The 72,089-nt window shown below is 35.3% G+C and overlaps 1 long non-coding RNA gene across 1 annotated transcript; it reads left to right on the top strand.

Annotated features, from left to right (window-relative positions):
- The first annotated feature begins 1,098 nt into the window (after positions 1-1,098).
- Positions 1,099-30,153, top strand: LOC126821220 (uncharacterized). Its single transcript, XR_007680361.2, has 4 exons — positions 1,099-1,160; positions 1,664-1,755; positions 3,005-3,066; positions 29,949-30,153. It is a non-coding gene; the product is annotated as an uncharacterized LOC126821220 (long non-coding RNA).
- The last annotated feature ends 41,936 nt before the right edge of the window (positions 30,154-72,089 follow it).

Here is a 72,089-nt window from a genome sequence, read left to right on the forward strand (position 1 = left end):
ACGACGTTTATCTCCCAGTCTCTCAACAATGTCTAAAGAAACTTAAATCCCGCACGTTCTTTATAAAGAGGTTACGTGCATGACTCATGTATTGAGCCCCGGGAAATTGACCAGGTACCTCCTTTCTGTTTTCCCCAAATTTGCGTTGAAGTTTGGACAGTTGTTCATGGCGTTAAAAGCTGTTCTTGGTCTTCTCATTCTTCCGAATATCTTAAATTTGTTCTGGATCCTGGAAAATAAAATATTGTGTAGGCCTACTTATTTTAAATTGCTAAATGTTGATGTTCAGTAGGCGTATATATCCACTTCTGTATGTTAATGTGTAATTATAGCCCAAGTCGCTCCAAATAAGGACTGAACTCAGAATTTACCAAGCGGGGGAGTCAAGGTTGGTAACGATCAGCTGGATCCCTAACGTGCAGGCCTTCATGTTCGGAGCCCGGTATTGATTGGACGAAAAAACCCTAGGCCCTGTGTACATGTTGGCGTGCACGTAAAAGAGCGCTTGACATTTGGAATTCAATTGCTGTCCGGGCAAAATTTCCCACAAAGCACATTCTACACAATATAATAATTGAAAACCCCGCTTTTAACAATCTCATATCATGCCGACACGTACACCCCATTACATTGTTCATATAATGTTTTATGCCATTTTTAGCAAAACTATATATCCTGTTTTGAGACGAGAAAAATGGCCAGAACTAGTCGTTCCTCAGTGGAAAATATTACCTTTCAATCGAAAAGTTTATTTATGGTTTATATTCCCTGTATTGTAAGTTGTGTATACGCTAGAGATGATATTGGCTATGCCTGTAATTCCCCAATCCATTTTCATCCATTTGAAATAAAATATTGTTTACAAAAAAAAGTGTTTAGTGTTAATTGATATAAAGTGAGGACACAAACCCCAAACTATCATCGACAGTATTCATTGTTTTATAGCCAACCACAGATTACAGATCACAGATCACTTTTTGTGAAGTAATTAGTATTATCATGATTCTTTTATCCAGACGCACTGTGAAAGAGATATGTAGCGTCTGGGTAACCGAGAGGCCAAATCACGTGAAAAACACATTTATTGTGTTGTGTCATGGGCAACTCACAAATTCAATTTCAAATTAGCTGACGAAGAGAAGGGAGCTTGTTCTCTTGAGGTAAGTAGGAATAGATTTTTGATTAATCATGTATTGTTGTGGCCAACTATGTGATTTTTCTAAATTTTTAATTTTCTATTTTGTTGTACTATTTTCAAAGTTGTGTTCGTATTTAAAAAAAAAACTCTGTATAATAATGGACTTTGAAGTAAAACCACCAGCACAACATAAATATAGTGTCGGCGGTAGCTCACAGAGGAAAAAATCAACAATGTTTGATAGTAAACATTACCTTATTTAGCACCAAATAAGCGGATGAACAAGAAAATCACAAATTGTGAAAACCCGGATAACAGACAGAAAATATGTTTTTGAAAAATCAAACACCCGCGTTCTTGTCCCCATGCACCAATGGGAAAGAAGAGTAAAAGACTCTGTTTCATGGCTTGAAACAAAATGTGCCCCATTAAATTCTTATAGTAAACAGACAGTATAATAAGTGACTGGTTGGGTTTGATCTTTTTGTTTTAAACATGTAAAACTCAACCAATTTTTCATTCTAGTCTCGAGAATAATTTCATGCAACAAAAAAGGTGGTAATTAAGGACCATGGTAATGGAGATTGGAAGTAAGCAAAATCTAGTATATGTTACAGGTGAGCTTTTCTAGTGTTTGAGTATATATTTAAAGTCCTTTTCTAATATACGCCCACATAAATATCATGTGGACGTTTTAGGCCTTTGCCCCCGAAAAAATTGAAATGAACTGCCCGACAAAATGGCCCCTCTTTGTACACAAATTGTGTTAAAGTATGCAATACGAAGGTTGTGGTAGAGGTCACAATTTTTATTCGATTCTGATGAAACTTAAAATATATATATCTTTATATCCAAAAGATCTCCGCCCCTTTTGATATTTGGCGCATTTCAGACATAAATTTCTGGATTATTACCCCTGATTGTACAAAAAATCCTGTTTCTTTTTAGCTTGTTCTCTATCCATCTCTTGCAAAATGTGGGTGTATCCTGTCTGGCAGCCGCTGGTTTTCCAATTTTGATGCAACCTTAAATTTATGCTTATATCACAAAGATCTTGGTTCCTTTCGATATTCGCGCATATTGGAGCGTAACTTCCTGAATTATGGCCCTTGATCGTATGAAAAATCGCGTTTTAAGCTTGTGATCCCTCTATAGAGGTAAATTTTTATATGCCCACATTTTCATATGGACGTATATTGTTGTCGCCCCTGTCCGTCCGTCCATAATTGTTTTATAGGTCACAATTCTCACCCGATTTTTACGCTCTACACCTTGATTGTTTTAAAATTGATATATGTTGTTTATATTAGTGAGATGAAGAAGCCTATTTAATTTCAATAATTTTCATTTTTAACTTCTAGAGTCATAGCCCTTGTTTCACTTTGTTGAACTGTGTGAACGCTCTAATGCCAAAAGTTATCATCCGATCTGTAAGGAATTGATATGCATCGTTTGAATTAGTGAAATGAAGAAGCCTATTGAATTTCAGCAATATCCGTTTATTAAGTCTAGAGTTATGGCCCTTGTTTCACTTTGTTATGGCCCTTGTTTCACTTTGTTATGGCCCTTATTGTTTCACTTTGTTATGGCAAAAGTTATCATCCGATCTGTATGGAATTGATATGCATCATTTGAATTACTGAGCAAAATGGCCATTCACTGTGTATGTGCGAAAAAAAAGCCAGCTACCATTTAATTTTCGTACGTTAGTTACGCACGCTACCCCCACTGTTTGCTTTTAATCCTCTAATAAATACTAACATTTCCAAATGTAAATTTCAGTATTCTGGTCAAGTACATGTAAGTGGGAATAATAAGATGTTGTAGATAGAACATCATAATTTTAATATTTTTGTGTCTCTTCAGGAGTATGATGGCTCAACGTATTTGCAACCTGGGTTGGAAAATGATAGATTGGCAATAACAAGGTTAGTTTTTAAATCAATAACTAACCCACTCCACTTTTTATTGCAGCAATGTGTTAATTGCGAAATTCTATATAAATTGTCCTAATTTGTAAATGTACAGCGAGACCCTGACAGGGACCAGGTGTGTTGTCTTAATCAGTATTTTTGACTATATGAAAAACTTAACTTCACGCATAACTTATGGAATGCCCACGATTGCCAAAAACCATTAATTTCTAACTTACGAAATACCCAATACTACCAAATATAAATTTCTAATTTCGAAGGCAAGTTCTGTCCCCTCAATGGCGCTTGCATTGTTTACATAAGATGTTATTGGTTCTGGCAGAATGGTCCTTTTTTTCATTTTAATACCTATCGACACTAAATAGGAAATAATTTTTACCTACAAATACTTCAAAAGTATTTATTTTTCTAATATATAAAAAAAAATGTTTGAGAATTTAATTTGTCGGTGGAAAAATGTTAATACTTTGGGCTCATTAAGTTGCATTGATGTCATCCTTATCAATGAGGACTAAAACGTGATAGTACACACCCTATGCATTTCATGAACAGTTTTCTTTTTCAATTTTAATATTTTAATAGATTTCAATTGCAGTTATTGAATCATGGTAGTATAATGTCAGATATTGTAAACTTTATTATTTTAACAATGTATTACAAATAGATGGCCAAATTTTCTTGCCAATACACAAGGCCTTTTGGCTTTAATAGTAATAGCAGGAGGACCGTACTACACGTCAATCAAAAATCCACAAGATAAACCTGTGGACAAGACAGAAAATAGGTATTGCACAAATCAAGTGAATAGATCCAGGGGCCAGTCGTAAGTGTCCACTGTGCTGTACAGTCCCGGGCCTGTTATGTTACAGGCTTCACTAAAAATGGAAAAAAAAAAGATTTACAAAAAGACGTAATTCAGTATTATCAATCTAATATTTGGGAAATTCATAAAATTCTTTCAGCGCCTACACTTCAAAAACCCAAAAGGCCCTTTGTTGACTACATTACATGTACTAAATAAGGACGAAAGATGCATGTGTAATCGTTTTTTACCTAAATAAATAATTCTGATTAAAACGCAATAATTAATAAGGGTAATTCAATGTAAAACATTAGTGTCGTGCATCGGTCAGCAGTCCTCATATGTTGTCTTCATTTGTATATAAATTTACAAATATGTTGCAAACAACTACTACTGCCAATCTGCAGCTAAATACTGTAAGTATATAAGGGAATGAGTTGTAAAAAAACAAATCTTGTAGTATAAATTTCTGCTGATTTCTACAATGAAATGCCATCACATTGTCATTTTTTAACAATAATTTAAACATACATTATGCAAGAGCTAAATTTAGGCTTCAGATGTTATAGAATTATTAATTAAACTTTTATTTACATAAGCCCAAAATCTACTCTGTTGACCCTCGGATGACTTGGTCGATACAGCTTGGATTTAAACAGTCGTCCATTTAAAATTAAATCAATAAATGGCTGACCAAGCTAACGTTTACCGTTAGTTGGTGACCTTAGTTCCGGAAACTGGTGATGAAAGACCTCCCAAGAGAGGGTATCATTGCCATTGAGAATGTTACTTGATAATCGAGAATATGTGGATGGAGTTATCGTCAATCAAACGATCGGCAATTCTCATAGACAGTGCAGACACAGTTAATGCCTTTTTCTAGCCCAAACTTCCAACAGTGACAACTACGTTCAGAAAAAAGTAATTTCCAAGAAATTTTCAATATTTTCTTTTTTTATCGTCTATTTTTGAATTATTATAGCAAGAATTGCAAACTCTTTATTACTTTCTTAACTAATGTATTTTTAACTTTAAGATACCTGCCATAGGTCACATTGCTTTTGATTACCACTTACTCTCAACTTACAGGAAGTTACATATATTTTTAAAGATGCACTATTCAAGAGCTAAATCTGCCCATTGCAGATTTTTATTTTGGCTTCAAATGTTATATAAATTATTATTTAGAAATTTATTCACATGACAAGCCTATAATCAACTCTCTAGACCATTGGATAGCAGAGATTTAAACCGACTGAAATGTGATCGCCATTTAATGATTTAATTTAAAAATTTAGAAGTGAGACTTAGTCTCAAGTAACATTCCTACGGTAATAAACAATATTTGCCAAATCTTGTCAAATCAAACAGTGATAAAGTAATTTGAATGAAATTTTCAATATATAAATTTTGAATTATCTTTTTTGAATCTTATAGCAATAATTGTCAGCTCTTTACCTAAATCTTACATAATGCATCTTTAAGTCAAATCTAATAGTTAAATGACTAACTTAGGCTTAATATTTCCTTTGTGGACCATCTTGACAGTTGGAAAGGTCACCACTTGGCTGTTCGAGTAATTGGAAATGTCACTACTTGGCTAAATTCTCCTCCCTCAAATTTCATGCGAAATCCTAGTGAACAAAATATAACCATGTGTTATTCTCAAAGTGACTAAGTAAATATCTCTAAGACATTAAACCCCATTCCACTTAAAAGAATAGGTTTGATTTGATTCTGATATACATTGACTTTTAGTGTAGATTTCTATTCCCGTGACAAGACGAAACAGGTGTAAATGTTTTTGTATTTTGTATGCAGGTTACTATTGGTAACCTACTAATTTACTAACTATACTACCATACAACATGTTACATACCAGATAAGTTTATTGATGTTATAAAACGTCATTTTTACAGCCCAGATTGCATTATAGAGACCATCCACTTTGTCTGATTTGTATATAATTGACAGACTACAAGAGGTGATCAAACAGAAGAAGTGTTGTGACAATGTTGATCTGTTTAGATTGTTTGGTCTTATTCCGGAGAGAAATTCTAGAGACAAGTTTAGCTTTTTTCAATGCAGCCGTTTGTCTACACTTAGTTGTTTCCGATACTCAAAAACTGTTCAAAGAGTTCATCTGAAAGAAGAGTATTTGTAGTTTCTGAAGATAACATTATGAATTATCATTTGGATAATTAAGATGTCACAATTCTATATATAAAGTTCATCAGTTTAAAGAATGTGTGATATTGTTGATCTGTTTGTGTTGTTGACTTTTATTCTAGGAGATTTTCTGAAGACTTTTGGTCATTCCCCACGCAACAGTTTTAGCGACCCCTGGTGTGAGCTTTCTCATGTTTTTTCTGATATTCTCACAATCTGTGTCTCTAGTTTATCTTAAAGGGTAGTTGTAGGGTGTGAAGGTCAACATTTGTCAGTTACAGTTTACAGCCAGATAGACAATATAACAGAGGATGAGGTTTATGGCAATGTTGTTTGTAGTCTTGTTGTTTGATTTACTTCTTAGAGATTTACTAGTGATTCACACTATGGTACAGACCTTTCTTATTTTGGTTTAGTTTGTTTCTAATGTGTGCACATCGTTTCTGATTGCTTTCTTCTGATTCCTGGTGAGATATATCTTAATCTCTGGATCCAGTTATTTCTTATGACTGGTAGTTGGCAGTCCATGACTAATCTATTTTCTTGATCACTAGTTATCTTAAAGAAGGGGAGTTTTAGAATTCAAGGTATATTGTGTTCCTGTAAGGTGTAACATTTGTCATAACCTCATATCCTAGCTATATATGATAAAGACAAGATAACACAAGATGGAGACCACTCAAGATGGCTGACTTCTGATTTACAGCCTTGATGGTTTTTATCAGTTGTTATAAATGGCCTATTAGAAGCCTGGTGGATTCAAACGGTGTAAAGTATGGAAAGACAGACAATGTGTTCTGTTTAACAAAATAGAAAATATTTAGGCCTGTAGAGTCCTGTAATCTGATTAGAAATCTTTACTAAAAGTCAATGAATATCTCAATCAAATCACATCTGTTATATTAAATGGAATGATGTTTAACATCTTCATGATACTTATCTTATGTTAGGTTGTTTTTATTTACTATAGCTACGTGGACAATACAGCAGAGAACTGTGGGATTTCAGCTTACCCATATTTACTTTCTACTGCCAATTTAATTGTTGTTTTACGTACACTCAGTGAGCATGGGAGGATATCAGTTTTTCGGATGATTTGAACAACTAGGTACACTTTCCTCGTCAGTTCACCACAGACTTTACCACAGTCAATGGGGACTCGTGCCAGCAGAATCCATTATGTTCTTTTCAGCCCATGTCGAGATTCAAACCCTTACGCGTAACCAAATTATTAAAATACAGTAAACTTTACACGAAGATCCAAGTTAGCCGAAGACCTGGTTCAGCTCTGAACGTATGTATCATTATGTCCCTGTATGTTCACGAACCGTCCTATTGAATCCTTGTCAAAATAAAATCGATTCCCAGTCAATTTTACTGCTAAATGGGCTTGTGTCAGTCACTGAACGCATGAACACTGTAAAGGAATATTTTAGTGAGAAAATAAGACCTTGCTTGACTTGCTAGAGTTGGTATGTGCAACACAACATGCTGTTAAAAATGTCTCCCCTTCTACTAAACGGCTTTGGTGGACGCCATTGAGGTCTATATGTGGGGTGGCGTACGGATTTACGTGGCTCATCCATATAAGATGAAACGAATTTTAGGTAAGCTGGGGTGGGGAAAAATTATAATTGTCTAAAAGCTGAGAAATTTAGTAAATTATTGCTTTGCCTCGCCCAATTACAATCTATTTTTTTTTCAAAAATGTCAATTTCGTTTTGTCTTATATGGCTGAGTTGCACAAATTTGTTGTTGCTCTGTATTTGGATTTCAATGGTGTCAGTCAGGCTGTTTTGCCGAGGGGAATGTATTTTTAACAGCATGTTGTGAATATACTGCCGATTCGACTTAGATCAAATGGACCGAACATTTTGATCCGAGTTGAGCAAAGATCCGACTTAGGAAATCTGACTTATCCGCAGAAATTTAATAAGAAAAACGTACAGGATCAAAGAGTCCAAACGATTTGATCTGAGTTGAGCAAATCGGACTTATGTGAGGTTTACTGTAAAATTGAACAATATGTTAGTCCTGAAATGACCTTGTTTGTGTTGAGTGGACATTAACCCCCCCCCCCTCTCTCTCTCTCTCTCTTTCTCATGTCTCCTTACTGTATATATTTGTAAATATATAAGCTTACACTTGCTGTACATTATTACAAATACATAATATCCCTGTGTCACCTTACCATTACTGTATATAAATAAGATAATATCCCTTGTATTGTCTCCTTAAAAATAAATTAGTTAATAGTTTAATAAAAGAGTTGGCCTTTCTTGCTATAGTAATTCAAAAATAGATGATAAAAAAAGAAAATATTGAAAATTTCAGTCCAATTACTATATTCTGAAGGGAGTTGTCATTGTTGGGAGTTTGGACTAGAAATAGGCATCAACTGTGTCCACACTGTCTACGAGGATTGACGATCGTTTCACGGGCATACAACTCCACCCACATATTCTCGATTATCAAGTAACATTCTCATTGGCTATGGTACCCTTGCTAGTAGGTCTTTCAAAACCAGTTTCTGGTGGTGACGTCAGTGACTAACGGTAAACGTTAACTTGGCCAGCCATTTCTTGATTTAATTTTAAATGGACGACTGTTTAAATTGAATCTGTATCCAAGTCATCCAAGGATCTACAGAGCTGATTTTTAGCTTGTCATGTAAATAAAGTTATAATTAATAATTTACATACTCAGCCAAATTAAAAACTTGACACTCGGGATTTTTGTGACTAGATTTTTAATATTTGGTTTAAGGCAACTTATTTAGTGTTATGTTGTGCACAGACGACCTTGACATCAACAGAAAGCAAGAATACGTCTCGCCGAAAGTCCTTGACATTGATAACGTTCGTGATGTCACAGTACCCCCCAAAATGAAATTCACATACTTGGAGAACAATCGGAATAAAGTGTTTAGTAACGGTTGTGGCCTCCTCTAGCGTCACAACGTCTTCTCATGGATCTCAGAACATTAGTAAACACTACTCGAGGAAGACGTCGCCACTGCTCAGCAAGAGCATGTTGAAGGTCCTGCGATGTCACGTAACGTTCACCTTGTCTGCGGTACACTCGGACCCTGCCATCGGCAAATCTCAAAGTGAATCGAGATTTGTCACTAAAGACAACCGAATTCCACTGTCTTTGAGTAAATCTTATGTGTCTTGTGGCCCACACAAGTCGGTTATGGCGATGAAGAGGTGTCAATATTGGTCCATTATAGGGCCTCCGAGCTCGAAGACCAGCAGCCTTCAACTGATTTCGAACAGTTTGTGCAGTTACCCTTCCACCAAACATCTCTCTACTTGTGGAGGTTGCAGTGACAAATCTGTTTCTAAGATGACGTAATCGTATTGCTTGATCTTCCTGGAGTGACGTCACACGTGGCGCTCCCGCCCTTGGGCGGTCGGCAATAGTTCCAGTTTGAAGCACTCTCATTCTAAGATTAATTATTGTCTGGCGTGAACAATTAAAGGCTCTTGCAACAGTGATCACAGACTGACCAGCATAGAGCCTACCTATAGCACGTAGACGTTCTACATTTGAAAGGCGCGGCATTTTCTAACAAAGATGAAAATAACAATTTTAATTTGTTTTTCCAGTTCAAGTTACGTGTTCAGTTTAAGCAAACTTGCATCGATTGACCTCACGAGTTTGTGTTTGCACGTGTTTTTCAGGTTTTTCATCTTTATAGGCTCAAAAGTCACGTGATCCACATGACTTTACAATTTTATGAAATTAAAGGCTTCTTACTACTTACTATCATTAGAAACACTTTAAAATTTATTTGACTTACCAGAAAAAAAAATTTGTTGAAATTCATCAGTGTCAAGTTCTTACTACTTACTATCGTTAGAAACACTTTAGAATTTATTTGACTTACCAGAAAAAAAAATTTGTTGAAATTCATCAGTGTCAAGTTTTTAATTTGGCTGAGTATATAACATCTGAAGCCTAAAGAAAGTCTTGCAATAGGCAGATTTAGCTCTTGCATAATGTATGTTTAATGGACATATTTATAAGTATACAATGCTCCTTGGCTCTGGTCGCTTCACAGTATTTATTTATAAGTATATAATATCCCTTGTCTCATACTGTATATATTTATAATTTATGTTACCTATGTTTAAAATTTCAGTATAAAGCTTTCTAGTTTTGTTTCTCATTATCAAATAGTTTCTGCCAATTATAAGCCTTTCGTTACCGAAATATCGTTAGGCAGTTTTCTACAAGTCATTTTGGAGGTTTTTGACTGTAAAAGTGCCAATTATTATTTGACTTTCATAAATGTTTTACCATGTGATGCCCAATGCCATTTATGATTTCATAAAACTAATTTAACATTTTTATTATCACTGAAGTAATGTCAGTTTGTGAAAAATATTGTAAAATTTTAGCTATTTACAATCTACTCGGCATATTCATATTTTTATACGCCCACATTGAAATGTTGTTGTCACGTCTACAATTGCTTTCAATTTATACAATGTTTTAGGTCATAGTCGATTGAGTCGACTGGCGTGGTTTCGAATCCCTGGTTGTACGTGACAAGGAGTAGGGTCGCCTGTCCAACCTCATGGGTTTTCTCCGGTTCCACCGGTTTCCTCCCATTGCTAAAGACCCCTACGCGCAAGCGAATTATTGAAATAAAATTAAATCATGTTAGTCCCGAAATTACCTAGTTTGTGTCGAGTGGATGTTAAACCCCATTTCTCTCTCTCTAGGTCATAGTCGAAGAATCCTATTGATTTTCAACAATTTCCGATAATTACTACCAGAGTTATAGCCCTTGATCACTTTGAAAAATCTTGTGAATGCTTTAGAGATCATAGTTATCATCTGATTTATTTTATATTTATACAACTTGTTGATGGTCATGAGACAAGACTCCTATATATAATCGTTTTTAATGACTTCAGAGTGAAACACATGGTTTAAGGTCTTTTAAACGAACATGTACATGTATATAAACATGTAATAAACCTGTAGAACTAATGCATACGATCTAAATAAGGATGTATTAATCGTTTTTAAATTTCTTTTGATTTCATATAATCTAGTTTTGTCAATGGTTATTTATTGTCCCTGTGTGTCATGCTCATGTGGAAATCTGTATAATGGTTTCGTTGGTATAGGAAGGGATATCAGTTTAAGGTTAAACTGGCACCGATGAAGACTGTCATCACTGCATTGTAGTTCTAGTTCTAATTGTAATTTATATTTTAAAGCATACCACGGAACTGTCTATTGTACTAGTTGATTAATTATAGAGTATTACACGACCGTTGCCAATTCCAGCACCCCGAGTTGTGTGATAGCGAGAGGTGGTGAATATTCATTACAATAGCTATGTCCGTCTTCATTAGCCCAGTTTAGGAGCAGAACAGTAGGACGTTAAACCCCATTTCATTTCATTTTTAATATATATAGCTTGTGATTAAGACATAACACATTTTCCAAGCCTCTGTCCGCCCATTTATCCATAGTTTCTTGTGAGCACTCGACAGACTACATTTATCACCCAATCTTTTTTATATGCCCACATTTTCATGTGGACGTATATTGTCATCACCCCTGTCTGTCCGTCCGTCCACAATTGTTTCTGAACACTCTACAGGTCACAATTTTTATCCGATTTCAATGAAATTTGAGATGTAGGTTTATCACCCTAAGATCGTGGTTCCTTTTGATATTGGCATGTATCGGACGGTAACTTCATGGATTATGGCCCCCGATTGTACGAAAAATCACATTTTTAGCTTGTGAACACTGTAGTTATCACAATTTATATCCGATACGGTTTAAACTTGAAATGTATGTTTATAACCCACAGATCTCGGTTCCTTTCGATATTCGCGCATATCGGCCCCTGGTTGTACGGAAAATTGCGTTTTTAGCTTGTAGACCCTATGGAGTTCACAATTTTTATCCGATTTAAAAAAAACACCTGAACATATCACCGTTACACTCTAAGGATGCCTGAGTTTGAATTTCGTAAAAATTGTACGGAAATTGACGGACACAATAGTGTCAAAATATTGTGTATCAGGGTTGTGGACCCTCTGGAGGTCACAATTTTCATCTGATTTTGATGCAACTTGAAATGCATGTTTATAACCCAAATATTTTGGTTCCTGTTGATTTTCGTACATAACAAATCGTAACTTCCTGAATATGGCTTCTGATTGTACGAAATATCACGTTTTAGCTTGTCCCTCTAGAGGTCACAATTATTATCCGATTTGAAAAAAAAAAGTTCAAATATATCACCGTTTACACCGTAATGTTGTCCCGAGTTTGAATTTCATGAAAATTGGACCATTACTGCCAAACAAAATGGCCGCCCCTCTACGAAAATAGTGTAATCATCTGGTATATCAAGGTTGTGGACGCCCTAGAGCTCACAATTTTGATCCGATTTTGAAGAAACTTGAAATGCATGTTTATAACCATGGAAAGATCTTGGTTGCTTTCGATATTTGTGCATATCGGATTGTAACTTCCTGAATTATGGCCCCTGATTGTACGAAAAATGGCATTTTTAGCTTGTGGACCCTCTACAGGTCACTATCTGATTTACAGAAACGTTCAAATATATCACCATTACACCGTAATGTAGCTCGAGGTCGAATTTCAAGTAAATCGGACAAAATAGCCTCCCATTGTACGCAAATAGTGTAAACATCTGGTATATCAAGGTTGTGGACGCTCTAGATTTCACAATTTTGATCCAATTTTGAAGAAACTTGAAATACATGTTTATAACTCACAGATCTTGGTTCCTTTTGATATTTGAGCATATCGGAGAGTAACTTCCTAAATTATGGCCCTTGATTGTACAAAATTTAGAGGTCACAATTTTTATCCGATTTAAAAAAAATGTGTCAATATATCACCGTTATACACTAAGATCTTGGTTCCTTTTGATAATCGGGCATATCCGAACGTAACTTCCTGGATTATGGCCCCTGATTGATCGAAAAATCGCATTTTCAAATTTTGTGTGAAGGGTTTGGGTTATTGACAAGATGAACTCTTATCAATACATGTACTCTATCTTCATTAAAAGTTGATCTGCAAAACGAGACTTCGTTTATTATTGTAGAAATGGTACTTAGAAATTGAGAGTATTTAGCACTTTTTCTTGTCAAAACTTCAAACATTGATTACTTCGCTCAAAATAAAGTAATTTGAATAAAATATTCATTTTTCATGATCTATTTTTAAGTTATTAAAGCAAGAAAGGTGAACTCTAAGATTTGCGTAATAATCTTTAAAATGTATTTATCTATTTTGTCTGAGAGAAGAACCTCCCCTATATCTGTTATAAATAGTTCAAATAACATACCCACTCTCCATCACACTACAGTAAGAGATTAATTGTAAAGCATATTCATTTTGGGGACCAAGAAAATCGAATAGTTTGGCTTCCAATACTGACTTAGTTCAAGGAGAACTTTTGGGACTTTTAACGTCTGATACCCACTTGTCATAGGTAACACCTGTGTAGCTGACGAGGGAAGTGTGTATTTTGGTTCTTTGGATGTACAAAGAACCAGGGTCCATCCATGTCACATTGACGAGTACGTAAGTGAACTCTCGACAGTCAGAATTAGAGTAAAGTCTCCTCCCTCAAATTTCATGCAGAATTATAATGAATAAAATATAACCATGTGTTAGTCTCAATGACTTGAGTAAATATCTACAAGACATTAAACCCCATTCCACTTAAAAGAATAGGTTTGATTTGATTTGGATATACATTGACTTTTAGTGTAGATTTCTATTCCTGTGACAAGACGACACAGGTGTAAATGTTTTTGTATTTTGTATGCAGGTTACTATTGGTAACATACTAATTTACTAACTATACTACCATACAACATGTTACATACCAGATGAGTTTATTGATGTTATAAAACGTCATTTTTACAGCCCAGATTGCATTATAGAGACCATCCACTTTGTCTGATTTGTATACAATTGACAGACTACAAGAGGTGATCAAACAGAAGAAGTGTTGTGACAATGTTGATCTGTTGAGGTTGTTGGTTTTACTGGAGAGATTTTCTAGAGACATGTTTAGCTTTTTTCAATGCAGCCGTTTGTCCACACTTAGTTGTTTCTGATACTCAAAAACTGCTCCTGTAGTTTATTTGTAGTGTCTGAAGATCGACATTATGAATTATCGTTTGGATAAATAAGATGTCGTCATTCTATATATAAAGTTCATCAGTTTAAAGAAACCGATTCTCCATATCTAAATATGTGTGATATTGTTGATCTGTTTGTGTTGTGACTTTTTATTCTAGGAGATTTTCTAAAGAGTTTGGTCATTCCCCACGCAACAGTTTTAGCGACCCCTGGTGTGAGCTTTCTCGCTTTTTTATCTGATTCTCACAATCTGTGTCTCTAGTTTATCTTAAAGGGTAGTTGTAGGGTGTTAAGGTCAACATTTGTCAGTTACATCTTACAGCCAGATAGACAATGTAACAGAAGATGAGGTTTATGGCAATGTTGTTTGTAGTCTTGTTGTTTGATTTACTTCTTAGAGATTTACTAGTGATTCACACCATGGTACAGACCTTTCTTATTTTGGTTTAAACTGCGTCTGATGTGCACACTTTGTTTCTGATTGCTTTCTCCTGTGGTGATTCCTGGTATCGTGCATATCTTAATATTCTCATCCAGTTAATTATTATTACTGGTAGTTGGCAGTCCATGACTAATCTATGGTTGTGGACTTGGATATCTTTCTGGTCCCTAGTTATTTCAAAGAAGGAGTTTTAGAATTTGTGATATATTGTGGTCTTGTAAGGTGTAAATAGAAACGTGTCATAACCTCATCACAGCTATACAAGATGGAGACCACTCAAGATGGCCGACTTCTGATTTACAGCCTTGATGGTTTTTATCAGTTGTTATAAATGGCCTGTTAGAAGCCTGGTGGATTAAAGTATGGAAAGACGACAATGTGTTCTGTTTAACAAAATAGAAAATATTTAGGCCTGTAGAGTCCTGTAATCTTTACTAAAAGTCAATGAATATCTCAATCAAATCACATCTGTTATATTAAATGGAATGATGTTTAACATCTTCATGATACTTATCTTATGTTATTTTGAAACTAACACTAGGTTGTTTTTATTTACTATAGCTACATGGACAATATGGCGTAGACTGTTGGATTTCAGCTTACCTGTTTTCAGTTTCTACTGCCAATTGCTCTTTTACATGCATGACAGTGAGCATGGGATGATGGATTTTTCCGTCTGATGCGAAAAACTAGGTACACTTTACTCGTCAGTTTACCGCAGGCTTTACCTCTGCCAATCGGGACTCGCGCTAGCAGAATCAGTTAGGTTCTTTTCGGCCCACGTCGAGATTCAAACCTGGGTCATTCTAATCAGGAATAAAGTTCACTAACATGATGCGCGTGAAACAATAAGGTCTGTCATTGAGTCAAGTGGCTAAGTTTCGATAACCCGCTTGTAATTGACAAGGAGTATGGCCATTGGTCCAAACTCATGTTTTTTCTCCTGGTCCTCTTGTTTCATCCCACTGCTAAAGACTCCTACGTGCAACCAAATTACTAAAATAATATTGAACCATAAGTTAGTCCTGAAATGACCTCGTTTGTATCGAGTGAACCCCTCCCTCTCTCAAGTCTTCTTACTGTATATAAATAAGATATAATATCCCTTGGGTCTTGTCTCCTTAATGTAGTTACTGTTTCATTACTGTATATATTTATAAATTATGTTACCTATGTTTAAAATTTCAGTATAAAGCCTTCTAGTTTTGTTTCTCATTATCAAATAGTTTCTGCCAATTAATAAGCCTTTCAATACTGAAATATCGTTTATCTTAAGTAGTTATTTTTAATAAGGGTTTCATACTGCGTTTAAATCAATATATAAATAACAAGAATACTTGTTCAGTTGCGGAGAAATAGGCGGTTTTCCACAAGTGATTATGGAGGTTTTTGACTGTAAAAATGACAATTATTATTTGATTTTCATCAGTGTTTTACCATGTGATGCCCAATGCCATTTATGATTTCGTAAAACTAATTTATCACCGGAAGTAATGTCATTTTGTCCAAAATTGTATTTTTAGCCTCGAAAACATTTTATTATAATCGTTTAAAATTATGATTTATTGGCTATGTAGTTTTTGGGTCCTAGATTAATTTTTTATTGTCAGATTTGTATAAAACAAAGTGTATATGCTCTGCTGTGCAAAGTCTTAACTTATTTGTTACCGAAAATGTTTTTCTTTCGGTACAGCACATGACGTAATTTTGACAAAAACTGCCTTTTTGACAGACAGGAACGTCTTTTCAGAAGCAAATATTAATTTTTACAAACTTGATATATCAAGATGGATGACCCTACTTCAAGTGGATAAAACGTTGAACTCAGTTCTTTTAATTTCAATTTTGTATTTCTGCCATTTAGATTTAATGGTGAAAAAAGTTGTAAAATTTAGCTATTTACAATCTACTCAGCGTAGTGTATTCATGTTTTTATATGCCCACATTGAAATGTTGTTGTATAAGGTCATGAGACAAAGAATCCTTGATTTTCAACGATTTCCGATAATTACTGCCAGAGTTGTGGCCCTTGATCACTTTGAAAAATCTTGTGGATGCTTTAGAGACCATAGTTATCTGATTTTATATTAGTATGCACCATGTTTATGGTCATGAGACCGAAGACACCTATATTGATATTTATTTTCAATGACTTTTGATACCATAACTAGAACAGCTAAATCCATGTTATTAAATGTTTTGTATGCTAAACATTAGCATAGGGCAGAACTAGAAGCCTGGATGATTTAGCTGCTGTGGGCGTATGTTTCTGTGCCTGGCAACCTATCTTTGAAAATTTTCTCGTAACTTTCATAAACCTGTAGAACTAATGCATACAATCTAAATAAGAATGTATTAAACGTTTTTATACGCCCACATTTTCATGTGTACATATATTGTCGTCGCCCCTGTCCGTCCGTCCGTCCACAATTTGTTTGTGGACACTCTACAGGTCACAATTCTTATCCGATTTTGACGAAACTTGAAATATAGGTTTATCTCCATAAGATCTCGGTTGCTTTCGATATTGGCATGTATTGGATCAAAACATCATGGATTAAGGCCCCTTTTTGTCCGAAAAATCACGTTTTTAGCTTGTGGACCCTATAGAGGTCACAATTTTTATCCGATTTTGTTGCAACTTGAAATGTAAGTTTAAAACCCAAAGATCTCGGTTCCTTTCGATATTCGCGCATATCGGACCATAACTTCCTGAATTATGGCCCCAGATTGTATGAAAAATCACGTTTTTAGCTTGTGGACCCTATAGAGGTCATAATTTTTATCTGATTTAAAAAACCGTATTATTATATCACCGTTATACCCTAAGGATGAATGAGTCAGAATTTCGTGAAAATCGGCCCGAAATTGACAAACAAAATGGCCACCGTTATTTCTCAAATAGCGTAAAAATATGGTATATCAAGGTTGTGGACCCTATAGAGGTCACAATTTTTATCCGATTTTGTTGAAGCTTGAAATGTAAGTTTATAACCCAAAGATCTCGGTTCCTTTCGATATTCGCGCATATCAGACCGTAACTTCCTGAATTATGGCCCCTGATTGTACGAAAAATTGCGTTTTTAGCTAGTGGACCCTATAGAGGTCATAATTTTTATCCGATTTAAAAAAACGTATTATGTCACCGTTACAACCTAAAGACAGCAGAGTTCGAATTTCGTGAAAATCAGCCCAAAACTGACAGACAAATTGTAATTTCCTGAATTATGGCCCTTGATTGTATGAAAAATCACTTTCTTTTTAGCTTGTTCTCTATCCGTTTCTCGAAAACGTGGGCGTATCCTGCCTGGCAGCCGCTGGTTAAATTTCTTTTCATTTCATATCATCTAGTTGTTTTATCAATGGTTATTTACCGTCCATGTGTGCCATACTCATGTGGAAATCTGTATAATGGTTTCATTGGTACAGGAAGGGATATCAGTTTAAGGTTAACATGGCACCGATGAAGCCTGTCATCACTGCATTGCAGTTCTAGTTCTAATTACAATTTATATTTTAAAGCATACCACGAAACTGTCTATTGTACTAGTTTATTAATTATAGAGTATTACACGACCGTTGCCAATTCCAGCACCCCGAGTTGGTGTGATAGCGAGAGGTGGTGAATATTCATTACAATAGCTATGTCCGTCTTCATTAGCCAAGTTTAGGAGCAGAACAGTAGGACTTTCCAATTCCAGCACTAACTACAAACTATATCATCAGATCTGTATTAAATTTATATTCATAATTTGAAGTGGTAAAGCAAAGAAGCCTATTGATTTCCAGTAATTTCCGTAAATTCTAGAGTAATGACCCTTGTTTCTCAGTGGAATTTAGATGGATTATTCAAATTAGAGAAACAAGAAACCTAAGCTTATAGATATGATCAGATCTGTATTTCATTTATATGCCTTACATAAATTCGTAAAACATAGAATTCTGTTGATTTTCAGCATCACTAATGTACCAACTAAAGATTTTGCCTTGTGACCATATGCTTCGTTGCATGGCAATATACCTTTATATAGGCCAACCATTCATATGTAAGAGTTTATACATGTATATAGTTTGGGCGAATATAGTTTTCACCCTGACCGACCACCGTAATGTCAGTCAACAATAGCAATGTAGGCCACAGCTTTCTACAGGTATTTGTCATGAGGACAAATCCTATCGATATTCAGCTTTCTTTGATTTTTTGGTGGGGAGTTACCCTCACCCCTTCCAATATATAAAGTAGTTCTTAACATAATTTTTATACGCCCACATATTGATAAGGACGTATATTGTTGTCGCCCCTGTCCGTCCGTCCACCATTGTTTGTGGACACTCTACAAGTCGCAATTCTTATCCGATTTTGACGAAACTTGAAATATAGGTTTATCTCAAAAAGATCTGTTGCTTTCGATAATGGCATGTTGCTTTCGATAATAGCATGTATCGGACCTTAACTTCCTTAATTATGGCCCCTGATAGTACTATTTTAAAAACTGTTTGAATATATCACCGTTTCACCCTAAGGATGGTTGAGTTCGAATTTCGTAAAATGTTAGTTTAAAACCCAAAGATATTGGTTCCTTTCGATATTCGCGCGTATCGGATCATAACTTTCTTAATTTTGGCCCCTGATTGTACGAAAAATCAGGTCTTTAGTTTGTGATCCCTCTAGGTCACAATTATTAGACGATTTTAAAAATATCACCGTTACACCGTAATTTTGATTTGAGTTTGGATTTTAAAACCATTCCACCATAATGAATGTTGAATTTGAATTTCAGGAAAATTGAAATGGAACTGCCCGAAAAATGTCCACTCTTTGTACGCAAATTGTGTAAAAATATGCAATATGAAGGTTGTGGACCCTCTAGAGGTCACAATTTTTATCTGATTTTGATGAAACTTAAAACATATCTTTATATCCCAAAGATCTGTCCCTTTTGATATTTGTGCATTCAGACCATAACTTTCTGGATTAATGCCCCTGATTGTACAAAAAATCCTGTTTGTTATTAGCTTGTTCTCTGTCCATCTCTTGCAAAATGTGGGCGTATCCTGCCTTGAAGCTGCTGGTTCAAGCTTGTGAACACGATAGTTCCCACTTCTGGAAGGCATAAATCAACCTTACCAAGTTTTCCATCCAGATAAGCTGCTGTCGAGACTGCTACTTTTTTGGCGTTTATCCGTTTGTAACAGATCTGCTCAAATTTGATCTGAGCCATTGTGGTCAAGAGTGTACGAATAATTTTATATCTTTGATATACAGCTGTCTGTGTCTTTCCATTCCCTATTAACAGGCCCTCCTGTATACTATAAAAACCTTGTGGACATGGTTGTGGCAGAAATCTTTAATGTATTTGTTTCGACTCTGGTATGAATCCTGTCAATATTAAGCCTTCCGCAACTTTCTGTTCTGTATTCCCCCCCCCCTCAACGTTTTGCAAAAAACACATGAATGTGGTAGAGGGTACAGTTCTTAACAGATTTTTTTTTCTTCTGTAGTCCACCCGTCCGTCAGTGTCCATCCGTTAACAGATTTTTTAAATTAGTATGAAACATTGTTTCAGAGCCGTAGCCTACACAGCTCTATTGGGTTTTAACCCCTAACGACTTTCATCGAACCACAACCTTGCGTTCACGAGTAATCCCTCTTTTCCACAAAACCTTGTTGACGCAATAGAGGCTACAGTTTTTAAGAGTTTCTTTTCAAATTTGATTTGAAGATTTGGGTTTATGAGAAGATGAATCCCATCAATTTTTACCGCTTCCATTCCGAAGTTACATCTCCTTGTCCGAAAACTTTAATCTTATCGAGTACGTTTTCCGAATACCTTGATAAATTTTTAGAGGCTACAGTTTTTAACCAATTTTTTTTTTTTTCAAATAACTCCTTTGTCATAAAACCTTAATGCGATAGAGGCTACAGTTTTTAACAAAAAAATTGTCAAATTTGCTGTGAAGCATTTTGGTCATAGGAGGATAAACCCTATGGTTCATGAATTACCTCCGCCCCCTCCCTTCGCCAAAGGTTCATTTGATATAGACTAAAGTTTCAATTATTTTATTTCTAATTTTGTGTGAAGGGTTTGGTTATTGACCAGATGAACTCTATCGATAATCTGATATCTTCATTATTGTAGCAATGGTACTTGGGAATCGACTAAAGTTTCAATTATTTTATTTCTAATTTTGTGTGAAGGGTTTGGTTATTGACAAGATGAACTCTATCGATACTCTGATATCTTCGTTATCGTAGCAATGGTTCTTGGGAATCAAGAGTATTTAGTTCAGAATAAATTAATTTGACTGAAGTATTCATTATCTATTTTTAACTTCTTATAGCAAGAAAGGTGAGCTCTTATATTTGCGTAATAAGGCCGTGTAAAATTGATACCCAGTTTCATCTCCCCATGCTCTGGGTAAACCTAAGAGAGGTGCGGTAAACACAACACAAACTTTTACAAGGCCTTTATACACTGAATTTGGTATGCTTTCTCATTCATATGATATACACTTGAGGTTTTTTTTCATGCAAACAGCTACAATTTATAAAAGACTTAATAATTTATGTTAAACACATCTGAATTTATCTTTTATTTTGACTTTCATATCCCCCCCCCCCCCCTCCCCCCGGACAGGCATTTTCTTGGTTGGATATTTTTTTTCCCCTTGACATGCAGCTTGTGACCCTTTTTTAAAGGGACAATAACACTCTTGCTGGCTTGACAGCTCCAGTAAATAAATATTAGCTTTATTCTAAGTATTAGATGTTTAAGTGTCCTACCTGTTGTGTAAATTATCCATTACATCCTGTTATACTTATCCAGAGGGTTCGAAAATATTTTTAAATCCAAGTCACATTTGAAAAGGCTTACGTTAGGCTTTTCAAATCATTTAGTTGAATTTTTCCTATTTTTTAAATTAGGTGTGTTAAGATGAAATTTGTATCAATTAATTGGAATACTGTAAAATAGTACAATTTGTTGACCAGAATAAAGATTGGGAGATATTATTCAGTTACAAGAGTGGTATTGAGCCTTTAAGTATCTTTTTTCGTTTTCAGGACTGTTTTCAATGTGGTCGTTTACTACCGGTACTACCTCAATTTGAATATATTTACCAAATGTGTCGATGATCTGGCCAACATTTAAATTTGACGCAATTTGAGTGATGTTTTGATCTTCCTTTGATTTTCCTACTAAAAAATTATGGCAACAATATTCTGCTGGCAAATACCTTTTTAAACGAGTTTTGGGGTGCTATATCATCATTCACGCTGTTAGCCGACTCGACAATGTCGTTAAAAGTAAAATTATACAGCACACCAATAACTGTCCAGTCAAGAAATATCGTTGCTTTCCGAAAGATTTAGACGTTAGCATGCAGGCATTGATTTAAGATCCGTATTTTCATTGGACGATATTATCAAAAACACACATCTCTGGCTAATAAAGGCAATGTTACATTATCTACGGTATATCGAAGCCCTATGTACATGTATAATCAATGGCTATGGACCTGAACCGGCATACTATGCGAACTTGTTCGGAGATCGCTTATTCGGTTAAAAATTTGTATTTTTATTGTGTTGAGAAGCTGTGCGGGCAATTTTCGTGTCCCAAATCCTAAGCGCACGGGCGAGAAGAAACAAGGTATCAATTTTACATGGCCTAATCTTTAAAATGTATTTATCTACTTTGTCAGAGAACCTCCCCTATATCTGGTATAAATAGTTCAGATAACATACCCACTCTCCATCCCCACTATCCATCAAATACATTCTTTAAAATGTATTTATCTACTTTGATAGAACCTCCCCTATATCTTGTATAAATAGTTAAAATAACATACTCACTCTCCATCACATTACATTAAGAGATTAATTGTAAATAGTAATTGTACAGCATATTCATTTTGGGGACCGACAAGTCGAATGGTTTAGGCTACAATCCTGGCTTAGTTCAAGGAGAAGCTTTGGAACTTTTAGCATTTGTTAGCCACTTGTCATGGGCAATGCCTGTGTAGCTGACAAGGGAAGTGTTTGGTTTTTTGGATGTAACAAAGAACATTTCTTGATAGTCAGACTCTAGAGTAAGCAGAAATGCCACCACTCGGTTAAATTCTCCCTCAAATTTCATGCGGAATCATAGTGAATAAGATATAACCATGTGTTAGTCTCAATGACTTGAGTAAATATCTACGAGACATTAAACCCCATTTCACTTAAAAGAATAGGTTTGATTTGATTTTAGTGTAGATTTCTATTCCAGAGGAAACCGGTGTAGATGTTTTTGTGTTTTGTATGCAGGTTACTATTGGTAACACACTAATATACTAACCATACTACCATACATGTTACATACCACATGAGTTTATTCATGTTATAATACCTCATTCTTACAATCCAGATTGCATTACAGAGACTTGCTCAATGAAGAGTAGATGTAGTGTCTGAATATCAACATTTGTTATGTCGTGGATATTTCAGCGAGATTAATGCTGAAAATAACATCCTTTTGCACACAATGTTCAACGATGAGACAAAACAGAAGATGTTGTGACAATGTTGATCTGTTGAGGTTGTTTGGTTTCCTTGAGAGATTTTCTAGAGACATGTTTAGCTTTCTCCATGTAGCTGTCTGATTTGCAATCCCTGGTGTGAGCTTTCTATTTTATATTTCTTCTGCTATTCTCGCAATCTGTGTCTCTAGTTTATCTTAAAGGGTAGTTGTAGGGTGTGAAGATCAACATTTGTCAAGTTAAAACATCTTATAGCCAGATAGACAATACAACAGAAGATGAGGTTTATGGCAATGTTGTTTGTAGTCTTGTTGTTTGATTTACTTCTTAGAGATTTACTAGTGATTCACACTATGGTACAGACCTTTCTTAGTTTGGTGTAGTTTGTTTCTAATGTGTGCACATCGTTTCTGATTGCTTTCTTCTGTGATGATTCCTGGTGTCACTTATATCTTTATCTTAGGATCCAGTTATTTCTTATGACTGGGAAGTTGGCAGTCCATGACTATTCTATGGTTATGGACTTTGGATATCTTTTTTGTCGCTAGTTATCTCAAAGAAGCAGAGTTTTATAATTTGAGGTATATTGTGTTCCTGTAAGGTGTAACATTTTTCATAACCTCATATCTAGCTATACACGATAAAGACAAGATAACACAAGATGGAGACCACTCAAGATGGCCAACTTCTGATTTACAGACTTCTGATTTACAGCCTTGATGGTTTTTATCAGTTGTTATAAATGGCCTATTAGAAGCCTAGTGAATTCAAATGGTATAAAGTATGGAAAGACAATGTGTTCTGTTTAACAAAATAGAAAATATTTAGGCCTGTAGAGTCCTGTAATCTGATTAGAAATCTTTACTAAAAGTCAATGTATATAACTAAATTATTTCAGCCCAGGGTTTTTCTATATACACACCATGAAACATGGGTGGATGTCAATTTTTCGTCCGACTCGGACACTTTCCTTGTCAGTTTCACAAGTTTTGCCCTTGACAAGTAGGCCGCGGGCTTTAAGAATCTCAAAGTTTTTGTCAGCCCATGAAACCTAGACATTCTGATCAGAGAACATGTTTCCTATTGATGTATAATATCTACTTATTTTTACTGTATATATTTAGAAGTATGATATGTTTGCACTTTCCATAAAACCTTAAAGGCTCAATACCACTCTTGTTGTAACTGAATAATATGTCCCAATATTTATTCTAGTCAACAAATTGTACTATTTTACAATATTCCAATTAATTGATGATATAAATTTCATCTTAACACACCTAATTTAACAAATTGGAAAAATTCAACTAAATGATTTGAAAAGCCTAACGTAAACCTTTTCAAATGTGACAAGGATTTGAAAATATTTTCGAACCCTCTGGACAAGTAAAATAGGATGTAATGGATAATTTACACAACAGGTAGGACACATGAACATCTAATACTTAGAATAAGGCTATTATTTTTCTGGAGCTGTCAAGCCAGCAAGAGTGTTATTGTCCCTTTAATGCGACAGTCCAATTTTAATGCATTTGTTTCAAATATAGCGCAGACTTCATGAGAGGATGAACCCTATCGACATTAGCATTCCAAAGGTAGTTCCACTCTACCGCCTTTCCGAAAAAATGTTTAATGTGAAAGAGGCCATCATTTTTAATGTTGTTGGGTTTAGGGTTTTCTTTGTCAGGTTTAGGCTGAATCATTAGGAACACGAAAGGATGAACATTCAACCTTCTGCCACACCTTGACGCGTTTCTAGGAACTTGTTATTGTGATAGTCTAAATTCTGGAGTTACGCTCCCATTTCCCCTACTAAAAGTTTTGTTAACGCGATAGAGGCTACAGTATTTGATTTGTCGGAACGTAACATCCTGAATTATGGCCCTTGAATGTACAATAAATCGTTTTTATACGCCCACATTTTGATGTGGACGTATATTGTCGTCGCCCTTGTCTGTCCGTCCGTCCACAATTGTTTGTGAACAGTCTACAGGTAACAATTTTTATCCAATTTCAATGAAACTTGAAATATAGGTTTATCACCCAAAGATCTCGGTTCTTTTCGATATTGGCATGTATCGGACTGTAACTTCATGGATTATGGCCCGGATTGTACGAAAAATCATGTTTTTAGCTTGTGAACACTGTAGAGGTCACAATTTTTTTCCGATTTGGTTTAAACTTGAAATGTATTCTTATAACCCAAAGATCTCGGTACCTTTCGATATTCGCGCATATCGGACCATAACTTCCTGAATTATGGCCCCTGATTGTACGAAAAATCACGTTTTTATCCAATTTAAAAAAAAGTAATATTATATCACCGTTACACCCTACGGGCAGCAGAGTTCTAATTTCGTGATAAGCGGCCCAAAATTGACAGACAAAATGGCTGCCCTTCGTTCTCAAATAGCGTAAAAATATGGTATATCAAGGTTGTGGACCCTATAGAGGTCACAATTTTTATCCGATTTTGTTGAAACTTGAAATGTATGTTTATAACCCAAAGATCTCGGTTCCTTTCGATATTCGCGCATATCGGAACGTAACTTCCTGAATTATGGCCCCTCATTGTACGAAAAATCACGTTTTTAGCTTGTGGACCCTATAGAGGTCTTAATTTTTATCCGATTTAAAAAAACATATATCACCATTACACCCTAAGGACGGCTGAGTTCGAATTTCGTGAAAATCGTCTTAAAACTGACAGACAAAATGGCCGCCCTTCGTTCTCAAATAGCGTAAAAATATGGTATATCAAGGTTGTGGACCCTATAGAGGTCATAATTTTTATCCGATTTTGTTGAAACTTGAAATATGAGTTCATAACCCAAAGATCTTGGTTCCTTTCGATATTTGCGCATATCGGAACGTAACTTACTGAATTATGGCCCCTGATTGTACGAAAAATCGCGTTTTTAGCTTGTGGACCCTATAGAGGTCTTAATTTTTATCTGATTTAAAAAAAACGTATTATATCACCGTTACACCCTAAGGACGACTGAGTTGAAACTTGAAATGTGAGTTTATAACCCAAAGATCTCAGTTCCTTTCGATATTCGCCCATATCGGACCATAACTTCCTAAATTATGGCCCCTGATTGTACAAAAAATCGCGTTTTTAGCTATAGAGGTCATAATTTTTATCCGATTTAAAAAAACGTATTATTATATCACCGTTACACCCTAAGGACGGCTGTGTTCAAATTTCGTGAAAATCAGCCATAAACTAACAGACAAAATGGCCGCCCCTCGTTCTCAAATAAGGTAAAAAATATGGTACATGTATATCAAGGTTGTAGACCCTATAGAGGTCACAATTTTTTATCCGATTTTGTTGAAACTTGAAATGTAAGTCTATAACCCAAAGATCTTGGTTTCTTTCCATATTTGCGCATATCGAATTGTAATTTTCAGAATTATGGCCCTTGATTGTTCGAAAAAACACTTTCTTTTTTGCTTGTTCTCTATCCATCTCTCGAAAATGTGGGCGTATCCTGCCTGGCAGCCGCTGGTTTTTCAACTTGTTCCTTATCCATCTCTTGCCAAAAGTGGGCGTACCTTGCATGGCAACCGCTTTCTATACGCCTACATGGAAATGTTGACGCATATTTTCGTCTCATCCGTTGTCGACAATTTCTTGTGAACGCTCTAAAGTTATGATCTGATTGTTTTAAAATTGATATGTTATTAGTGAGATGAAGAACCCTATTTAATTTCAATAATTTTCTTTTATTACATCTAGAATTATGGCCCTTGTTTCACTTAGTTGGACCTTGTGAAAGCTGTTACGCCAAAAGTTATCGTCCGATCTTTGTGAAATTTGTATGCATTGTGAAATTTGTATGCATTGTGAAATTTAAATTAGTTAAACGATGACGCCTATTGAATTTCAGCAATTTCCGTTTACGTCGAGCGTTATGACCCTTGTTTCACTTTATTGAAACTTATGAACGCCCTTGTTTCACTTTATTGAACCTTATGAACTCTCTACCGCCAAAAGTATCATCTGATCTGTATGAAATTTATATGCATCATTTCGATTAGTGAAACCACAAAGCCTATTAAATTTCAGCAATTTATAAAAATTACTTCTAGAGTTAAAACCCTTGTTTCACTTGTTGCACCTTGTGAACGCACTAACATCAAAAGTTATCTGTTGACCTGTATGAAATTAATATGCATCATTTAAATTGGTGAAAAGAAGAATCCTATTAAATTTCAGCAATTTCTGTTTATTATATCTAGAGTTATAGCCCTTGTTTCACTTTGTTGAACAGTGTGAACACTCTAACACCAAAAGTTATCTGATCTGTATGAAATTTATATGCATCATTTAGATAATTGCTTGTGGACACTCTGGAGGCCAAAGTTAATATCCGATTGACTTTAAATTTATACACAGTGTTTAAGGTCATGAGACGAAGAATCCTATTGATTTTCAACGATTTCCGATAATTACTGCCAAAGTTTATGGCCCTTGATCACTTTGCAAAATCTTGTGACGCTCTAAAGGCTAAAGTTATCATCCGATTGACTTCAGATTGATACACAGAGTTTAAGATCTTGAGACGAACAAGTATATTGATTTTCAATGAGTTTTTATGACTTGGAACACCTAAATCCATGATATTAAAAGTTTTGTATACAAAACATTAGCATGGGGCAGAACTTTATAAATACCAAACAAATTCTAATGGTTTTCTGAGTTGTTGCTCTTAATCAGATTTTAGTGTATTATAAATGTTTCATTACCGAAAAAAGTAAAAATATGCGACAACTCTTGTTGACTGCCCGGATGATTTAGCTGCTGTGGGCGTATGTTTCATTGCCGGGCAACCTATCTTTATACTTTCGATGGCCTACACTACATGTAGACCTAACAAGTTATAGTGGGAGTTCACGTTCTATGACGTCAGGTACCAAGCAAGCGACATTTGATCTGATTACGTCAGTCATTCGATTAACCAATTAGCGACCGCCATGTACTTTTTATCTACTTTTGCTTTGTTTGATTTCTATTGCCGCTAATGTCTGCCCACAGTTCCGCGCAAAAAAGGTCAAACGGTCGATTCGACAGAAGATTGATTGCCTGACCCCTCATTTCAAGCAGAACACGAGTTAAATAACAACGCTTCCAGATCCAAGTGTAGTAAAGACAAGTAAAATCAAAATTTTGAACTATAAAAACGAAATGAAATTGGATCTGTGTTTTAATCAGATTGGAGAACCTTGTGAATGTTCGAATGACAAAAGTTATCAACCATTCTGTATAAAATTTATAAGCATTATTTAAATGAGTAGAGCTAAAAAGCATGTCAAATTTCAAAATTTTCTGTAAATTACTTCCAGAGTTAAGGTCCTTGTTTCAGTTTGTAGTACCTTGTGAACCCTCAAACGACAAAACAATTATAATCTGATCTGTACGAAATTGTCTTGTAAATGCCCCAATTACCTACAAAAGAATAAATGTGCGTCAACCCTTGTCGACTGCTCAGACGATTTAGCTGCTGTGGCCGTATGTTTCGTTGCTTGGCAACCTAACTTTAACAATTTTGATCAAATTTGGTGTGAAGCTAAGTGGAGGATTGGGGAAAAGTTTGTGAACACAACAGTGATTAGTTTTTTCTTGAGTTCAAAAAGGTTCAATATCAAATTTGGTCAACATCAAATTTTTCCTTTGGGATAATCTAGCTGTCTACGGCTGTTGTGTGGGCGTATTTCCGCGTTTTGTTTTGCCGTTTTTGTAATGAAGTAGATACTGGATGTAAATTTTTATGGTATTTATATTTTAAAGCATACCATGAAACTCAATGAATCCCATACTAGTTGAATGTCACTCGATCGGTTCAATCCCCTCCCCCCACCCACTAAGTTGATGTGTCCGCGAGAGACAGTGAATTTTTATTGTGATAGGGCACTTGAAATTCCCCATATCAAGAGTCCCTCACCACTTCTGTAGTTTGTACAGGATTTGTTTTACTTGATAGTTTTCGAATCTAATGTTGTTTTCAGCCACATTTATTACGTCAAATTTGGTTTGTAGGTGAAATAATTAAATTTTAAATAAATCCCCAGTGCCACAGAACTGAAATATTTTAATACCGCACTGGACTAACATATTTTAATACTCCTCTTAATATTGTTTATTTTCAGGCAACATTATTTTGTGCGAAGGATTATTTTTCTTTTATTTGTATGTTTACGGCATAGTTAAAGGAGCTAAATCGCTAACATTTGGGACCTAGAAATTGACAAAAGTGGGTTGCAACGCATATATATAAACTGATTTACATTCAATGATTTCCGTTTTTACTCCAATTTCAAATCAGTTATGTTTGGCGAAATAAGCCAGCAGTCTCAAGCGAGTGCAAATTTCTAGCGTCTAGTTATTCCAGTCTACATACGCCGTTTGATTTGGTGCAATGTGCCTAGCCTCGTCCCTCGAGTCTCTTGATACAACTGGGTCTGAAGCGCATTATGGTACACGATTCGTGTACCAGTGGTAAAATGTTTATTTTGTCTTAAATATTGGATATCAAAAGCCCATCTTTTTCCGGTAAGATCACAACATGAATGTTGATTTAATTTGACAAATAAATCGTGTTTACAATGTTGAAGATTTTGGATGATATTGAGTTAGAGACTTAGCTACTTTAAATAGGGATTGGTTTTGATTTCTTAAAAAGTACTTGTGGAAAACATAATGCCTATTTTATATGGGCGAGATTGCAAATAAATTTTTCATATTAAGTTTTTTTTTGGTTTTTTTATTAACAGATCAAAGGGAGATATGATTAACGTTAGATGGTCGAGATAATGGCCATATTACTGGCTGAAGATGAGACAGTTTATACTATGACAGGTGTTCATATTCAAAAAAGGCGAATCATAACTATGGTTGATTTTATACGAAAATGCCTCAAATGTCTACACCAGTGTAGTTTTATAATCTACATTTTATTTGGTGAAACACAGGGCGATTAGAAAGGTGAACCTTTATCTTAAAAAAAAAAATTTGCCATACCAGATGATTGTCAACAAGTCTTTTGGGTGGCTAGTAATTGTTTGAGTTACTTTGCTGCTGATTGATGTGTAAATCTATAATTGGTATCTAAATTGCCAAAAATGACTAAAAACGATTCAAAATTGTAATTCCAGCATTATTCTGGGTAGCCAGAATACTACCAAATACTATAACTACATACTACCCCAATATTGTGAAAAACTAACAGAATACTTCAATTATATTAAACAAAAATTGAGTTTGTGGAAAACTTGCAAAAATGTATGCAAAAGTGTCGGCCAATGTCTCAATTTTCCCATTACTTCCTTGATCACCCAATACTGACAAAATATTAACCTATACTATCAGAAATATTCCATTTCTGTAAAATAGCAAACAATTTTGTCAGTGGTTGAATTTTGTAGCATTGGGTTAGAATTCGGAGATGTTTGGTCATATTTGGGTATTTATTCAGACGCTTGAGCTACAGGGTACTGATGCAATAAATAGACTTTATCACCCAATAATACATTCTACAGTAGATATCGCTTCTGTGATAAATTTCATAATCAACTAAGGAGATATCGATTTACATGAATTTGATTGGTCAATCAAAAAGGAACTACTTATTATTTTCAAAGAACAGGTCAAATTTTATTAAAAGTATTGTGCATGTAAGAAGTGATTGCGTGATAAATAAAATCTCATACGAGTCTTTTTTGATATCAAAAATGACTCTTAGGAGATTTTCTATACTCCAGTTTATTGTAAAAATTTAGCAGATTCCTCAAATTAAGTACTCAATTCGTTTCTGTATAATTCAACAACTGTGGAAGTTTCTGACAATGAGGTACTATGTGGTGGTATTTGGTAATATTTAACTAGTATTAGTTAAATCATAGCCAAGTATGAAAAATAAGATGTTGTAGGTAGACTATTATATTTTGCAAATTCTTTTCAGACGAATTTGCATTCAAACCATTTTGGGGAAATTTGAGAGTTTCTGTAATTTGCAATTATTTATATATAGCTACAATCTCGATAGGAAAATGACAGATCGGCAATAAAAGGTTATATTTTTGACAATAACATCCCACCCTCTGCTCGCTCTCTAAGTTCATTGCAGTAATGTGTTAAAGATACATTATGGGAGATTAAAGAACTGGCAGCTCTCACTACAATAGTTAAAAACTAGATAATGTAAAGGGAATTTGCTGAAAATTTCACTCAAATTGATCCACTCTGAACTGAGAAGTTAGCGATTGAATTTTCAGCCTAAAATCGGTACAATAAAAAATAGTCGAAATAGTCTTGATTATCCATTTCATGATTAAATCATGAATGAAAGTTGAGCAGCGAATCAGATCCTTATCCAGTAAATATCGCCGACTAGCGATTGCATCAAGAGTTCATTATGGTCTGAATAAGTTAATTAATAATTAATGTGTAATTGATAATTTAGATAACATTTCAGGCCTAAAAAAAAAAGACCTGCAATAGGCAGATTTAGCTCTTGCAAAATGTATGTTTAATAATGCCATTCTATTCCATTAAATTGTCCTAGTTTGTAAATGTACAGTGAGAGACATTCCTTTGTTGTATTCAAAAACAGACCATGGAAGTCAAGCGTTCGGGAAACCGTACTCTTTATTAGCATGTTTCGGGTTCCAGTCCTGACGAAGGTCGAGAAGAGCCTTTGGGGTTTTTCAAGCCCATTACCCACTTGTCATGGGTAACGCCAGTGTAGCTGACAAGGAAAGTGTGTCTGGTTGTTTGGATGTGACAAAGAACCGGGGTCCATCCATGTCGCATTAACGAGTACGTAAGAGAACTCTTGACAGTTAAAATTAGAGGAAGAGTAAGTGGAAATGCCACCACTTGGCTAAATTCTCCTCCCTCAAATTTCATGCTGAATCATAGTGAACAAAATATAACCATGTGTTAGTCTCAATGACTTGAGTAAATATCTACAAGACATTAAACTCCATCCCACTTAAAAGAATAGGTTTGATTTGATTCAAAATATACATTGACTTTTAGTGTAGATTTCTATTCGGGTCACAAGACGAAACAGGTGTAAATAGTTTTGTATTTTGTATACGGGTACTATTTATAACATACTAATCTACTAATTATACTAATTTACTAACAATACTACCATACAACCTTTTACATGCCAGATGAGTATTGGCGTTATGAAACTTCATTCACCAAGAACTATTATCAACACTATCCACACTGTCTGATTTTTTTATATAATCGACAGACTAAAAGAGGTGATCAAACAGAAGAAGTGTTATGACAATGTTGATCTGTTCAGGTTGTTTAGTTTTACGTCTGAGAGATTTTCTAGAGACTTGCCTATCTTTCGGTGTTTTCTATCCGCGATGTGCGCGCCATCGCTCATGCGTTTCCGATACTCACAAACTGTTTCTCTAGTTTATCTCACGGAAGAGTAGTTGTAGTGTCTGAAGATCAACATTTGTTATGTCGTGGATATTTCTGTGAGATTAATGCCGAAAATAACATCCTTCTGCACACAATGTTCAACGATGAGACAAAACAGAAGATGTTGTGACAATGTTGATCTGTTGAGGTTGTTCGGTTTTACTTGAGAGATTTTCTAGAGATATGTTTAGCTTTCTACATGCAGCAGTTTGTTTTGCGATCCCTGGTGTGAGCTTTCTAGCTTATATTCATTCTGATATTCTCACAATCTGTGTCTCTTAGTTAATCTTAAAGGGTAGTTGTAGGGTGTGAAGATCAACATTTGTCAGTTACAGTTTACAGCCAGATAGACAATATAACAGAAGATGGGGTTTATGACAATGTTGTTTGTAGTATTGTTGTTTGATTTACTTCTTAGAGATTTACTAGTGATTCACACTATGGTACAGACCTTTCTTATTTTGGTTTAGACTGCTTCTGATGTGCACACATTGTTTCTGATTGCTTTCTCCTGTGGTGATTCCTGGTATCGTGTATATCTTAATCTTCACATCCAGTTATTTATTATAACTGTTAGTTGGCAGTCCATGACTAATTTATGGTTGTGGACTTGGATATCTTTCTGGTCGCTAGTTATCTCAAAGAAGGGGAGTTTTAGAATTTGTGATATATTGTGGTCTTGTAAGGTGTAAATAGAAACGTGTCATAACCTCATCACAGCTATACAAGATGGAGACCACTCAAGATGGCCGACTTCTGATTTACAGCCTTGATGGTTTTTATCAGTTGTTATAAATGGCCTGTTAGAAGCCTGGTGGATTAAAGTATGGAAAGACGACAATGTGTTCTGTTTAACAAAATAGAAAATATTTAGGCCTGTAGAGTCCTGTAATCTTTACTAAAAGTCAATGAATATCTCAATCAAATCACATCTGTTATATTAAATGGAATGATGTTTAACATCTTCATGATACTTATCTTATGTTATTTTGAAACTAACACTAGGTTGTTTTTATTTACTATAGCTACATGGACAATATGGCGTAGACTGTTGGATTTCAGCTTACCTGTTTTCAGTTTCTACTGCCAATTGCTCTTTTACATGCATGACAGTGAGCATGGGATGATGGATTTTTCCGTCTGATGCGAAAAACTAGGTACACTTTACTCGTCAGTTTACCGCAGGCTTTACCTCTGCCAATCGGGACTCGCGCTAGCAGAATCAGTTAGGTTCTTTTCGGCCCACGTCGAGATTCAAACCTGGGTCATTCTAATCAGGAATAAAGTTCACTAACATGATGCGCGTGAAACAATAAGGTCTGTCATTGAGTCAAGTGGCTAAGTTTCGATAACCCGCTTGTAATTGACAAGGAGTATGGCCATTGGTCCAAACTCATGTTTTTTCTCCTGGTCCTCTTGTTTCATCCCACTGCTAAAGACTCCTACGTGCAACCAAATTACTAAAATAATATTGAACCATAAGTTAGTCCTGAAATGACCTCGTTTGTATCGAGTGAACCCCTCCCTCTCTCAAGTCTTCTTACTGTATATAAATAAGATATAATATCCCTTGGGTCTTGTCTCCTTAATGTAGTTACTGTTTCATTACTGTATATATTTATAAATTATGTTACCTATGTTTAAAATTTCAGTATAAAGCCTTCTAGTTTTGTTTCTCATTATCAAATAGTTTCTGCCAATTAATAAGCCTTTCAATACTGAAATATCGTTTATCTTAAGTAGTTATTTTTAATAAGGGTTTCATACTGCGTTTAAATCAATATATAAATAACAAGAATACTTGTTCAGTTGCGGAGAAATAGGCGGTTTTCCACAAGTGATTATGGAGGTTTTTGACTGTAAAAATGACAATTATTATTTGATTTTCATCAGTGTTTTACCATGTGATGCCCAATGCCATTTATGATTTCGTAAAACTAATTTATCACCGGAAGTAATGTCATTTTGTCCAAAATTGTATTTTTAGCCTCGAAAACATTTTATTATAATCGTTTAAAATTATGATTTATTGGCTATGTAGTTTTTGGGTCCTAGATTAATTTTTTATTGTCAGATTTGTATAAAACAAAGTGTATATGCTCTGCTGTGCAAAGTCTTAACTTATTTGTTACCGAAAATGTTTTTCTTTCGGTACAGCACATGACGTAATTTTGACAAAAACTGCCTTTTTGACAGACAGGAACGTCTTTTCAGAAGCAAATATTAATTTTTACAAACTTGATATATCAAGATGGATGACCCTACTTCAAGTGGATAAAACGTTGAACTCAGTTCTTTTAATTTCAATTTTGTATTTCTGCCATTTAGATTTAATGGTGAAAAAAGTTGTAAAATTTAGCTATTTACAATCTACTCAGCGTAGTGTATTCATGTTTTTATATGCCCACATTGAAATGTTGTTGTATAAGGTCATGAGACAAAGAATCCTTGATTTTCAACGATTTCCGATAATTACTGCCAGAGTTGTGGCCCTTGATCACTTTGAAAAATCTTGTGGATGCTTTAGAGACCATAGTTATCTGATTTTATATTAGTATGCACCATGTTTATGGTCATGAGACCGAAGACACCTATATTGATATTTATTTTCAATGACTTTTGATACCATAACTAGAACAGCTAAATCCATGTTATTAAATGTTTTGTATGCTAAACATTAGCATAGGGCAGAACTAGAAGCCTGGATGATTTAGCTGCTGTGGGCGTATGTTTCTGTGCCTGGCAACCTATCTTTGAAAATTTTCTCGTAACTTTCATAAACCTGTAGAACTAATGCATACAATCTAAATAAGAATGTATTAAACGTTTTTATACGCCCACATTTTCATGTGTACATATATTGTCGTCGCCCCTGTCCGTCCGTCCGTCCACAATTTGTTTGTGGACACTCTACAGGTCACAATTCTTATCCGATTTTGACGAAACTTGAAATATAGGTTTATCTCCATAAGATCTCGGTTGCTTTCGATATTGGCATGTATTGGATCAAAACATCATGGATTAAGGCCCCTTTTTGTCCGAAAAATCACGTTTTTAGCTTGTGGACCCTATAGAGGTCACAATTTTTATCCGATTTTGTTGCAACTTGAAATGTAAGTTTAAAACCCAAAGATCTCGGTTCCTTTCGATATTCGCGCATATCGGACCATAACTTCCTGAATTATGGCCCCAGATTGTATGAAAAATCACGTTTTTAGCTTGTGGACCCTATAGAGGTCATAATTTTTATCTGATTTAAAAAACCGTATTATTATATCACCGTTATACCCTAAGGATGAATGAGTCAGAATTTCGTGAAAATCGGCCCGAAATTGACAAACAAAATGGCCACCGTTATTTCTCAAATAGCGTAAAAATATGGTATATCAAGGTTGTGGACCCTATAGAGGTCACAATTTTTATCCGATTTTGTTGAAGCTTGAAATGTAAGTTTATAACCCAAAGATCTCGGTTCCTTTCGATATTCGCGCATATCAGACCGTAACTTCCTGAATTATGGCCCCTGATTGTACGAAAAATTGCGTTTTTAGCTAGTGGACCCTATAGAGGTCATAATTTTTATCCGATTTAAAAAAACGTATTATGTCACCGTTACAACCTAAAGACAGCAGAGTTCGAATTTCGTGAAAATCAGCCCAAAACTGACAGACAAATTGTAATTTCCTGAATTATGGCCCTTGATTGTATGAAAAATCACTTTCTTTTTAGCTTGTTCTCTATCCGTTTCTCGAAAACGTGGGCGTATCCTGCCTGGCAGCCGCTGGTTAAATTTCTTTTCATTTCATATCATCTAGTTGTTTTATCAATGGTTATTTACCGTCCATGTGTGCCATACTCATGTGGAAATCTGTATAATGGTTTCATTGGTACAGGAAGGGATATCAGTTTAAGGTTAACATGGCACCGATGAAGCCTGTCATCACTGCATTGCAGTTCTAGTTCTAATTACAATTTATATTTTAAAGCATACCACGAAACTGTCTATTGTACTAGTTTATTAATTATAGAGTATTACACGACCGTTGCCAATTCCAGCACCCCGAGTTGGTGTGATAGCGAGAGGTGGTGAATATTCATTACAATAGCTATGTCCGTCTTCATTAGCCAAGTTTAGGAGCAGAACAGTAGGACTTTCCAATTCCAGCACTAACTACAAACTATATCATCAGATCTGTATTAAATTTATATTCATAATTTGAAGTGGTAAAGCAAAGAAGCCTATTGATTTCCAGTAATTTCCGTAAATTCTAGAGTAATGACCCTTGTTTCTCAGTGGAATTTAGATGGATTATTCAAATTAGAGAAACAAGAAACCTAAGCTTATAGATATGATCAGATCTGTATTTCATTTATATGCCTTACATAAATTCGTAAAACATAGAATTCTGTTGATTTTCAGCATCACTAATGTACCAACTAAAGATTTTGCCTTGTGACCATATGCTTCGTTGCATGGCAATATACCTTTATATAGGCCAACCATTCATATGTAAGAGTTTATACATGTATATAGTTTGGGCGAATATAGTTTTCACCCTGACCGACCACCGTAATGTCAGTCAACAATAGCAATGTAGGCCACAGCTTTCTACAGGTATTTGTCATGAGGACAAATCCTATCGATATTCAGCTTTCTTTGATTTTTTGGTGGGGAGTTACCCTCACCCCTTCCAATATATAAAGTAGTTCTTAACATAATTTTTATACGCCCACATATTGATAAGGACGTATATTGTTGTCGCCCCTGTCCGTCCGTCCACCATTGTTTGTGGACACTCTACAAGTCGCAATTCTTATCCGATTTTGACGAAACTTGAAATATAGGTTTATCTCAAAAAGATCTGTTGCTTTCGATAATGGCATGTTGCTTTCGATAATAGCATGTATCGGACCTTAACTTCCTTAATTATGGCCCCTGATAGTACTATTTTAAAAACTGTTTGAATATATCACCGTTTCACCCTAAGGATGGTTGAGTTCGAATTTCGTAAAATGTTAGTTTAAAACCCAAAGATATTGGTTCCTTTCGATATTCGCGCGTATCGGATCATAACTTTCTTAATTTTGGCCCCTGATTGTACGAAAAATCAGGTCTTTAGTTTGTGATCCCTCTAGGTCACAATTATTAGACGATTTTAAAAATATCACCGTTACACCGTAATTTTGATTTGAGTTTGGATTTTAAAACCATTCCACCATAATGAATGTTGAATTTGAATTTCAGGAAAATTGAAATGGAACTGCCCGAAAAATGTCCACTCTTTGTACGCAAATTGTGTAAAAATATGCAATATGAAGGTTGTGGACCCTCTAGAGGTCACAATTTTTATCTGATTTTGATGAAACTTAAAACATATCTTTATATCCCAAAGATCTGTCCCTTTTGATATTTGTGCATTCAGACCATAACTTTCTGGATTAATGCCCCTGATTGTACAAAAAATCCTGTTTGTTATTAGCTTGTTCTCTGTCCATCTCTTGCAAAATGTGGGCGTATCCTGCCTTGAAGCTGCTGGTTCAAGCTTGTGAACACGATAGTTCCCACTTCTGGAAGGCATAAATCAACCTTACCAAGTTTTCCATCCAGATAAGCTGCTGTCGAGACTGCTACTTTTTTGGCGTTTATCCGTTTGTAACAGATCTGCTCAAATTTGATCTGAGCCATTGTGGTCAAGAGTGTACGAATAATTTTATATCTTTGATATACAGCTGTCTGTGTCTTTCCATTCCCTATTAACAGGCCCTCCTGTATACTATAAAAACCTTGTGGACATGGTTGTGGCAGAAATCTTTAATGTATTTGTTTCGACTCTGGTATGAATCCTGTCAATATTAAGCCTTCCGCAACTTTCTGTTCTGTATTCCCCCCCCCCTCAACGTTTTGCAAAAAACACATGAATGTGGTAGAGGGTACAGTTCTTAACAGATTTTTTTTTCTTCTGTAGTCCACCCGTCCGTCAGTGTCCATCCGTTAACAGATTTTTTAAATTAGTATGAAACATTGTTTCAGAGCCGTAGCCTACACAGCTCTATTGGGTTTTAACCCCTAACGACTTTCATCGAACCACAACCTTGCGTTCACGAGTAATCCCTCTTTTCCACAAAACCTTGTTGACGCAATAGAGGCTACAGTTTTTAAGAGTTTCTTTTCAAATTTGATTTGAAGATTTGGGTTTATGAGAAGATGAATCCCATCAATTTTTACCGCTTCCATTCCGAAGTTACATCTCCTTGTCCGAAAACTTTAATCTTATCGAGTACGTTTTCCGAATACCTTGATAAATTTTTAGAGGCTACAGTTTTTAACCAATTTTTTTTTTTTTCAAATAACTCCTTTGTCATAAAACCTTAATGCGATAGAGGCTACAGTTTTTAACAAAAAAATTGTCAAATTTGCTGTGAAGCATTTTGGTCATAGGAGGATAAACCCTATGGTTCATGAATTACCTCCGCCCCCTCCCTTCGCCAAAGGTTCATTTGATATAGACTAAAGTTTCAATTATTTTATTTCTAATTTTGTGTGAAGGGTTTGGTTATTGACCAGATGAACTCTATCGATAATCTGATATCTTCATTATTGTAGCAATGGTACTTGGGAATCGACTAAAGTTTCAATTATTTTATTTCTAATTTTGTGTGAAGGGTTTGGTTATTGACAAGATGAACTCTATCGATACTCTGATATCTTCGTTATCGTAGCAATGGTTCTTGGGAATCAAGAGTATTTAGTTCAGAATAAATTAATTTGACTGAAGTATTCATTATCTATTTTTAACTTCTTATAGCAAGAAAGGTGAGCTCTTATATTTGCGTAATAAGGCCGTGTAAAATTGATACCCAGTTTCATCTCCCCATGCTCTGGGTAAACCTAAGAGAGGTGCGGTAAACACAACACAAACTTTTACAAGGCCTTTATACACTGAATTTGGTATGCTTTCTCATTCATATGATATACACTTGAGGTTTTTTTTCATGCAAACAGCTACAATTTATAAAAGACTTAATAATTTATGTTAAACACATCTGAATTTATCTTTTATTTTGACTTTCATATCCCCCCCCCCCCCCTCCCCCGGACAGGCATTTTCTTGGTTGGATATTTTTTTTCCCCTTGACATGCAGCTTGTGACCCTTTTTTAAAGGGACAATAACACTCTTGCTGGCTTGACAGCTCCAGTAAATAAATATTAGCTTTATTCTAAGTATTAGATGTTTAAGTGTCCTACCTGTTGTGTAAATTATCCATTACATCCTGTTATACTTATCCAGAGGGTTCGAAAATATTTTTAAATCCAAGTCACATTTGAAAAGGCTTACGTTAGGCTTTTCAAATCATTTAGTTGAATTTTTCCTATTTTTTAAATTAGGTGTGTTAAGATGAAATTTGTATCAATTAATTGGAATACTGTAAAATAGTACAATTTGTTGACCAGAATAAAGATTGGGAGATATTATTCAGTTACAAGAGTGGTATTGAGCCTTTAAGTATCTTTTTTCGTTTTCAGGACTGTTTTCAATGTGGTCGTTTACTACCGGTACTACCTCAATTTGAATATATTTACCAAATGTGTCGATGATCTGGCCAACATTTAAATTTGACGCAATTTGAGTGATGTTTTGATCTTCCTTTGATTTTCCTACTAAAAAATTATGGCAACAATATTCTGCTGGCAAATACCTTTTTAAACGAGTTTTGGGGTGCTATATCATCATTCACGCTGTTAGCCGACTCGACAATGTCGTTAAAAGTAAAATTATACAGCACACCAATAACTGTCCAGTCAAGAAATATCGTTGCTTTCCGAAAGATTTAGACGTTAGCATGCAGGCATTGATTTAAGATCCGTATTTTCATTGGACGATATTATCAAAAACACACATCTCTGGCTAATAAAGGCAATGTTACATTATCTACGGTATATCGAAGCCCTATGTACATGTATAATCAATGGCTATGGACCTGAACCGGCATACTATGCGAACTTGTTCGGAGATCGCTTATTCGGTTAAAAATTTGTATTTTTATTGTGTTGAGAAGCTGTGCGGGCAATTTTCGTGTCCCAAATCCTAAGCGCACGGGCGAGAAGAAACAAGGTATCAATTTTACATGGCCTAATCTTTAAAATGTATTTATCTACTTTGTCAGAGAACCTCCCCTATATCTGGTATAAATAGTTCAGATAACATACCCACTCTCCATCCCCACTATCCATCAAATACATTCTTTAAAATGTATTTATCTACTTTGATAGAACCTCCCCTATATCTTGTATAAATAGTTAAAATAACATACTCACTCTCCATCACATTACATTAAGAGATTAATTGTAAATAGTAATTGTACAGCATATTCATTTTGGGGACCGACAAGTCGAATGGTTTAGGCTACAATCCTGGCTTAGTTCAAGGAGAAGCTTTGGAACTTTTAGCATTTGTTAGCCACTTGTCATGGGCAATGCCTGTGTAGCTGACAAGGGAAGTGTTTGGTTTTTTGGATGTAACAAAGAACATTTCTTGATAGTCAGACTCTAGAGTAAGCAGAAATGCCACCACTCGGTTAAATTCTCCCTCAAATTTCATGCGGAATCATAGTGAATAAGATATAACCATGTGTTAGTCTCAATGACTTGAGTAAATATCTACGAGACATTAAACCCCATTTCACTTAAAAGAATAGGTTTGATTTGATTTTAGTGTAGATTTCTATTCCAGAGGAAACCGGTGTAGATGTTTTTGTGTTTTGTATGCAGGTTACTATTGGTAACACACTAATATACTAACCATACTACCATACATGTTACATACCACATGAGTTTATTCATGTTATAATACCTCATTCTTACAATCCAGATTGCATTACAGAGACTTGCTCAATGAAGAGTAGATGTAGTGTCTGAATATCAACATTTGTTATGTCGTGGATATTTCAGCGAGATTAATGCTGAAAATAACATCCTTTTGCACACAATGTTCAACGATGAGACAAAACAGAAGATGTTGTGACAATGTTGATCTGTTGAGGTTGTTTGGTTTCCTTGAGAGATTTTCTAGAGACATGTTTAGCTTTCTCCATGTAGCTGTCTGATTTGCAATCCCTGGTGTGAGCTTTCTATTTTATATTTCTTCTGATATTCTCGCAATCTGTGTCTCTAGTTTATCTTAAAGGGTAGTTGTAGGGTGTGAAGATCAACATTTGTCAAGTTAAAACATCTTATAGCCAGATAGACAATACAACAGAAGATGAGGTTTATGGCAATGTTGTTTGTAGTCTTGTTGTTTGATTTACTTCTTAGAGATTTACTAGTGATTCACACTATGGTACAGACCTTTCTTAGTTTGGTGTAGTTTGTTTCTAATGTGTGCACATCGTTTCTGATTGCTTTCTTCTGTGATGATTCCTGGTGTCACTTATATCTTTATCTTAGGATCCAGTTATTTCTTATGACTGGGAAGTTGGCAGTCCATGACTATTCTATGGTTATGGACTTTGGATATCTTTTTTGTCGCTAGTTATCTCAAAGAAGCAGAGTTTTATAATTTGAGGTATATTGTGTTCCTGTAAGGTGTAACATTTTTCATAACCTCATATCTAGCTATACACGATAAAGACAAGATAACACAAGATGGAGACCACTCAAGATGGCCAACTTCTGATTTACAGACTTCTGATTTACAGCCTTGATGGTTTTTATCAGTTGTTATAAATGGCCTATTAGAAGCCTAGTGAATTCAAATGGTATAAAGTATGGAAAGACAATGTGTTCTGTTTAACAAAATAGAAAATATTTAGGCCTGTAGAGTCCTGTAATCTGATTAGAAATCTTTACTAAAAGTCAATGTATATAACTAAATTATTTCAGCCCAGGGTTTTTCTATATACACACCATGAAACATGGGTGGATGTCAATTTTTCGTCCGACTCGGACACTTTCCTTGTCAGTTTCACAAGTTTTGCCCTTGACAAGTAGGCCGCGGGCTTTAAGAATCTCAAAGTTTTTGTCAGCCCATGAAACCTAGACATTCTGATCAGAGAACATGTTTCCTATTGATGTATAATATCTACTTATTTTTACTGTATATATTTAGAAGTATGATATGTTTGCACTTTCCATAAAACCTTAAAGGCTCAATACCACTCTTGTTGTAACTGAATAATATGTCCCAATATTTATTCTAGTCAACAAATTGTACTATTTTACAATATTCCAATTAATTGATGATATAAATTTCATCTTAACACACCTAATTTAACAAATTGGAAAAATTCAACTAAATGATTTGAAAAGCCTAACGTAAACCTTTTCAAATGTGACAAGGATTTGAAAATATTTTCGAACCCTCTGGACAAGTAAAATAGGATGTAATGGATAATTTACACAACAGGTAGGACACATGAACATCTAATACTTAGAATAAGGCTATTATTTTTCTGGAGCTGTCAAGCCAGCAAGAGTGTTATTGTCCCTTTAATGCGACAGTCCAATTTTAATGCATTTGTTTCAAATATAGCGCAGACTTCATGAGAGGATGAACCCTATCGACATTAGCATTCCAAAGGTAGTTCCACTCTACCGCCTTTCCGAAAAAATGTTTAATGTGAAAGAGGCCATCATTTTTAATGTTGTTGGGTTTAGGGTTTTCTTTGTCAGGTTTAGGCTGAATCATTAGGAACACGAAAGGATGAACATTCAACCTTCTGCCACACCTTGACGCGTTTCTAGGAACTTGTTATTGTGATAGTCTAAATTCTGGAGTTACGCTCCCATTTCCCCTACTAAAAGTTTTGTTAACGCGATAGAGGCTACAGTATTTGATTTGTCGGAACGTAACATCCTGAATTATGGCCCTTGAATGTACAATAAATCGTTTTTATACGCCCACATTTTGATGTGGACGTATATTGTCGTCGCCCTTGTCTGTCCGTCCGTCCACAATTGTTTGTGAACAGTCTACAGGTAACAATTTTTATCCAATTTCAATGAAACTTGAAATATAGGTTTATCACCCAAAGATCTCGGTTCTTTTCGATATTGGCATGTATCGGACTGTAACTTCATGGATTATGGCCCGGATTGTACGAAAAATCATGTTTTTAGCTTGTGAACACTGTAGAGGTCACAATTTTTTTCCGATTTGGTTTAAACTTGAAATGTATTCTTATAACCCAAAGATCTCGGTACCTTTCGATATTCGCGCATATCGGACCATAACTTCCTGAATTATGGCCCCTGATTGTACGAAAAATCACGTTTTTATCCAATTTAAAAAAAAGTAATATTATATCACCGTTACACCCTACGGGCAGCAGAGTTCTAATTTCGTGATAAGCGGCCCAAAATTGACAGACAAAATGGCTGCCCTTCGTTCTCAAATAGCGTAAAAATATGGTATATCAAGGTTGTGGACCCTATAGAGGTCACAATTTTTATCCGATTTTGTTGAAACTTGAAATGTATGTTTATAACCCAAAGATCTCGGTTCCTTTCGATATTCGCGCATATCGGAACGTAACTTCCTGAATTATGGCCCCTCATTGTACGAAAAATCACGTTTTTAGCTTGTGGACCCTATAGAGGTCTTAATTTTTATCCGATTTAAAAAAACATATATCACCATTACACCCTAAGGACGGCTGAGTTCGAATTTCGTGAAAATCGTCTTAAAACTGACAGACAAAATGGCCGCCCTTCGTTCTCAAATAGCGTAAAAATATGGTATATCAAGGTTGTGGACCCTATAGAGGTCATAATTTTTATCCGATTTTGTTGAAACTTGAAATATGAGTTCATAACCCAAAGATCTTGGTTCCTTTCGATATTTGCGCATATCGGAACGTAACTTACTGAATTATGGCCCCTGATTGTACGAAAAATCGCGTTTTTAGCTTGTGGACCCTATAGAGGTCTTAATTTTTATCTGATTTAAAAAAAACGTATTATATCACCGTTACACCCTAAGGACGACTGAGTTGAAACTTGAAATGTGAGTTTATAACCCAAAGATCTCAGTTCCTTTCGATATTCGCCCATATCGGACCATAACTTCCTAAATTATGGCCCCTGATTGTACAAAAAATCGCGTTTTTAGCTATAGAGGTCATAATTTTTATCCGATTTAAAAAAACGTATTATTATATCACCGTTACACCCTAAGGACGGCTGTGTTCAAATTTCGTGAAAATCAGCCATAAACTAACAGACAAAATGGCCGCCCCTCGTTCTCAAATAAGGTAAAAAATATGGTACATGTATATCAAGGTTGTAGACCCTATAGAGGTCACAATTTTTTATCCGATTTTGTTGAAACTTGAAATGTAAGTCTATAACCCAAAGATCTTGGTTTCTTTCCATATTTGCGCATATCGAATTGTAATTTTCAGAATTATGGCCCTTGATTGTTCGAAAAAACACTTTCTTTTTTGCTTGTTCTCTATCCATCTCTCGAAAATGTGGGCGTATCCTGCCTGGCAGCCGCTGGTTTTTCAACTTGTTCCTTATCCATCTCTTGCCAAAAGTGGGCGTACCTTGCATGGCAACCGCTTTCTATACGCCTACATGGAAATGTTGACGCATATTTTCGTCTCATCCGTTGTCGACAATTTCTTGTGAACGCTCTAAAGTTATGATCTGATTGTTTTAAAATTGATATGTTATTAGTGAGATGAAGAACCCTATTTAATTTCAATAATTTTCTTTTATTACATCTAGAATTATGGCCCTTGTTTCACTTAGTTGGACCTTGTGAAAGCTGTTACGCCAAAAGTTATCGTCCGATCTTTGTGAAATTTGTATGCATTGTGAAATTTGTATGCATTGTGAAATTTAAATTAGTTAAACGATGACGCCTATTGAATTTCAGCAATTTCCGTTTACGTCGAGCGTTATGACCCTTGTTTCACTTTATTGAAACTTATGAACGCCCTTGTTTCACTTTATTGAACCTTATGAACTCTCTACCGCCAAAAGTATCATCTGATCTGTATGAAATTTATATGCATCATTTCGATTAGTGAAACCACAAAGCCTATTAAATTTCAGCAATTTATAAAAATTACTTCTAGAGTTAAAACCCTTGTTTCACTTGTTGCACCTTGTGAACGCACTAACATCAAAAGTTATCTGTTGACCTGTATGAAATTAATATGCATCATTTAAATTGGTGAAAAGAAGAATCCTATTAAATTTCAGCAATTTCTGTTTATTATATCTAGAGTTATAGCCCTTGTTTCACTTTGTTGAACAGTGTGAACACTCTAACACCAAAAGTTATCTGATCTGTATGAAATTTATATGCATCATTTAGATAATTGCTTGTGGACACTCTGGAGGCCAAAGTTAATATCCGATTGACTTTAAATTTATACACAGTGTTTAAGGTCATGAGACGAAGAATCCTATTGATTTTCAACGATTTCCGATAATTACTGCCAAAGTTTATGGCCCTTGATCACTTTGCAAAATCTTGTGACGCTCTAAAGGCTAAAGTTATCATCCGATTGACTTCAGATTGATACACAGAGTTTAAGATCTTGAGACGAACAAGTATATTGATTTTCAATGAGTTTTTATGACTTGGAACACCTAAATCCATGATATTAAAAGTTTTGTATACAAAACATTAGCATGGGGCAGAACTTTATAAATACCAAACAAATTCTAATGGTTTTCTGAGTTGTTGCTCTTAATCAGATTTTAGTGTATTATAAATGTTTCATTACCGAAAAAAGTAAAAATATGCGACAACTCTTGTTGACTGCCCGGATGATTTAGCTGCTGTGGGCGTATGTTTCATTGCCGGGCAACCTATCTTTATACTTTCGATGGCCTACACTACATGTAGACCTAACAAGTTATAGTGGGAGTTCACGTTCTATGACGTCAGGTACCAAGCAAGCGACATTTGATCTGATTACGTCAGTCATTCGATTAACCAATTAGCGACCGCCATGTACTTTTTATCTACTTTTGCTTTGTTTGATTTCTATTGCCGCTAATGTCTGCCCACAGTTCCGCGCAAAAAAGGTCAAACGGTCGATTCGACAGAAGATTGATTGCCTGACCCCTCATTTCAAGCAGAACACGAGTTAAATAACAACGCTTCCAGATCCAAGTGTAGTAAAGACAAGTAAAATCAAAATTTTGAACTATAAAAACGAAATGAAATTGGATCTGTGTTTTAATCAGATTGGAGAACCTTGTGAATGTTCGAATGACAAAAGTTATCAACCATTCTGTATAAAATTTATAAGCATTATTTAAATGAGTAGAGCTAAAAAGCATGTCAAATTTCAAAATTTTCTGTAAATTACTTCCAGAGTTAAGGTCCTTGTTTCAGTTTGTAGTACCTTGTGAACCCTCAAACGACAAAACAATTATAATCTGATCTGTACGAAATTGTCTTGTAAATGCCCCAATTACCTACAAAAGAATAAATGTGCGTCAACCCTTGTCGACTGCTCAGACGATTTAGCTGCTGTGGCCGTATGTTTCGTTGCTTGGCAACCTAACTTTAACAATTTTGATCAAATTTGGTGTGAAGCTAAGTGGAGGATTGGGGAAAAGTTTGTGAACACAACAGTGATTAGTTTTTTCTTGAGTTCAAAAAGGTTCAATATCAAATTTGGTCAACATCAAATTTTTCCTTTGGGATAATCTAGCTGTCTACGGCTGTTGTGTGGGCGTATTTCCGCGTTTTGTTTTGCCGTTTTTGTAATGAAGTAGATACTGGATGTAAATTTTTATGGTATTTATATTTTAAAGCATACCATGAAACTCAATGAATCCCATACTAGTTGAATGTCACTCGATCGGTTCAATCCCCTCCCCCCACCCACTAAGTTGATGTGTCCGCGAGAGACAGTGAATTTTTATTGTGATAGGGCACTTGAAATTCCCCATATCAAGAGTCCCTCACCACTTCTGTAGTTTGTACAGGATTTGTTTTACTTGATAGTTTTCGAATCTAATGTTGTTTTCAGCCACATTTATTACGTCAAATTTGGTTTGTAGGTGAAATAATTAAATTTTAAATAAATCCCCAGTGCCACAGAACTGAAATATTTTAATACCGCACTGGACTAACATATTTTAATACTCCTCTTAATATTGTTTATTTTCAGGCAACATTATTTTGTGCGAAGGATTATTTTTCTTTTATTTGTATGTTTACGGCATAGTTAAAGGAGCTAAATCGCTAACATTTGGGACCTAGAAATTGACAAAAGTGGGTTGCAACGCATATATATAAACTGATTTACATTCAATGATTTCCGTTTTTACTCCAATTTCAAATCAGTTATGTTTGGCGAAATAAGCCAGCAGTCTCAAGCGAGTGCAAATTTCTAGCGTCTAGTTATTCCAGTCTACATACGCCGTTTGATTTGGTGCAATGTGCCTAGCCTCGTCCCTCGAGTCTCTTGATACAACTGGGTCTGAAGCGCATTATGGTACACGATTCGTGTACCAGTGGTAAAATGTTTATTTTGTCTTAAATATTGGATATCAAAAGCCCATCTTTTTCCGGTAAGATCACAACATGAATGTTGATTTAATTTGACAAATAAATCGTGTTTACAATGTTGAAGATTTTGGATGATATTGAGTTAGAGACTTAGCTACTTTAAATAGGGATTGGTTTTGATTTCTTAAAAAGTACTTGTGGAAAACATAATGCCTATTTTATATGGGCGAGATTGCAAATAAATTTTTCATATTAAGTTTTTTTTTGGTTTTTTTATTAACAGATCAAAGGGAGATATGATTAACGTTAGATGGTCGAGATAATGGCCATATTACTGGCTGAAGATGAGACAGTTTATACTATGACAGGTGTTCATATTCAAAAAAGGCGAATCATAACTATGGTTGATTTTATACGAAAATGCCTCAAATGTCTACACCAGTGTAGTTTTATAATCTACATTTTATTTGGTGAAACACAGGGCGATTAGAAAGGTGAACCTTTATCTTAAAAAAAAAAATTTGCCATACCAGATGATTGTCAACAAGTCTTTTGGGTGGCTAGTAATTGTTTGAGTTACTTTGCTGCTGATTGATGTGTAAATCTATAATTGGTATCTAAATTGCCAAAAATGACTAAAAACGATTCAAAATTGTAATTCCAGCATTATTCTGGGTAGCCAGAATACTACCAAATACTATAACTACATACTACCCCAATATTGTGAAAAACTAACAGAATACTTCAATTATATTAAACAAAAATTGAGTTTGTGGAAAACTTGCAAAAATGTATGCAAAAGTGTCGGCCAATGTCTCAATTTTCCCATTACTTCCTTGATCACCCAATACTGACAAAATATTAACCTATACTATCAGAAATATTCCATTTCTGTAAAATAGCAAACAATTTTGTCAGTGGTTGAATTTTGTAGCATTGGGTTAGAATTCGGAGATGTTTGGTCATATTTGGGTATTTATTCAGACGCTTGAGCTACAGGGTACTGATGCAATAAATAGACTTTATCACCCAATAATACATTCTACAGTAGATATCGCTTCTGTGATAAATTTCATAATCAACTAAGGAGATATCGATTTACATGAATTTGATTGGTCAATCAAAAAGGAACTACTTATTATTTTCAAAGAACAGGTCAAATTTTATTAAAAGTATTGTGCATGTAAGAAGTGATTGCGTGATAAATAAAATCTCATACGAGTCTTTTTTGATATCAAAAATGACTCTTAGGAGATTTTCTATACTCCAGTTTATTGTAAAAATTTAGCAGATTCCTCAAATTAAGTACTCAATTCGTTTCTGTATAATTCAACAACTGTGGAAGTTTCTGACAATGAGGTACTATGTGGTGGTATTTGGTAATATTTAACTAGTATTAGTTAAATCATAGCCAAGTATGAAAAATAAGATGTTGTAGGTAGACTATTATATTTTGCAAATTCTTTTCAGACGAATTTGCATTCAAACCATTTTGGGGAAATTTGAGAGTTTCTGTAATTTGCAATTATTTATATATAGCTACAATCTCGATAGGAAAATGACAGATCGGCAATAAAAGGTTATATTTTTGACAATAACATCCCACCCTCTGCTCGCTCTCTAAGTTCATTGCAGTAATGTGTTAAAGATACATTATGGGAGATTAAAGAACTGGCAGCTCTCACTACAATAGTTAAAAACTAGATAATGTAAAGGGAATTTGCTGAAAATTTCACTCAAATTGATCCACTCTGAACTGAGAAGTTAGCGATTGAATTTTCAGCCTAAAATCGGTACAATAAAAAATAGTCGAAATAGTCTTGATTATCCATTTCATGATTAAATCATGAATGAAAGTTGAGCAGCGAATCAGATCCTTATCCAGTAAATATCGCCGACTAGCGATTGCATCAAGAGTTCATTATGGTCTGAATAAGTTAATTAATAATTAATGTGTAATTGATAATTTAGATAACATTTCAGGCCTAAAAAAAAAAGACCTGCAATAGGCAGATTTAGCTCTTGCAAAATGTATGTTTAATAATGCCATTCTATTCCATTAAATTGTCCTAGTTTGTAAATGTACAGTGAGAGACATTCCTTTGTTGTATTCAAAAACAGACCATGGAAGTCAAGCGTTCGGGAAACCGTACTCTTTATTAGCATGTTTCGGGTTCCAGTCCTGACGAAGGTCGAGAAGAGCCTTTGGGGTTTTTCAAGCCCATTACCCACTTGTCATGGGTAACGCCAGTGTAGCTGACAAGGAAAGTGTGTCTGGTTGTTTGGATGTGACAAAGAACCGGGGTCCATCCATGTCGCATTAACGAGTACGTAAGAGAACTCTTGACAGTTAAAATTAGAGGAAGAGTAAGTGGAAATGCCACCACTTGGCTAAATTCTCCTCCCTCAAATTTCATGCTGAATCATAGTGAACAAAATATAACCATGTGTTAGTCTCAATGACTTGAGTAAATATCTACAAGACATTAAACTCCATCCCACTTAAAAGAATAGGTTTGATTTGATTCAAAATATACATTGACTTTTAGTGTAGATTTCTATTCGGGTCACAAGACGAAACAGGTGTAAATAGTTTTGTATTTTGTATACGGGTACTATTTATAACATACTAATCTACTAATTATACTAATTTACTAACAATACTACCATACAACCTTTTACATGCCAGATGAGTATTGGCGTTATGAAACTTCATTCACCAAGAACTATTATCAACACTATCCACACTGTCTGATTTTTTTATATAATCGACAGACTAAAAGAGGTGATCAAACAGAAGAAGTGTTATGACAATGTTGATCTGTTCAGGTTGTTTAGTTTTACGTCTGAGAGATTTTCTAGAGACTTGCCTATCTTTCGGTGTTTTCTATCCGCGATGTGCGCGCCATCGCTCATGCGTTTCCGATACTCACAAACTGTTTCTCTAGTTTATCTCACGGAAGAGTAGTTGTAGTGTCTGAAGATCAACATTTGTTATGTCGTGGATATTTCTGTGAGATTAATGCCGAAAATAACATCCTTCTGCACACAATGTTCAACGATGAGACAAAACAGAAGATGTTGTGACAATGTTGATCTGTTGAGGTTGTTCGGTTTTACTTGAGAGATTTTCTAGAGATATGTTTAGCTTTCTACATGCAGCAGTTTGTTTTGCGATCCCTGGTGTGAGCTTTCTAGCTTATATTCATTCTGATATTCTCACAATCTGTGTCTCTTAGTTAATCTTAAAGGGTAGTTGTAGGGTGTGAAGATCAACATTTGTCAGTTACAGTTTACAGCCAGATAGACAATATAACAGAAGATGGGGTTTATGACAATGTTGTTTGTAGTATTGTTGTTTGATTTACTTCTTAGAGATTTACTAGTGATTCACACTATGGTACAGACCTTTCTTATTTTGGTTTAGACTGCTTCTGATGTGCACACATTGTTTCTGATTGCTTTCTCCTGTGGTGATTCCTGGTATCGTGTATATCTTAATCTTCACATCCAGTTATTTATTATAACTGTTAGTTGGCAGTCCATGACTAATTTATGGTTGTGGACTTGGATATCTTTCTGGTCGCTAGTTATCTCAAAGAAGGGGAGTTTTAGAATTTGTGATATATTGTGGTCTTGTAAGGTGTAAATAGAAACATGTCATAAACTCATCACAGCTATACAAGATGGAGACCACTCAAGATGGCCGACTTCTGATTTACAGCCTTGATGGTTTTTATCAGTTGTTATAAATGGCCTGTTAGAAGCCTGGTGGATTTCATACAGAGTAAAGTAGATGGAAAGACAGTGTATTCTACTGCTTCTCTATGTACCATTTAACGAAATAGAAAATATCTAGGCTTGTTCTGTTATTTACTACGATTAGGAATTGCCACTTAAATTCAATGTATATCTGAATGAAATCACATCTGTTATTGTACACCCAACGCGTAGTTTGGGCGTATGTCATCCACCCCACCCTGTCCGTCAACAATTTCCTGTTAAAAGTGATAACGGCCACACTTTTTGATGGCTGACTGCAGAATTTTTAAAAATATTTATATATTATTTTCAAGCTTGCCAATTTGGCGTGAAGCTTTGGTGTCATGAGAGAATAAACCCTATTGATATTTAGCACTTGGTGATCTTCAGTTACCGCCTTCTCCGGAAACCTTGTTAACGCAATAGAGGTTACCGTTTTAACATTAACACCAGAGTTACCTACCCCCCACCCCCCCTCACCCCTTTCCAAACACAATAAAATGCTAGAGGCTGCAATTTTTATATGCCCCCATTTTCATGTAGTTGTATATTGTCGTCGCGCCTGTCTGCCTCTCCCTTCACTCCCTACACAATTTCATGAAACTCAGAACAAAACTGCACAAAGAAATGGCCTCTACTTGTACGCAAATATTGCAAAAGTATGTAATACCATCGCTGTGGATCCTAAAGAGGGTCTAAATTCTTATCCAACTTTGATGAAGCTTAATAGATGTTTATATCCCAGAGATTTCATTGCTGTGGATCCTAAAGAGGGTCAAAATACTTATCCGACTTTGATGAAACTTAAAATATGTTTATATCCCAGAGATTTCGGTTCCTTTCAATATTCGCGCATATCAGACTGTAAATTCCTGGATTATGGCCCCTGATTGTAAAAGTGTGAGCGAATCTTGCATGGCAACCGTTTGTTTATGATTTGGCGAGAGGCGTGGTGTCATCAGGACGAATTCTAGTATCAAATTTTGGATAAGCTATAGTTGACACATAGCTGCTGTGTGGGTGTATTTCCCACATGGTGTTTAATGTCTTATTACTTCACTCATGCTATTTTGGGACTAACATAAAGCTGTATTTATTTACTATGGTTATGTGTGAAATGCGAGTTTGGGAATTTTGTCCTGACTGGTATCTCAACCCACTCATCTTTTGTTTCCACTGTACAAGGTTCTTCTACGTGCACGCTAGTGTACACAGGTGGATATTGATTTTTCGTCCCATTCCAACGACTAGGTACACTTTCCCTGTCAGTTCTGCAGGCTTTGTCCTTGGCAAGTGGGTCACGGGCTTGTAGAATCCTGAAGGTTCTTTTCAGTCCTCGTCAAGATTAGAATCCGGAACATTATAATTAAGAGTACAGTACCCTAACTGCATGACTTTCATGGCTCCTGTTGATGTATAATTATATGTTGGTGCTTGTCTGTTTACAGTATATACTTAATAAGTATATAATATCCCTTGTCTCTTTAAGGTATAATTTATAAACATATACAGTAATGTTTAAAATTTTAGCATCATTATCAAATAATTTCTGAAAATAAACCTTCCATTGCCGAAATATTGTTTTTCTAATTAAACATATATTATGCAAGAGCTAAATCTGCCTATTGCAGGTCTTTTTTTAGGCCTGAAATGTTATCTAAATTATTAATCGACATTAATTAATTCATGCAGTCCATAATCAACTCTCGATGTAATCGCTAGCCTGCGATATTTACTGGATAAGGATCCGATTCGCTGCTCAACTTTCATTTGTGATTTAATCATGAAATGGATAATCAAGACTGTTTTTTTTTTTATCATACTGACTTTAGTAAATTCTCGGTTCAGAGTGGATCAATTTGACTGAAATTTTCAGCACATTCCCTTTACATTATCTCCCATAATGTATCTTAAGTAGTAGATTTTAATTGTATGTAGATTTTAAAGCATACCACGAAACTCACTCTCAAACTAGTTGATTACTAAAGAAGTAAAAATTATTATAGTTTGTAAAATATGTTATTTACTTGGTAGTTTTTTAGTCGTGTGTTGTTGTTTTTTAAATTGACATTAGCAATATTACATCAAATTTGGTTTGAATATATATATATACATACTAAACCTTGTTTGTTTATCTTGTGAAACAGTAAATATTTGACTTAAAGCTTCAATAAAAAGCTAACATTGACTGGGTCTATCAAGTAAATGATATGCAATTAGTAAAACTTTATATAAACATTTAGTTATTTTCTATATTATGTTGTAACTAATATGTTATATTTTTTATATAAACTTTTAATCATTTTATATTTGAGAGTTTATATATATTATGTGTTATTATCTATATAAATATTTTATATTTGAGAATTTATATATTTTATATTTTCTACAATAATGGAGGGGTGTATAATGCATGCACGTAGATAATGAGCTGTCATTTAGTCAAGTGACATTCTTTCGATTCCATGTTTGTACATAGTGTCGTCTCCCCAACATTGTAGAGTTCCTCCGGGTAATCCAATTTCCTTCCACTGCTAAAAGGCCCATGCATGCAAGGGAATAATTTAAAGATACATTCTTGTATACAAACTGGGTTATTTAATGGTATATATGGACTAAAAACATATTCAAGCTAATTAATTTGTCATAATTTTGTTTTAAATCCTTCTCACACATTGTAATTGCGAAGGAATATCCTGCTATAAAAATTTGATCAAACCAGGTCATGTTTACATCACATGACTTGTCTCTCTTGGAAGTCGGAGGAGAATTCATTGCATACATAAGACGATGTTGTCTTTATCGCTTACTATTTATTACAAATATCGAAACCTAATTAAATTCTCCGATTATCCACTACTCGGTCTTTTTCCGTCATTTTTATCTCAGAAAGTGTTGTACGTCTCACTCGTCATAAAGATTATCAACATGTACATCAAGCGCTCAATGTTTCTTGTGTGACCTTTAATTGACATCACGCGGGCTGTCAATTAGGGGAACCCTTACATTTTTGTCCTGTAAACGCTCCATGAGTGTTTTTCGGGGAATCCAGTATTTTTCTAGTAAGATTGGATATATACTATATATACTAAAATTGACATACTTTTATTGGAAATAACCACCCGATAAATACTTTTCTGGGAACCCATCTTTAAATAAAATTGAGCCATATGTTAGTCCCTAAATGACCTAGTTTGTCAAGCGGACGTTACACCCCTCTATTATTTTTTTTATCAACTAGTGTATGATAACCTTACGTACTTTATATAAAACTGGGCCCGGTTTCTCGAAATCTTAAAGTTACAATTTCATATTTTCTAAGAAAGTCAAAACATAATTATTTCTATGTCTTTTGCTCAATAGTTTGTCAACTCACTATTATACAATCATAGGTTATCTTTCTCACACTTAAAAGTCTTCACACCGGAAATAATAACACAATTACCTCCCGATTACCTCCCTTGTTTTCCTATTCCCCACCATGGAATAGCTTTATTCAACATTTGAAGTTGAAAATTATATTTTTTGCCAATTTCTCAACTGACAATGGTGAATTATATTATTAATAGGATTATTCTTTAACAAGGTAGGACTGTTTATAGATACCATCTATTTAAGCGCTTTATTTAATACATTTTAAAAATATAACTTAAAAATATGAAATTATAACTTTAACTAAAGATAAAATCCAAATTTTAGTAGATACTTCAATTTTAATTAGGTAAGCTCTAAAATCAGTCTTATATTATCCAATCAAATTACTAAAATTTGGATTTTATCTTAGTTAAAATTTCGTGAAACAGGCCCCAATTTTCTAAAACCTTAATTGTCATCACCATAGCCCTGCCCCAAGGCATGTTTTCCTCCAAAAATTTATTTGGTTTCCCCAAACAGTTTTTGTTTTGTTGAATAACAGAATATAATGTAAGATTTCTTTTTTAGAACCCAATTTGATTTATATTTCACAGATTTTTTAAAAACCTGTAGTAGAGAAACAACTGATATATGAAAATAAATATTATTCAAAATATGTTATAGCAGTCTGATAAAATTATTTTCAACAAATATTCGAATAAGTTATATTGTAAGTTTTTGTGAAACTATTGCTGCTATACTTACTTACCTTGCCATTAACTATTTGAACGGTTCAAAGAAAAAAAAAAGCATAAGCATGTTTTTGAATATTCTGTAATTTAGTAATATATTCGGTTGTGAATATTTGAATTTATTGAAGTATATTGCACTGTCAGTATTTAATACTTTCATGACACAGTAAATAGTTATATTGTTATAGATCTAGTAAATATTCATAATGTTATAGATAGTATAAATAGTTATATTTTTAAAGATATAGTAAATATTTATTGTTATATAGCAAATATTGTTATATATATATATAGTAAATATTTGTATAGTTATATATATATATATATAATAGTATAGATATAATTATTTTTATTGATATAAATATATTATATGGGTATAGACATATTGTTATAGTATATAAATATATAACCTAAAGAAAGATACCAAAATACAAACTTAAAGGCTAGCGCTTTCTGTTCGTTCTGAACTTCTACAGGCCATTTTTTATTTATGAAAGATTGCGTACATCAATAGACACAATGAAGTTACTATAAATATATCAAATACAACATAATATTCAATCCTTGAGTGGCATTTAGCGATTGAACACATAAAAAAAAAACACAACACAATTTATATGGAAATACAATCACTGTTTTATAGGCCTAGCGCGATGTTTCGACAAGTATTCTCTTATCGATATCAAGCACAAATGATAATTAGTTAAACTAAAAGGTAATATTTATAGTGATACAAAAAGGAAGCCACAGACTTATGCTGTTAGAATACAAGATAATTAGTTAAATTGGTGAAAGGGTAGTTAACACGTAAATAATAGTTTGATAAGGGTTAACAATCAGGGGGCAACAAAAGACATAAATCCAATAAGCAATAAATGAACATAATTTGTGAAGCCCTATTAAGAAATAAAAAATGTGTAATAATATGTATACAATAGAACGCCTTAATTGTTGTTAGTTTAGCATGATGAAAAGTTTATGAACTGAGAGGTTTATGATTGGGGTTAACAGTTTCATTTCTAAGTAATTGCACAATCCTGTTTACAAAATGTTTGTATATAACAATTAATTGTACATCTTCGAACTGATTTGGGAAGGGGGGCGGGGTCAAGAAAAAATGTAATTAGTTAGGTTATCATAATGACTAGGAATGTACAAAACTGTGGGTCAATTAACAATTTATTTCTCCATCTTTATCGATTCATCATAGGCCTTTGGTATGTATAAACTTGTATTTCTAAGTTCTGGGCTGTGGCGTTTGGTATGGATGGCTTCTATGATTTTCCTATTTTTCTTCTGGTGTTTATGCATGGCTAGGGTTTGGACATTGTTTCAGTCTGGTTTGTGGCCCTGGTTCTGGCTGATATGTTCTTCTATTGCGGATACATTGGCTTTGGCTCTAGACTTGTGTTCTGCAATCCGTTTGTCTAGTGGTCTTTTCGTTTCTCCTATGTATGATTTGTCGCAGGAACAGCCTACTTTGTATTATACTCCTTTTGGTCGACTTGGGTTGATTGTTAGTAGTTTCCCCATTTGCCTTGAGGATCTGTTTTAAAGTTGTGGAGGTGGTGAATGTTGTTCCAATATTCACTGTCTCCAGGTTTCTGCTTGGTAAGATATTTTCCCCATAGAATAGCAACATAACTCTGATGTCTGGTTATTCAGGTTTTGGTTCTTCTTCCTGGTGGGTAGGATTCAGGGTAGATTCAATAACATGGTTGACAAATTTAATCGGGTAGCTGTTTAATGTACAGAAGGTGCATCAAAGATGGTCAAGCTCTGCATGGAGATAACCTGGATCACAAATATTGCGGTCTCTTTAGGCTAAACAGGAAACTACAGATGTTTTAATAATGGTAGGATGTGTAGAGTTGAAGTTGATGTATTGATCCGTATGGGCAGGTTTCCGGTACACGCTGGTTTTTATGGTGTTTACTCAGTGGATGTGTACGTTCTAGAAAGGGGGGGGGGGTGATTGGTTAACTTCTGTCTCCATGGTGAATTTAATCCTCGGGTGCTGGTTGTTGAGGTGGTCAAGGAAGGCTGCTGGATCATTTTCTTCCTCAAGGATAACCAAAGTATCATCAACCTTGCGAAAATAACAGGGGTTATCGGAGTTGACTGGAGGCCACGTTCTTCAAATCTTGTGACAAAGATTTCTGAGATGAGTAGATAAAGGGCTACCCATTGGTAGGCCATGGATCTGTTCAAAAGTTTCATCTCCCCAGGTGAAGTATGTGGAATTAATGCACATGCTAACTAAACTGACTATATTACCTGACAAATTGGTTTCCAACGGTTCTTCCATAGCTTCATCCCTGGGCACATTGGTGAATAAGTCTACCTCATCATAAGATACAATTTTTCCTGGATCATTTATATTCCTAATCTTTTCACAAAACATAGTGGAATCTGTAATGAAAGAAGACGCAGTCTTGCCTTGTGGGGAGAGCAGCTTGCTGAGATGCTGTGAAACATTGTAGTAAAAGGAGTCTCTTGAGCATACAAGTAATCAAGCTCTTATTGGGTTCTTGTGGATCTTGATGGTGGCAAGGGCGTATGGTGGTTGTGGTGGATGACTGCAGCAGAATTGGTAAAATTGTTTTATGGTGATCTGTTCTTATTCTTTCATTTTTTAATGTTTAGTTGTTTCTCTAGTTTAGTGGTGGGTCTTTTCTTATTCGTCTGTAGGTAGATGTATCTTGGAGCAGGTTTTTAACAGTGAAGTGGTAGTCGTTGGTATCCATGATCACTGGATTTCCCTTTGTCAGCAGGAATTATGGTTATGGAACGGTCTTTCTTAAGTTATTGTATGGCTCTTTGTTCTTCTTTATTGATGTTCTGTTTTTTGCTTGTTTTCGATTTGATAATTAAATTGCCGATTTGATGGCACAGAAGGTCTACTTTAACCTCCAGGGGCAAGTTGGCATAGGCCTGACTCAACATTAGCAATGAAGTCGTCATGGTTTTGGGGCTGCATGGATGGTACAAACTTGAGGCCCTTGGAAAGTATGTTTATCTGGTCTTCGGAAAGTTGTTTACTAGGTTTTGGTTAAGTCATTTTGGTAGTGTATGTTCTTCAGGTTTTTGGTGTTGCTTTCTTTCAGTTTTCCAAATGTTTTTTTGTTGACGATCTTTTATCTTATCTTTGGCAAGGTTTGTAGAGCTAATAATGGTATGAAGGCACTCGTAATCTTTTCCAGTGAGTTGATTCTGTAGCTTCAGGTGTAATTGGTAAATTTGAGGAAATAGTCGTTGTTTGGTGTTTCTGTGGTGCTGAATGCATTTGTGCACAAGGAGCTTGCTTGCTTTGTGTAGTATCTTGTTTGTGTTTGCAGCATTAGAGTTCACAGGTGATTTAAGATGAAATCCACTGAGCACAATGTCACTGTCCCTGCACCGCATGAGTTATTGCACGTTTGTTATTGCACGTTTGAACATATTTACCTTCTAGTTCATTAACACACTTAACTGCCTCATCTCCATACTGATGACGAATATAATCTTTGAGTGGCATTAAGCAATTGAACACATTAAAAAAACACAACACAATTTATATGGAAATACAATCACTGTTTTATAGGCATAGCACGACGTTTCAACAAGTATTCTCTTATCGTTATCAAGCACAAATAAAGAAGAACGTAGAGCCATACAAGAACTTAAGAAAGACCGTTCCATAACCGTAATTCCTGCTGACAGGGAAATCCACAGAGATCATGGATACCAACGACCACCACTCCACCGTTAATAACCTGCTCCAAGATACCTCTACCTACAGACGAATAAGAAAAGACCCTACCACTAAAGAAACAACTAAACAGTAAACTTGAAGAAATGAAAGAACAAGAACACATCGCCATAAAACAGTTTTACCAATTCCGCTCCAGTCATCACAACTACCATACGCCCGTGCCACCATCAAGACCCATAAAAGCACAATCAGAGCTAGATTACTTGTATGCTCAAGAGACTCCATTCTCTACAATGTTTCACAGCATCTCAGCAAGCTGCTCTCCCCACAAGGCAAGACTGTGTCTTCTTTCGTTACAGATTCCACTATGTTTTGTGAAAAGATAAGGAATATAAATGATCCAGGAAAAATTGTATCATATGACGTGGTAGACTTATTCACCAATGTGCCCAGGGATGAAGCTATGGAAGCCCTAAGATCACAACCTTGAAGAACCGTTGGAAACAAATTTGTCAACAGATAATATAGTCAGTTTAGTTAGAATGTGCATTAATTCCACATAATTCACCTGGGGAGATGAAACTTTTGAACAGATCCATGGCCTACCAATGGGAAGCCCTTTATCTCAACTCATCTCAGAAATCTTTGTCACAAGATTTGAAGAACGTGCCCTCCAGTCAACTCCTATAACCCCTGTTTGTTATTTTGGCAAGGTCGATGATACTTTGGTTATCCTAAAGGAAGAGGATGATCCAGCAGCCTTCCTTGACCACCTCAACAACCAGCACTCGAGGATTAAATTCACCATGGAGACAGAAGTTAACCAATCACCCCCCTCCTAGACGTACACGTCCAGAGTAAACAACACCATAAAAACCAGCGTGTACCGGAAACCTGCCCATACGGATCAATACATCAACTTCAACTCTACACATCCTACCATTATTAAAACATCAGTAGTTTCCTGTTTAGCCCGCAGAGCCTGCAATATTTGTGATCCAGGTTATCTCCATGCAGAGCTTAACCATCTTCGATGCACCTTCTGTACCCTAAACAGCTACCCGATTGAATTTGTCAACCATGTTATAGAATCTACCCTGAATCCTACCCACCAGAAAGAACCAAAACCAGAAAAACCAGACATCAGAGTTATGTTGCCTTTCTATGGGAAAATATCTTACCCAGTAAGCAGAATCCTGAAGACAGTGAAAATTGGAACAACATTCACCACCTCCACAACTTTAAAACAGATCCTCAAGCCAAATGGGGAAATTACTACCAATCAACCCAAGTCAACAAAAAGGAGTATAATACCAAGTAAACTGTTCCTGCGACAAATCATACATAGGAGAAACGAAAAGACCACTAGACAAACGGATCGCAGAACACAAATCTAGAGCCCAAACCAATGTATCCGCTATAGCAGAACATATCAAGAACCAGGGCCACAAACCAGACAGGAAAAATGTCCAAACCCAAGCCATGCATAAACACCAGAAGAAAAATAAGAAAATCATAGAAGCCATCTATACCAAACTCCACAGCCCAGAACTTAATAGAGATACAGGTTTATACATACCAAAGGCCTATGATGAATTGATAAAGATGGAGAAATAAATTGTTAATTGACCCACAGTTTTGGACATTCCTAGTCATTATAACCTAACTTAAATTACATTATTTTCTTTCTTGACCCCCTCCCCCACCCCCAATCAGTTCAAAGATGTACAATTAATTGTTATGTACAAACATTTTGTAAACAGGATTGTGCAATTAGCTTAGAAATTAAACTGTTAACCCCAATCATAAACTTCTCAGTTCATAAACTTTTCATCATGCTAAACTAACAACAATTAAGGTGTTATAATGTATACATATTATTACATTTTTATTTCTTTATCAATAGGGCTTCACAAATTATGTTCATTTATTGCTTATTAGATTTATGTCTTTTGTTGCCCCCTGATTATTGTTAACCCCTATCAATTAAACTATTATTTATGTGTTAAACATACATTATGCAAGAGCTAAATCTGCCTATTGTAGGTCTTTCTTTAGGCCTGAAATGTTATATACACTATTAATTAGCCTGCGATATTTGTTGGATTATGATCCGATTTGCTGCATAACTTTACTTCTCGGTTTAACGATTAAATGGATAATCGAGACTATTATTTGTCATACCGACTTTAGTAATGATGACCGAGGATTTGCGGAACTTTCGATTGCTTATTTCTCAGTTCATTGTTGATCAATTTGACTTTGCCTTTACATTATCTAGTTTTGAACTATTTTAGTGAGAACTGCCAACTCTTATCTAATCTCCCATAATGTATCTTTAACTACCCTTTCACCAAGTTAACTAATTATCTTGTATTCTAACAGCATAGGTCTGTGGCTTCCTTTTTGTATCACTATAAATATTACCTTTTAGTTCAACTAATTATCATTTGTGCTTGATAAACGATAAGAGAATACTTGTAGAAACGTCGTGCTAGGCCTATAAAACAGTGATTGTATTTCCATATAAATTTTTTTATAATATTTACATATTTTTACATTTAGTAAATAATCAACAAAAAGAGAATAATCAATAAAAAGAAAGATATTCAGTACGAACAGAAAGCGCTAGCCGATAAATTTGTATTTTGGTGTCTTTAATTTAGTTTATATATTATATATTGCTGTAGATAAAGTATAACAGTTATATTGTTATAGATTTAGTAAATATTTATATAGTTATATTATTAAAGATATAGTAAATATTATTAAGATAATATTTATATACTTATATGTACACACTGGCATGCACGTTAAAGATCTCTTGACAGTTGGAATTTGATATAAGAGTAGGCCGTAGTGCTGCTGTCCGGGCAAAATTTCCCCCCATAGCACACTGTATGGCGTATGTCATCTTTAGCCCAGTTTGGAGCAGAATAGTAGGACGTTAAACTTCATTTCATTTATATAGTTATAGATATGGTATATTGTTATGCTAATGGATATATTGTTATAGATATAGTAAATATTTATGTTGTCATAGTATTGTTATGGATGTTATGTGTATGTATATATTGTTATAGATATAGTAAATAAAATATTGCTATAGTAAACACTTAAATAGTTATAGATATAATAAATATTTTTATTATGAATATGGTATTGTTATATGCTTACAGATATGTTATAGATATAGTAAATATTTCTGTTGTCATAGATACAGTAAATATTGTTATGGAAATAGTTAATTGTTATAGTATATATATTTATATTATATATTTATTCTGTAACTACATGCAAATCTCAAAATACACTATCTAGTTTATCAAAAAAAAAAAAAAAAAAAAAAAATCACCAATAACGTTAAAATTCATCATAGGTTCCACCCCTTTTTATTTTACAAACATTGTGGTTGCCTAGTGCTGACGTCAATACAGTTTGACGTAATTCTGAAAATGACGTCATTCTGGACAAAAGTAGTATGTGTAGAAGCCATTGAATACAACCATAGGTTATTCAATGGCTGTATTCAATGATATTTGCATGTAGTTATAGAATAAATAGTTATATTTTATATATACTCTTCAAAAAAAAAAGATGGGGTTGTGATGTGATAAATAGTCATGGACACTTGACATGCTTTGAGAGTATGTTCACAGATGAAGAACTTATCGCCCCAACAGAACCACTGAGCTGCATGTGCGACACGCAATAGCGCCATACACATGGGAGGGGTTCATTGTCAAATTTGACACTTCATGGAAGGGTTGATGAAAACTGCTGCTTGCTGGTTTATCCTATCCATGTTTTCTTTCCTATCGGTTCTTGCATAAGATTTACTTTTAGCGTATCTTTGCTTTAGTGTGTTATGTTTAATTTGATAGGAAGACGTGTTCGTTGACGTCAACCGACAACACTGCAAGAATTGGCCGTGGCACTGTAAGAGGAGTGGGTCAGATTGCCCCAAATCGTGATTGGACGGTTGATTAGGAGCATGCCACGACGAATTGCTGAATGTCTGAGGATTGGTGGAGCAATTACTCATTAAGACAAAAATCAAAAACGTCCATTTTCACTTTTGATAGTGTATCTCTTTGCGAGTGAAATGGGGCCGTCAGATAAGCCGCCCATATGAACTGTTTATGTTCATGTGTAGGCAATTGGCCTGTTAAAAGTATATATTTATAATGTTAAGGTATATATTTATATTGTTACGCTTATAGAGATATTGTTATGGATATAGTAATTGTTATAGTATATATTTATATGGTTACAGATATAGTAAATATTAATGTTTTACATATATATATTTTTGTTATAGTATATATTTATGTTATGGTATATATTTATATTGTTATAGATATAGTAATTATAAATAGGTTGTACATACAGTAAATATCTGTATGGTTATAGATATAGTAAATATTTATATTGTTATTGATATAGTAAATATTTATATTGTTATTGATATAGTAAATATTGTTAGATAAAGTTTTATAGATGTAGTATATTTATTTGTTAAATCTTGTTAACTTCGGTGTAATGACCTGTCTGCTGTATTCGTACAAAAACAACATAGCAATATACCCACAGAGGCCGCGGAGCGATTTCCGAAGTGGGGGGTCTGAAAAACATAGTTCCGAAGCCCCGAAAACGAGCGTCGCGTATAAGCAACGTGAGAGCGTATCGCTGGAGATGCCGAAAGCTTACAGCGTGGGGTTTGGGCCCCACTTAAGGGCACCAAGAAAATTTTGAAACTTTGATTTAATTTTTTTGCATTTTCCAAAACCCTCCTGCTATCACGAAAGCTTACCATGACTCAACACTCGGGTTATCCATGACGAGAACAATGCCAGTTATAATTATTATAAATGTAGATTGGGACATAGATTAGCGGAACGAAATAACGAATTTTTATACGCCCACATGGAAATGTGGTCGTATATTGCCGCCGCCCCTGTCCGTCCATCGTCCACAATTTCTTGTGAACACTCTACAGACTACATTTGTTTTGAATTTGAGATATGTTTGCATTAGTGAGGTGAAGTATCCTATTTAATTTCAATAACTTCCATTAATTTCTTCTGGAGTTATGGCCCTTGTTTCACTTTGTTGCACCTTGTGAACGCTCTAACGACAAGTTATCAACCGATCTGTATGAAATTTATATGCATCATTTAAATTAGTAAAAAAAAAGAAGCCTTTTGAATTTCAGTAATTTCCGTTAATTACATCTTGCGTTATGGCCCTTGTTTCACTTTGTTGAATCTTGTGAACGCTCTAATGACAACAGTTATCATCCGATCTGTTTGAAATTGATATGCATCATTTAAATGAGTGAAACAAAGAAGCCTATTGAATATCAGCAATTTCCGTTAATTACTGCATGAGTTATGGCCCTTGTTTCACTTTGTTGTACCTTGTGAATGCTGTAACGACAAAAGTTATTATCCGATCTGTATGAAATTTATATGCATCCGATCTGTTTCAAATTGATATGCATCATTTAAATTAGTGAAACAAAGAAGCCTATTGAATTTCAGCAATTTCCGTTAATTACTGCATGAGTTATGGCCCTTGTTTCACTTTGTTGTACCTTGTGAATGCTGTAACGACAAAAGTTATTATCCGATCTGTATGAAATTTATATGCATCAGTAATTTCCGTTAATTACATCTTGCGTTATGGCCCTTGTTTCACTTTGTTGAATCTTGTGAATGCTCTAATGACAACAGTTATCATCCGATCTGTATGAAATTTATATGCATCATTTAAATTAGTAAAACAAAGAAGCCTATTGAATTTCAGCAATTTCTGTTAATTACATCTAGAGTTATGGCCCTTGTTTCACTTTGTTGAATCTTGTGAACTCTAATGAAAACAGTTATCATCCAATCTGTTTGAAATTAATATTCGGCATTTAAATTAGTGCAACGAAGAAACATTGAACCTTGTGAACGCTCCAACGCCAAAAGTTATCACCTAATCTGTATGAAATTCATATGCATTATTTGAATTAGTAAAATGAAGAATCCTATTGAATGTCAGCAATTTCTGTCAATTACTTTTAGAGTTATGGCCCTTGTTTTACTTTGTTGAACCTTTTGAACGTTCGAACGACAAAAGTTATCATCCAATCTGTATGAAAATTATATGCATTATTTGAATTAGTAAAACGAAAAAGCCTGTCGAATTTCAACAATTTCTGTAGATTACTTCCAGAGTTAGTTATTAGAACCTTGTATTATAAAGTCATCTGTATGAAATTGTCTATTAAATTCCCCTAATCACCTACAAAAGAATAATTATGCGACAATCCTTGTCAACTGCTCAGACGATTTAGCTGCTGTGGGCGTATGTTTTGTTGTGTGGCAACCTATCTTTTTTTTTCAAAAAAAAAAAGTGGGGGGTTCCGCGGCTCCTGCTCCATGCAACCTGTACTATTGGGATATTTGAGTGACATCACAATTAGTCATGTGACTTAATTAAGTGGTTGGCAATATCGATTGTTTACAAATGCCCAACTGACATCTCTCATTGAAAGACATTTGAATATGCAAGTGTATTATTGCGAGTAAATCCAGCAAAAACTCAATTAACCGAAATATGTTACTGCTTCTAAAAAGACGTGTGGCGAGTATTTGATCATTTGTGGCAGCAAAATGATACGTGAAAAATCCAATTCCATGTATATTGTCGCGCACTTACCATTTAAAATTTAAATGAGGTATTTATTATCTTTCACAATATATAAACATTTTCCTGACTCATTAATATGTACAGGGTGAATTGTGAGGTATAAAGGGTGGGGGTAGCAGACATTGAGGAGATATTAATACAGAATGTTGTTGGCTGCAGCAAAATGCTATATGAACAAGCCAACAGTGAGAGTGATGTCCCCCGCCGAAATCCCCCGCAAAACGGATGACACATTAATTAATTGCATATAATTTGTCTTTTTCGAACATATCAAGTAATCAAACTGAATCAAATGTTCACTATCAACCTCAGGTTTTGAAGTACCTGTAGTCAGTGAAACTATACGCTAAGTTTGATCACTTTCCATCAGTTAAAATCAAAGTTAGCTTGTCCCAATTAAAAGCAGAATTATTTTTGTTCCAAAGTCTTGACCAATCAAACCGCTTATAGCTACTTAGCATAAACAGAAAATTCTCATCACCCAATTAGAACCAAAGTTATCGTGTTACAAAGTCTCAACCTATCAAATTGCTCATTTCTGCGTCTGCTTAGCCTTAGTGGAAAATGGGCATAAAACCAGACCGAACTTTTCTAGAGTAGAATTTTGCGCAGAATACGATGCCGAGTGTTAATCAGTCCACCGTTTGGGCGTTTTTCGAGATATTTGGTGTCAAAGGTCAAATGAAGTCATTTGCACTGAAACTGAATGCGCAGCCATTCTTATATACTATTCAAAAAAAGTAGGTGATATTTGATTTTGGGGGCATAATACTAAAATATGCAAATGACTACGAAAAAAGTCACTATAGAACCTAACAGAAGAAACATTTCCAGTTACATGTGACGCCCAAACGCACCAATAGCTACCGTAAGGAATGCATGTGATGCTTGGGATCATCATGGGGGTCCAACCCAAGATCGGCACAGCACAGGCGGTTGTGGCGCGGACGATGAATGTTTCTCAGTCTGTCATAAGCAGGCTATGGTCCAGATACCGTGATACACAATCTGTACAGGACAGACCACGCTCAGGTCGACCAAGGGCGACAACTCAAGCCCAGGATCGATTTATCCGTACCTTGGCCTTGAGAAATCGTGTCATCACAGCAAATCAGATCAGCGCTCGTCTTCAAACAGACACTGGTGTGAGAGTGAGTGGCCAGACGATTCGGAATCGACAGCATAGGGGTCACCTTCGCGCCCGACGTCCTCGCGTGATCCCTTGTTTGAGAGATCATCACATTCAGGCAAGACGTCGTTGGTGTAGGGATCGTCAACACTGGGATAATCGACGCTGGAGCAATGTGATGTTTTCAGATGAGTCAAGGTTCACTGTTGATTTTTTGGACAGACGTAGGAGGGTGTGGCGTCGTCGAAACGAGCGCTTCCAAGACGTTAACGTCATCAGACATGATCGATTTGGGGGTGGTTCTGTTATGGTGTGGGGAGGCATCACTGTTGCTGGAAGAACGGCTTTACATGTTGTTGCAGGGCGTGTTACAGGCCAGTACTACCGGGACAACATCTTGGCAGTCCATGTTGTGCCGTTCGCACGACGTCATGGCCGCCGTTTCATCTTCCAGGATGACAACGCAAGATGTCACAGGGCCAGGATCGTTACAGGTTACCTCCAACAACAGAACATCACCACATTACCTTGGCCAGCACTGAGTCCCGACCTCTCCCCCATCGAGCATGTCTGGGACATGCTTGGACAGAGGTTACGTCAACGTCAACAACGTCCTGCCAATGTCCAAGAACTTGCTGCTGCGTTGCAACAGGAATGGGACAATCTGGACCAAAATGACCTTAGACGTCTCAGGAGTATGCCACGTCGGATCAATGCTTGTTTGGCAAACAGAGGAGGATTTACCCGTTACTGACTTGGTTGTGATGCTGTGGTAACTTTGCTGTTTGACTCCGGGTATCATTTTACCCTTATAATGGTCAGTCTGTGCCTTACTTAGTCTAACGATCATTTGGAATAAATCGATGAATGTGAACTTCATTTCATTTTGTCATTTGTTTCTTCGTCAGTTTCATTAGGTGACTTTAATAACACTTAAAAATCAAATATCCCCTACTTTTTTTGAATAGTATATATCATGAAAACATGCTGAAAATGATCCAAGGTAATCAATCTTTCAATAAAAATGTAAACTTGCTAAATTCACCTTTGTTCTTTGTGACCCCGGGGGTCAAAAGTTCCAATTTTCCGTTTTTGCACTCAGAAGATTTAAAGCAAAAAATGTCATTGTAAAGTATAAAAACTAAAGCGAAACCTGTTCTAATTAATAATAGTAACATTTAAAAGGTATCTTTAGGTGGTCTTGGAACCAAACTTTTATTTTGGAACGTCGACAAAGATCTTGGATAACAGAACCAAAACACTTCGAAACCCGTTTCAAAAATACGTAAAAATTATTAAATCAAAATCTCTCCGATTTAGTTTCACAACGTTTGCTATACAGAGTTGTCCAAAAAAACAATTGAATATAGTTTCATGACTGGACTCCAGCCTGCAGGCCGCGTCACGAAACCTGTCAAACTTTTCCCCGCAAACATTTACCAATACGGCATTTATATCCCGTGAGCTATTATGTTCAATGCATCCGCCGGTCTTATCTGTGTCTATATTCCGGTGAAATTCATGAAAACTCATTAAAAAAAATTGCAGACTTTTAATCACGTCGTCAGATACGTGTTTTTCAGTCACAGATTAACGTCGGTTTGGCCAGATTGGGATTCCCGGAAATCCACCCTGCCTACAGGCTGGAGTTCAACCATGAAACTATTCAATTTTTTTTCCGACAACTAGTTTCATTATGTATAACAATCATTGTTAAACTAAATCGGAGATTTCGATTTGACAATTTTTACGTGTTTTTGGAACGGGGTTCGAAGTGTTTTGGTTCTGTTATGCAAGATCTTTTTCGACGTTCCAAAGTAAATGTTTTAAATGCTCCTATAATTAATTAGAACAGATTTCACTTTAGTTTTCATATTTTACGCTGACATTTATTGCTTTAATTCTTCCTAGTGTAGAAATGGAAAAAGTAAATTTAGCAAGTTTACATTTTTTTGAAAGAATGATTACTTTTGATCATTTTTAGCATGTTTTCATGATATATAAGAAAGGCTGCGCATTAGCTTTCAGTGTAAGACCTCATTTGACCTCCGAATATCCTGAAAATGCCCCAACGGCGGACTGATTACCACTCGGCATCGTATTCTACGCAAAATTTTACTCTAGAAAAGTTGGGTATGGTTTTGTGCCCATTTGATGGACCCCCCCCCCCCCCACTGTGCCTCCGGTCCATAGCTATATTAGAAGGAAAGTTATTGTGTCCCAAAAAGTGTGATGGACAGAAAGATGGACGAACCCATTTTAATAGTCCACTGCTTTCCTCTCAATTCTATGATTATGTTCACTGATCCTGCTGTTGGTCAAGAAAGTTTTCCTGCATTTGCAGCGCAGTTTCTCCATGTCGGTAGTGCACGACAAAGGGCCTGGCAAAGAAAAGTGTCTCGTGTACACATTGGCGTGCACATAAAAGAATCCTTCACAGTTGAAATTCGATCAAGAAATGCCACAGTCCATTGAAATTTCACTTCATATCACTCTGCATAGTGTAGATCCGATTGGTGCAGAATAGTAGGGAAATGAAATGGAATGGGGTAAAACGTCCAACTGTTGTGCTCCGTGTGCCACAGAACCTAAGTGAGTAAGCCCCTGGCTCGCTAGCCCCGAGGTAAAAGATCGCTTGGCAGTTGGAATTCGATGTAAGAGTAGGCCGCAGCGCCACTGTTTGGGTGAAATGCCCTCATAACCTCTGTATGACATAAGTTCGTTTTCATTATCCCAATCGGAGCAAAACAGTAGGACATTAAACTCCATTTCATTTCGTTCTGCTCGGATTGGGTTAGTGAAGATGGCCATACGGTGCACTATGATGGAAACTTTGCTTGGATAGGAGTGCTACGGCCTACTATGATATTAAATTCCAATGTGTACACCAATATGTAAATGGGGCCTCGGTTTTCCGTACCTTCCGAACGACTATACATTATCCCTTGCCAGGTCCCCAGTCCTGCACGACTGTCAAGGAGGAATCACTTTGGAAATGAGGTTTAATGTCCTACATTTGTGGTAGTCACAGTGACTCATTGAGTAGGACGTTGGCTCACTAACGTTGATGTCTTGAGTTAGATCACTGCGTTGGCGGAGAAAGTTCATCAGGAATTTTCCGGCATGATTCCTCTTTACAGTGGTGCATAAAGGAGGGGATGATGTTAGGTCTTTTGGTTGGGACGAAAAATCGAGGTTCTGTATACATATTAGGACGTTGTACTCCATTTTTATACGCCAACATTGAAATGTGGATGTATATTGCCGTCGCCTCTGTCGGTCGGTCGTTCACAATTTCTTGTGAACGCTCTAACGCCAAAAGTTACATGTATCATCCAATTGTTTTAAAATTGATATATGTTGTTTACATTAGTGAGATGAAGAAGCCTGTTTAATTTCAATAATTTCCGTTTATTACGTCTTGGGGTTGGGTGGCTGAATGGTTAGCACGTGTGTGCTGTATCATAAGGCCTGTCATTGGGTCAACTGACGTGGTTTCGAATCCCCGGTTGTACGTGACAAGGAGTAGGGTCACCTGTCCTGCCTCGTGGGTTTTCTCCGGGTCCCTCCCACTGCTAAAGACCCCTACGCGCAAGCGAATTATTGAAATAAATTTAAACCATATCTTAGCCCCGACCTATCTCTCTCTCTTTATTACGTCTAGAGTTATGGCCCTTGTTTCACTTTGTTGAACCTTGTGAACGCTCTAATGCCAAAAGTTAACATCCGATCTTTGTAAAATTTATATGCAATATTTAAGTTAGTGAAACGAAGAAGCCTATTGAATTTCAACAATTTCTGTTTATTATTTGTCTAGAGTTATGGCTCTTGTTTTACCTTATTGAACCTTGTGAACGCTCTAACTCCAAAAGTTATTATCCGATCTTTCTGAAATTTATATGCATTATTTAAATTAGTGAAATGAAGAAGCCTGTTGAATTTTAGCAATTTCTGTTTACATCTAGAGTTATGGCCCTTGTTTCACTTTAGTGAAACGAAGAATCCTATTGACTTTCAGCAATTTCCGTTTATTACTTCTAGAGTTATGGCCCTTGTTTCACTTTATTGAACCTTGTGAACGCTCCAACGCCAAAAGTTATCACCCAATCTTTGTGAAATTTATATGCATTATTTAGATTAGTGAAACGAAGAAGCCTATTGAATTTCGGCAATTTCTGTTTATTACGTCTAGAGTTATGGCCCATGTTTCACTTTATTGATCCTTGTTAATGCTCTAATGCCAAAAGTTATCACACGATCTTTTTGAAATTTATATGCATGATTTAAATTAGTGAAACGAAAAAGCCTATTGAATTTCAGCAATTTACAATAATTACTTCTAGAGTTATTGTCCTTGTTTCACTTTGTTAAACCTTGTTAATGCATGATTGATTAAAGTTATCATCCGATATGTATGAAATTTATATGCATCCTTTAAATTTGTGAAACAGGTCTATTGAATTTCAGCAATTTCCGTCAATAATTTGTAGAGTTATGGCGATTGTGAATGTTTGAATGACAAAAGTGATCATGTGATCTGTATGAAATTTATATGCATTATTTAAATTAGTAAAACGAAAAAGCCTGTCAAATTTCA

Source organism: Patella vulgata, chromosome 5 (genome assembly GCF_932274485.2).
Source record: "Patella vulgata chromosome 5, xgPatVulg1.2, whole genome shotgun sequence".
Lineage (NCBI taxonomy): Eukaryota > Metazoa > Mollusca > Gastropoda > Patellidae > Patella > Patella vulgata.